We start from the raw sequence: 72089 nt of genomic DNA on the forward strand, positions 1-72089 counted from the left end.
TGTCTTCTGTTTTCTGTTCCTTATCTTAACTGTATTTTTCACTCAGTGGGGCACAATTACCTGACCACTGTGAAGTAATAAAATGACAGTGTTGGTCACCAGTAATTTAACTTCTGCATAATTGTTACTGAATGAAAATGGAATTTTTCTTTTCAACTAATCTTTTATTTTTTTCCTTAAAAGTTCTTATTTAATGAAATCCAAACCATTCTATAAGAATATTTTTTTTCAGCAATATTAAATGAAAGAAAATGTTTCATGTTGACTTCTTATACCATCACCCACACTACAGAATGCTTTCCCATTATTATAAAAATGTTTTTATTTGTGACTGTATATTACAGTATAAAAAATGTTCAAAATAAAATTCTGCAGCTGTGTAGAAATTTAATTACAAGATCAGAACTGAAATTCTGATTTTTTGTCTGTTATTATCAAACCCAATAATAACAATTATGAACTAACAAAAATAACTCAATTATTTCATATCTCATGCCAGTATTATACACTGTACAATCTAATATGTTTGTTGTTCATCTTCTTTTGTTTCAATTTAATCTTCCAAGTGACTGGAAGAAGTCTCACATGTTTAGGCCCTGGTCCTCCTGGGGGGATTTTGACTCCTCTAGTATCTGTGGGTAGACCAAAACAACAGAGCACAACAAACCCAGAAATTTTCTTGGAGAATGAAAACTTCTTGATACACACGGTAGAGGAACTGATGAGGGAAGAAACACTGCCTGACCTCATACTTGCAAACAATGATCATTACATGGTTGAGCTCAGCATCTGGAGAGGAGGAAACTCGAAAAAAAAAATCCCAAAAATCAGGACCATGGTCCTAGATTTTGGAAAGCAGACTTTGGCAGCTGCAGTGTTCTGCTTGGAAGAATCCTATCAAAAACAGCTCTGAAGAGAAGCAGGTCCAGGAGAGTTGGTTGATTTTCAAATATCACCACCAAACTCAAGGTTGGACCATCATGAGAAACAGAAAATCAAGCAAATATGGCAGGAAGCCTGCATGTGTGAACAAGAATCTCCAAGCAAACTCAAAGAAAAAGTGGGAGTGTGCAAGTAACAGAAACAGGGAACTACTCAAGAGCTAAATAGAGAGACTGTCCAAGGATGATGTATGGGTGGGTTTGGAAAAGCCAAAACACACCTGGAGCTGAATCTGATCAGGGGAGTGAAAGGAAGCAAGAAGTAGCATGGATTGCTCAAAGAGGTTGCAGAGTCTTTATATTTTGAGATATTAAAAACCCAAGCAGATGTGGCTCTGAGCAACCTGCACCAGCAGATCCCTCTTTGGGCATGTGAGTTAAACCACATGAATTCCAGAGATGTCTTCCAGCCCCAGCCCTTCAGTGGTTACATGAAATAGGAGAAAAAGACACTTTTTCACAGTGATTCCAATTCCAAAGGTGGTTTATTTCATATTCCTCTTTAATTTTCTTAAACTTTCAGCATAATGCCTAGCTCTCGACACAAAATTCTTCCTACCACCTATCCAGGGAACCTGAATCTAATTCATAACACCCATTCACAGGCACATCAGATTCTGGAGTTAACTTAAAGAATTATTCATTAGCTTCCAAACTGTATTCCAGTTTTCATTCTATTTCAGAATTTTCTATTTAACATTAAGGGAATTATTTTATCCATCCTACTTAGTTTATTTTTCTTCTTGTTTTATCTGTTCCATTTCTTATGAGAAAGAAGAAAAATAATCTGGCAAATCAGTCATCAGATGTTAAAGGAATGTTGAAACATCCCAAGTTTCACCATATGGATCAGTTACAGGTTAAATAGCATGTCTTCAATGGGTTTTCACCAGACTGAGATTATATTTTCCTCTCTTAATTGATGTGTAGTATTCAGATCCTAATAGTAAAAGTCATAAAGTGCAAATTTACAAATATTTATCATAGAATCATAGAACCAAGGACAGATTTGGATTGGAAAATACCTAGGTCATGCAGTTCCAATCCTGGTGCCATGGGCAGGGACACCTTTTATTTTTTGACCAAAGGTTTCTCAAAGCCCCATCCAACCTGGCCCTGAACACTTCTGGGGATGGGACAGTCACAGCTTCTCAGGGAAACCTGTTCCAGTGCCTCACTACCCTCACCATACAGAATTCCTCATATCTAATCCACACCTACTATCTTTCAGTTTTAAGCTATTCTCCCTTGTCTTATCACTCCGTGCCCTTGTAAAAAGTCCCTCACCAGCTTTCTTGCAGTCCTTTTAGGCACTGAAGGTGTTATAAGTGAATGCTTCCCTGGAGCATTCTCTTTTCCAGGCTGAAAAACCCAATCTCTCAGATTGTCACAGGAGAGGTTCTCCAGCCTTGTGATCACCTTTGTGGCCTTCTTTAGACTCACTCCAACAGTTCCATGTCCTTCCTGTGCTGGGACCCCAGAGCTGGATGCAGCATTGCAGATGCAGCACTCTGGTGGTGCTCACCAGAGCAGAAGAACAGAACCCCCTCCCTCACTTGCTGCCCACGGGGCTTTGGATGCAGCCCAGGACATGTTTGACCTTCTGGGTTGCAAGTGCACATTGATGGGTCATGTTGAGCTTCTCATCAACCAACACCTTCACGTGCTTCTCCCTGGGAGTGCTCTCAATCCATTTTCCTCCCAGGCTGCACTTGTATTCCAGATTGACCCACATCATTGCAGAAGCTCAGGGAAACATGCTAAAGAGTTTAATTCATGTTGTATCCTCTGCAAATACCTCAGAAAAATTCTTAAAAAAAAAAAAAAAAAGAAAAGAAAAAAAAAGAGAAAAACATCTTAGGGAAAGTGTTTTAGAACTACCTTATTATCACAGTTTTAAAGTTGTTACAAAACTGTCCTCCTGGAATGCAATGTACCAACTCACTTATCCAACATTTACTGTCATCTAATATATGCAATTTTTGAGTAAATCCTTCCATCCTGGGCTTTCTTCTCCTGAGATCCAGTGACTCATGCATTTCATGCCAGTCAAAGGTTTATCTGATTATCAAATAGCATTCTTTTCATTTCTGTGATTCATTGAAGAAGAGAAAAAGGTACAGAAGAAAGGTAAAGGTAATGGTAATGGTAAGGCAAGGGGAAAGGGAAGGGGAAAGCCAAAAGGAAAGGGAGAAGCAAAGGGAAGAGGAAAAAAGAAGGTCAAGCGAGGAAAGAGAATGACAGGACATGGAAGTGAAGTTGAAAGGGGAGTGGAAGGGACAGGGAAAAAGAAAGGCAAGGCCATGCTTTAGAGAAACAGCTGAAACAAAGGCTTGACACTCTTACTTGCTGTTTCTCATCCCAGAGCTCCCTGTTATCTGAATCCAGAGGAAATTGAGAAATGCCTGTTTACTTTCGTAGGATTTCAATAAATCTTTGCATTGATTTTTTTATTTTTTATCCGTGTCTCCTCTTTTACCATCACCATAAATATGTAGCAACTGATGAACAGTTTCTAATTTCAATAACTGTATTACATCTTGTTTTCTTTCTCCTGACAGCTCTAAGAATGATTTTCAAACACCAAATCTACACAAGTCTCCTTCAGTGTTTTATCAGAAAGATATTCTTTTTGCAGAGTCCAAATAAGCAAATAACTAGTCTGTAAGTACATAGCAATTACAGACTATAGACTAACTAGAGGGTTACATGTTACTGATATAAATTCACCCATGCTGTTATCAAATAGTTCAACAGGTGGCTGAAGATATGGATTTGCATGTTTAGCATTTTATTTTATTTTATTTTATTTTATTTTATTTTATTTTATTTTATTTTATTTTATTTTATTTTTAATTATTTATGCCTGATGATTATGTACTAATTATACATGATGCTATTATGGAATAACTGGCAAGTATTAAGAAGCTACTACTATAAAATTATAAGTAGTTGCCATTTGATTTTATGATCATTTGCACCATATGAAATAGCAAGTTGCCAAAAAATAAGATCAGGCTGGTCTGTTGCATCACATAACTTTGACTTTTTAGTAACATACATTCTCCAAACAAACCCGGAACCATTTTACAATTGCTCTGCAAAGACACAGACATCTGGGCCTCTTCCACTTGTGCACTAAGTGCTACAACCCTTCTATATGAGGTTTGTTTCACTCTAATATTATCCCAAGGAGAAATAAGTTAGTGTAGCCTTTTCCTTTTCCTTTTCCTTTTCCTTTTCCTTTTCCTTTTCCTTTTCCTTTTCCTTTTCCTTTTCCTTTTCCTTTTCCTTTTCCTTTTCCTTTTCCTTTTCCTTTCCCTTTTCCTTTCCCTTTCCCTTTTTTTCCTTTCTTTTTATTTTTCATTCTTCTTCTCCTTCTTCTCTCCTTTGGTTTATTTGCTCATCAGAGACAACAAGTTTTGTTCTTTCAGCTAGGAATGGGAGTAGTGATGTTTGTGACAGGTCAAGCATCCTGCTGGAGTTCATTCCATAGCCTGAGGACAAGCCAAGCAAGGAACTGTTTCATTCACAAGTGACTGACAGTGTCGTGTGCCTGAGGAGAGCCAGAGCCAGCTGTGGATTTCAAGTTCAAGGTTTAAGTGTCTCTCAAAGGAGCCAGTCATCTTTTGAGAACATCTTGAATAATCAAAGGTCAGAAAAAAGGCTTAATATATTAAATTCTCTTGAAGAGTAATTTTTTTTAATTAAGTATATCTTCTTAAATTAAAAAGACTAATCTCAGTGGGATAATTGAAAAATTACTTTATCATTTCAGTGCTAAACCAAAAAAAATAAACCAAAAATTTCATGTCGTCCAAAACTAAAGTGCATGTGTGCATGCATCAGCGTTTTTTTCCCTGCCAAACCTGTGATATTTGAATGAGGAAAAATATTTTGTATAGCTGAAACTGCAGTATTTCATAGATAAACATTTGTAATAAAAATCAGGAGAAGAAAAAGTGAACTCTAATGTGCTAGTAATGGTCCATGGTGTTCTTCTTGAGATACTTTAATAACAAAGTGAGAAATCCAGTCCTCTACTAATTTTTTTCTGGGAGTGAAGTCAACCTCATGATCTCAAGTGACAATGAGGTTACATAAGTTTCTGACTCAATTAGGATTTAAATATTTCATAGCAAATGGGACAGAGTCATTAGGAGAGATTGAGGGACACACAGACAGTTGGGAAGGTTTTATAAGGACACAAGAAAGATTGTTTTGAACACTTCTGTGCTCAGAGAGAGGACCTGCATAGTGCTGTTCCCAATAGACCCAAATCCATAAACTTGAGAAGTTTAAGGAAAGTTCTTCTTGGTCTGTCCTGTCAGAACTGTTCTGCTTTGTATGCCTATTTTACTGTTCATTCTGCAGTGCCTGGTAGTGGTCAAAACACCCTCTTGAGGGACAAACTACCCAGATACCAGTATCTTTTCAGGCAGTATTTGATGCAAAAGAGCAGTTTCAAGACAAAAATGCAGAATTGTTGGATCTCTCTCCTTAGGGTAATGGTAGGAGAGCTCCAGACCATTTAGGGAGAACTAGGACTGGTCCTACACAGGACATTTAGTCACCAGATAAAAGAGAAATAAAGTCTGCTCCAGTACTTTTGTGAATTCAACTGTGAACTGTGTTTTTATTCTCTCACTAAACCCTGGTTGAAATTATTCAGTGAATTAAGGTCAAATTATCAAAGTCATTTTAAGATGTCCATAACACCACTATTAGTAAAAAATTTATCCTCTGAAAAAAAAAATAAAGGTGCTCAGATCTATATTTAGCAGGTCTTATATTATAATTGATTTAAAAGTTTCCTTTTTCCCTAACTCAAAAGAGACAGGGGAAACAGTGCTACCTTACTGTAAAGGGCATCTTTCTCTTGAATACTCTTTTTGTCACATTTAAGACAGTAAAAACATTTTAATATGTTATTCATCCTGTGGTCAAACAGATCACTGTCTTTTGCATTACATAGTATTATCTCTGGAGGTTGTCACTGAATGAAATGGGTTATTTTCAAAAAGCATTCACTAATTTTCATTGTTTCTGCACTTTGCTATTCCATATGAAGCAGTTTAAAAAGTGGTATTTCTTGGAGCAGCAACCAGCTACAGCTCCTGTTAGAGTCAGTGAAGGTGGTGGTGAGTTAACCCACATTATAGGGTGGTCTTAGAAATGTTAACCACATGGGCCAAGTAATTAGACAGGGCAAATAGTTTCAAAGGAGCTGTTTCAATTTAGATCAATTCAAGGTCTAATGTGAGGAATGTTTTCACCTGAGTGAAGTCCTCGAGTGACACTCACTGTTTTGAGTAAGTTCCTTCTGCTGATGCCTTCAAGGCTGTGATGTTTAGAAAAAAAAAGAGCACATTAATATCAACAAATCTATTTTAAGAAATTACAGTTTTTTTCTTGACACTGTTATTACAGTAAAATTGCTCTAACATAAGACCATGTTTATAGAGGCAGAGGTGCTTAATATTATTTCCACAAGCAATTCATAAGATTCAGAGAGAGTCTCAGGAGAACTAGTTATTTTTATTGTGTTTGATGCATGAAGTAACATTTCCTTTTCAAGTATTTTAGACTTCTTACTGAAGAACACCACCAGAAGTGTTGTTCAGCATTATTAAAAAAACAAAACAAAACAAAACCAGAGACTCTATTTACCTCATTTGTGCTCTGCATGCAAGTCCCCCCGCTAGTCAGTGCAGAGGAAATCATGTGGACTGGAGTCATGATATGTTGACAGAGGGGAATTATGAAGCCCATTTTCTCCATCTCTAGTGGTTATTAATGTTTTATGAAGGGAAAAAGAACATTTTGACATTTGGTAAAGACAGTTTCTAATTAACGTTTGGATTGAACAAGGCACTTAAGATCTAATGGGACTTAGACACATGCCTGACTGGAAACCTGTCCTGCTCTGTCCCAAATTTTCTGCCTAAACATGAAACCGCAGTGCAGGTTCTTTCTTACTCACTCATCCTCTGACTCCACAATCTTTTCTCTCAGCAGCTTATCTCAGGCAGGCTCAGGGGCCATTGCTATTCTGTGAGTGTTGCTAGATTTTGTTATCCACAATCTACACTACAGGAACCCAGCACAGCCAGAAACAGCATAGAAAACAAGAGGTACTGGACTGAGCAGTAAGACCAAATTGCTCACTGAAGGCAGGGCTCCTGCTTATTTGGGAAATATATCAACAACCAGGTTGCAGGCTCAGCCTTGCAGACGGTGGAAATGCACAAATGTCTGGCTGTGCAGCTGTCCCTGGTGAGAATATTGCTGAGCAGACTTTTCTAGTGCTCAGTCTGGAAGATAAATAATGTCTTTAGGTAACATAAGTTATTGGTGGATGCTGGGAGATTGCACTGACCTGTTTATTCTTTAGGGTGCATTTTTTCATGTGCTATCTTGCAAGTAAAAAAAAAAAAAAATTTGAAGGGAGTCCTGATACCTTACTTACCTAGGCTCAGGGAAATGGGGAATACAGAGCCAGAAAGAAGTCAAGATAAACTATGAACTATGACATAAAGTTGAACAAAGTGAATGCTGCTGATGATGTGTTTTAGAGGAAAGAATGAAACTTTCTCACTCCTTTGAAAGATTTGTCATTGATATATACCATGAGGAATTGGGCTTCAGATATTGGAGTAGATTTTTATTGCAAAACTGTATGTTCCAGAAATTTTAAGCTTTTAGACCTTTAGAAACTTTAGCTTTTAGCCAATCATTTGGCTGTGTTTCCCACTGGCTGACTTGCTGTATCTTCTCTCTCAGAATAAAGATAGGTCTGAATAGACACTGAGACATACTTCAGTTTTCCCTTAGTTTGTTCTTTACAGAACTCTGAATTTAGAGACATCTGTCTGGGAGCTTGTTGTATAAAACTTAGTCACTGTGCCGTTCAATTTTCCTGCCATGACAGTGAGATTGGTACTAGAGGATCTTTAAAGTCCCTTCCAACCCAAACCATTCTATGATTTTGTGATCACTGTATTTTTTTAATATCTTTTTAATATTTTTTAGTATTTTTTAGTATTTTTAATATCTTTTTAGTATTTTTTAATATCTTTGAACAAATTAAAACATTTTTTCATTCCAAATTCTAATGCCTATTATATTTAATGACTTTTTATTTTTTACTCTTCTGTCATTTCAGAAATGTTAGCCATAAATCAGTTTATGGTTTGTTCATTCACATGGACATACAAGATCTCTTTCTTAGTAGTTTTAAATATAGTAAAATAAAATTCTCTCAGTTGTAAAGGTTTTATTTGTGTTAGTGAAAAAGAGAATATTAAGTGACCATTTCCCAAAAATTTTTTGCAACTCTGGAATATTATCATGATCTCAGATTGTTTTCTGGTCAAGTTAATGACAAAAAAAAATTGACAATTAACTACTCATCATTGAAAATGTCATCTTTTTTATTCCATAGAAAAGAGGCATTCTGAAAAGAGACATTTTACAGTCTGATGTTTACAGAATGAATAGAAACAGGAGGGAGGTTACGGGATCATATTTTGTGTAATGGAAGCTCAAAGAAGAAAGAACAAAAAAAGTCATCTGTAGTTTATTATATCATAATTAAAGTACAGACAATGTAGAAAACCTAATTACTGTAGAACATTGTACTGTCCCAGATTTCTCTGAGCATCTAATGTTTGACATGTATCATGTTTCCCATAATGTGAGGATCCATACTTCACAGGCATCTAACAATTTGGGCAAAAAAAGAGAAGAGATCCAGAAAGGACCCACAGAATGAGCCATATTTTCAGGAATTACTAAGGACAAGGTTTTAAAAGTCCTTCCCTTTAAAGAATCACCTGCAGAATCCTCAAAATAGAGAGATAATGAAGTATCCTTGAAAAGCAAATTTGTCTTCTATTGTTTCAGCTGAATCATGAGCTTTAAGATCCTTTCAATTACTTAACATTAGGATTATAATTAAGGAGTGAGATCTAATATTAGAAATATCTTATAGATGGCTCTGTGTAGGAAAAGACCTTAAAGATCATCTCATTACAGCCCCCCTGTAATGGCCAGGGATCTTCCACTCCAGGCTGTTCAAAGCCCCATCCAACCTAGCTTTGAACACTTATAGGGAGGAACTTATGCCACAATATATTGTTTTATTGTATAACTCTTACTTCTTCATCTCAAACACTGCACAAATTTGTTCTTTGGTAATTTTCAAATTCTAAACAAAAAAGTCAGTTTTAATTTTCCATGTTATAACATAGCTTGCTTCTCTTTTATTACTTTAACTCCTAGGAACATTTTTCATAAATTTGCGATATTTTAAATTTTCAGCTCTTAACAGCACAATTCAAATCTTCTGTTAGAAAGAAATGCCATCAGAATTTTTTTTCACCAATTCTAGCCACTAGCCTTTTTAAATTGTAAATTCTGTCTCTTCAGATAAGTCTGTACCTTATAGCACAAGCCACTCAGTGAACATTGCCAGCAAAATCATAGCTTTTCTGTCAGGTAAACTGATACAATCTTAAAACTTTAGGTTCTGCTCTCTACTGTCTCTGTGGGAATTGTCTTATTGTCTGAGTCACATTCATTCAATATTGCCTCATGCTCTAGGGACTATTATATACTTTGTATGTACATCAAAATAGCAAGATGCATCTCTTTTTTAATCTAAAAGTGAAAATAAAAATGATTTTTTTTTCATGCAACATAAAATGTGAAGTATATGGGTATTTCTGCTAGGGGATAAAAGAAAAAAAAAAAAAGGAAAAGTTCTTATTTCATATATGTGACCTTAATGACATACATTACTCTGTTTGGCTTGCAGTTTATGGCTGCCTGCAGGTCTTCAGCTACAATTAAAAGAGATGCTGGTCGCTCAGTCTGTGTTTTTAATCCTTACAGCTTCAGGGTGCTCATCATATGGAAAGATTTTTTTATGAGGAAGAGGATTCAACCCTTAATGTTGATAGTTTTTTATTTAGCACCTAAACAAAAAAAAAAAAAAAAAAAAAAAAAAAAAAAAAAAAAAAAAAAAAGATATTATGTTTTCTTGTTTGGTCCATTTTGGGGATGTAGAGAGTAAAGAGCAGGTTTGATAATAAAGTGATTTCACAGTAAGAAAATATGTGTGGTATGGAGATAGTTCTGAAATCTTTTAGAAAAAAAAAAACAAAAACAACAAACTAAAACCAGCAGACAATTGTCAAATGTGAGCACAGGAAATTATCCTTGGGTGAAAAAGTTCCTTCCTTCCACACCTAGAGCTAATAAAACTTGAAGGGAATATTCTTCAGTCTGAGGCCTTTTGCACCATAAAAGTCAGCAGCAATCTCAAGTAGGTTGGGAAATCCTGCACTGCTAAATCATCTTGAAGGATTGGGCAAGTGCATTTTTCAAGGTAGTGCAAGATGGTCTTCTGTGTCTTAGTTATTGTCATCAGGTGAACAGGGAAAGATCACAAGGCAGAAAAAATAGAAATGCCAAAAAAAAAAGGACCATATGAAGTGATAAGAATTTTCCCTGGAAAGCCCTTTGCCTTAATTTCTGTGATATCCTTCATATCTTCTCCCTGAACAATATCTGTCAACAATCACACTTTACACAGGTTTGGAAAGCTCTCACCAACCTCAGTCTAGGTGGGAGCCATCTGAATAAATTTTAGAGTTCACAGAGTAGGTCCTTCCATGAGAAAAAAGTCACAGTCATTCCCTTTGGAGTGAGCAGCACTGTAACAACAGTGAAACTGGAGAGCCTTCTGAAATATATTTTTATGGAGGGAATCTCATCAGAAGTTGTGGTTACTGTATTGACCACACTTCTAGACTTCCTTCAAATATAATGGGAGACCAGATGGCAAATTTACATAGAGACACACAAGGGAATGTGATAGGGAGAAACTTATGTCCCCACAGTGGCATCTGGTGCCACTTTTGTATTTTAGAGGTACCTCATGTGACCACAGCTGCTGCTCCAGAACAATGCAGATCTTCCCTGAATCCAATGTCACACTGGCCAGAACCATGCAGAGGTACTGAACTTCCTGTTAATTCAAAAGGCATCACATCCAGAAATGTTAGGTAAATTGTCTTAATTTAGGCAATATGAGTCTGACATGTTATTGCAAGAAAAATGTCCACACTTCGACAAACTCTTTATATAACGTAGGCATACAAAATCATGGTTTTTGGAAAACAAGAAATTCCACATTATATTAACCCTATTTCCCTAAACTACTGTGACCATTTTACTTTGTTTAATGAAAAACAATTAACCCAAACTGTGGTAAAATAAGAGCAAAATACCTTTACTATGAGCACAGATATTCTAACATTGCTTTGAGACATTAAAAATAATCTTGTCTGCACCAAAGAAACAGAATTCAGCAAGAAAAAAAAAAAAAAGACAAAAATAACCTCTTGTTTATAACCATTCAAAAAATAAATGTACCATTTCTTTCTGCTTAAGAGGACACATCAGAAAAGCCAAACATTAAGAGATGAGCCAACTGTGATAGTTGTTGGAGCTTCAAAACTCAGTTTTTTGACTGATGGGAGTCTGTAGTTAAACCCAGCACAGAAAAACTGAGCTTGAAGAAGAATTTGATGAGGTATAGAAGAGGAGGGTGAAGAGATGGAGGCGGACAGGCTGTATGTAAAGAGAGCTCTAAACAGAATAGAAGGAGAAAAAGGAACACAACAAAATCCCAAAACCCAAACAAAAAAACTGAGGATAAAGCAAGATGGAAGAAATGGCCAGGTGGCCACAAAACAGTTTGTCATCTGCAAGTTGAGTCATCATAGTGACTTTGGAGCACTGCAGATAAACGTGTCAATGTAATTCATCAGCTGAGAATGTGGTTTCAAAGACAGTTCTTGAAAGATCCTGAAAAGGGCTTTGCTCCAAATTTAAATGTTCTTTCACAGTGAAAAAAAAAAAAAAAGTGTCAGCAAAGTAAAATATCATTGTTGTATATAGGTATGCCAATTAATTTCAAAGTCCCTAGTTACAATAAGAACTGCAGTATGAGGCTACTGTGTGTCTAGTGATTCTGAAAACACAGAAATATTGCCCAATACTCAAAACACCACTAAGCAAAAGCACCAGTAAGCAATTAGTGTCCCTTCCATGAGAAATGAGGAATAGACAGGAGAAAGACTTTGCATGAAGTTACATGGGGAACTCTGGAGACAAGGGAGGGAAGAGTGAGCACAAAGGTTAGAACAGAACCAAAACTAATGTAGCCCATAGAGGAGTTTAAATGTTTTTTGAGCAATCTGCTGAATGCAGGCTTGTTCTGGAATGACCCACACAGCTCAGATTTCTGACAGATAAAATAATTCTAGTAAATCTTGCTCTGGCTAAGTGGTCTGTGCCAGGAAGTTTGCCAAATCAGACATCTCCTTAGTAAGGCTAGAGATGTCAAGTTGCCTGATTTGAGTAAATAATTGTTTATGTAAGTGAGAAATAAGCATCTTCCCACCACAAAGACCTCTTTTTTTTTTTTTTTTTTTAATTCTGAAATCCTTATTACTGAACAGTCTTGACAAGCTGTCATCATGCCATCTCTTTGCCAACCATGGGCAAGGTGTGCACAAAGAGAATTTGGGCTCCTTGGTATATCACAGAGTTCAGACAGAGGAATTGCCTCTTTCCATGTTCCTGCTTTGAAGCTGGACAATGGTATAAGGTTTTTTTGAAGAGAGGGGCAGGTGGGTTGCAAATTCTATAGACTAAAAATAACAGCTTTTAAATTGATGCTGAGGAGGAGGAAAGATGTGACAATAGAACACAAGTGAATATTCTGTAAGAAACTGGAAACTGAAATAAGAGATATTACCTGACATACAGATTCAACACAACTGGCACATGATTTATTGATTATGGCCTGTCATATGAGAAGGCCTTAGCTAGCTGAAAAGCCCAAAGCAAAGTAGTATTTTTCTCTCTATACGATTTGGCATTTGGAAATTGCATACACTTTGCCTTTACAGTGATTACTCTCTCCACACAAAGGAATATGGGGCTTTGCTCTTCAAGGCAGGTATGGTGCAAGCTGTGTTATTTTTTTTAGCTGTCAGTGCAAAAAACAGTGGATTATGCTATTGATTCCCACAGATAACTTGAGAGACCAAAAAATACTTGATGGGGATCAGATGAGTGCAAATTTTGCATGTATTTGTGAATATGGAAATGATATTGCAAGAATACAGATAATACCTGCACAAAAGAAACCATTCTTTTATCTCTTTTCAATGCACTAGTTCTGGGTGCATGAACTTTTGAGTCCCTTGTTTGTGATCCTACCTTCTTTCATGATTTGGACAGTAAAAATGTACAGTCTGTATGTAGCCTTAACCCTAAAACATGACCCCAGGGTAAAGAGGTAGCAACAGAGCCCAAAAATATTCACACAGTGAGTGGTCCAGCTTCAGCCCTTTTGAAGTCAAGGGAAATTTGACTTCCAGAATCTTTGATCTAACATCAATAAAATGCAGGAAGCTCAGCAGAGGCCACTGAGATGCTGGGACTGGAACACTCGGTCTGTGAGCAGAGTGCTTGTTCAGCCTGAAGAAGAGGTGGCATTGGGGGGCACCTCCCAGCAACCCCCAGCACACTATGGGGAGATCACCAAGAAGATGGATCCACGCTTTTCACTGCAGTGTTTGTTGGAAGGCTGAGAGACAGCAGACCTAAGATGAAAAAAAAAAAATCAGATTGGATATAATGAGAAAAGTTTTCCCTTCAGGACAGTCAGGCTGTAGATCAGGTGGGCCACAGAGGCTCTGCTACCTCCATCCTCAAAGGTTTTCAAGACTTAATGGAGCCCTGAGCAACCTGACCCACTTGGAGAAGGAGCTTGGACTAGAGACCTCCTAAGGTTCCTGCACACCTCATTTATCCTGTGATCTTCATACCTAAGTGCTTCAAGAACTCACGATAGCTGAAGGATATATTAGTGTTATGCATACTTACCACATGATTAAATATAGAAAAACTATTAAAAATATACATAGTTTTTTTGTTTTATCTAATTAAGCTTAAGGTGTCTGTATCAAGGTTCTGTATTAGAATGTTTTATGAAAATATACTTGATTGCTAAGAGGGAAGGTGATCATCCTAATGAATAATCCAGTTTTTCACAGAATAAGTCAAACTGATAGGTTCTGGTGATTGGACATTTGTATGTGGGCTTCAAAGAAGGCTGTTATTTCTTATTTCTGGTAATGAAGCTTTCACATATATAACTGGTATCCTAGAAACTATTGCAAACTGACATTTATGCATCACATATAAGGAAACGAAAACCTTCTTTACATTACCGCGTTTTTTTTTTTTTTTCTTAACTTGAGAAGAAAAACAATGATTTGCAATTTTTGTATAGGATTTTTACAAAAAATCTAAGTATTTCTTGGAGCATACTAGAATGTGTATACTACAAATCCAGAAACACTGCTTACTCAGAATAACTTCTAATATTTTAATCGTTATCTCTGAATGAACTTGCTGGGTATTATGGATTTCCTTGTAATGGGTCAAAGTAGTGATGTTCAACTTGTGTGCACAGAACAAGAAAAGACATCTTATTATCTCACAGTGTAATGCACTGCAAATTTGGCAAAAGCGACTTATCAGGATCCTGAGCATATCTCTACAAGATTCAGGACACTGCTTTGCTTCCACAATGCTGTTAACTAAACAAACAGTAGCATAATTATCAAATAGTCAAAGTAATAATTTTAATTTACTTTCTTAGGGGCTCAAACATAATTTTAATGAAGTCTAATTAAGACTACAAATAAAGTCAACAGGGAAGTATTTCACAGAATGCTTATCCAATAAATTGTGTGTATTACTTTTTATTTATTTCACCATCTTTTCTACTTACATGTTCTCAGAGGATTTTTTTTCCTTTGAATCCATTTGAGTTATGTAGACCTGTTTTCAGTGTCTACTATTAGTCTGGAGGCTCTCTGTTTGTATGAGTGATTTAATAGCCAGATGATCCCGGGCTGAACCCTATCTTATACAGCTGACAAATCTTAAATTCCAGTTTTTGAAATTTAGTGCCTACTTTTCAAGCCAGACCTGCAGACTTGTACTAAAATGATTTCTTAGGAATAGTTCTAATGGATAACCTTTAGCTCCAAAAAGCTATTTCAAGATGATGCAATTTTGCACCACTAAGTCTCGCTATAGAAAAGAAAAGTTAACAAAAAGCCATGAGAAGATGAGAGCATTTCCTGAGCATTTTTTCAGGGACACAGAGTTGTGAATAACAAGTAATAGGCTCAGTAAAGATTGGTCATTTTTGTTTTATAATTAATCAAAGGATCAGAGACACCCATTAATTACTGTGTCCTTAGCATTTTGAGTCTCCATCTGACAGGTCATCTAGACAAGCAGGGAGAAGCTACACATGGGCTGAGACACTACAGAGAGCACAGCAGGATTCACCCTTGGTGTGAAGAAGCAACCAGTGTTATTATCTCCCATCTCTACCTTTTCCTTTATCATTTCCCATTTTTTGACCTCTCTGTATAGTTTAAATGACATTCTCCCCCTTTCCCATCCTCTGTCAGTTTAGGGGTTGAAACAGGGTCAGTCATAAATCACATTGTTTTTATTACTTGAGTTTATAGTTTTTCACTCTGTATTTGTTTTTTTTTTTTTTTTTTTTACTCAATTTCAGGACTGTCCAAGGACTATGCAGTTTCTGGGGTGTGATGCATTTGGCACAGCATGCCTTAGGCTGGCTGGCTTTTGCCTCTGCCTATTTCAGCTGCAATTTCTCTTCAATGACCTACTGAGATCTTACTGGGGTCCTTAAGGCAGCAGAAATGCTCTGCAGTGAGAATAATAAAAGCTTTGGTGCAGATTCTGAGCTAACTGAGAATCACAGGATACAACCTGAAATTAGTACTGAAAATGATAAATTGCTATGATTCTAACATCTAACACATATAGAAAAACTATTAAAAATATACATCTAACATAAGGGCAGCAGTCCCTTCGATCAGTCAAAAAAAGCCCAACAATGTTATAGTTACAAACAGAACAGAGGCAGGAGACAAATTATTTCTCTTTTTTATACTTTGTTTCTTTACAGGGCTTTAATAATAGAAACATCTGTTTTAAGAAATTGCCAAAAAAAAAAAGAAAAGTAATTGGAATTTTTCCATTTGAGGTCCTTGGATGTAGCTACGGACCAAAATAGATGCATGGCTTCAGAACCTCAATTTGAAACTAAAATGCCAAAATATTTCCAGAATCTCCACTCCAATTTAAAAACAATGAACAGTGAGAAAAAAATCACAGTAAAAAATATGTCTTTCTGGTCTTTGCAAGGTTGACTCAGAACTAGTGGGTCAGGGGCTGCATGGTTATCAGAATGGTTCTCTGAGAACAGTATGTATGATCTCACTGTGCACCTTCTCTGTCACTGTCATCTCCCCCCAAACTATTCTTGGACTCCACAATCCAAATGACACCTGATTTGTTAATGGGAAACAGACAGCAATGATACTATCTTCTAGAAATATCATGGAATAGGTTTTTGGAACACGCCATGGGTAAGAGCTTGGGAGTTCAGCCTTTATTTGCCAGCAACATGACAGAGAGTTTGAATGTCCCAAATAATTGATCAGGCATCTTTATAAATACCAGGGGGTGCAACCAACATACAGAAAGCCCCAGGGAAACCCAAGTTCCATTTGTTCCAGTACTCTTGTGAAGGTTTGGGTGCCAAAAGACAGAAATATAGGCTGAAGTATTATATTTATTCCTCCTGTTCAGTCCACTTTGGAAATGAGGTCTGTATGCCATACAGCTGAGAGGACACAATATTAATTACACATTTATTACAGAATCTTCAGAAAAACTCAGAGGCAATTCCATAGGGCACTGTACATATATATGGTACCAGATATCCTCTCTTTGAAAGTGATTAAAAAACAAATAAAAAAGAGATAAAAGGCAGTTTTAAATCGAGAGAAGAGAAGAAGGGCAGATTACATTTAGTGCACTACTAAATAATGTTTGTTTTGTGGTGGAAAAAGAGTAACTCAAAATATAACCATTACAACTAATTAACAGGAAAGGAATTGAATCACATACAGACAGTCAAAAATAGAAGAGAAATCTGTACAGAAGTAGCACTTCACCCCCAAATACACAACTCTGGTTTTAAAAATAGATTTGCTACCAAACGTTTATGTTTCAGTTAAGGAGATATAGATTCTCCTGGTGCTCAGAGTCTGGATGAGTTTACAACTTCTTTAAATCTGTATGTTTATCCAGATTAACTTTTCAGAATTCATTGCATTGCTGCTGCAATCACTAAATTCACTATAAAAAATCATTAAAATGGTTTAGAAAGCTATGCTTACTTAATTGCAGAAGGCTGAGGAGTACTGAAGACAAACTTGCCTACAGGAGCTGACAGCTGCATCATTCCAAACACTCCCAGTGTTATCCTAAATATTACTATTCTGTGCTCTAGCTTTAAAAAGAAAACATCAATCAATGTATGGTTTTTATTTAATGTCCTTCCACTCCAAACAAGGCACAGCCCACTTAAAAAACCAAACCAAAACAAAAAGTGTAGCTTTCCCTTTCAGACAAAATTTCTACAAGGAAAAAAAAATAAAGCAATAACACAGCAAGTTTTATTTTATTAGTCTGAAACCATAAGCAGTAACCTGTATATAGAATAATAGCTAAACCAGAGACTTCAATTGCTTCTGCAGTTCAGTGATTCAAAGGTTTTCTCTCAGCAACACAGCTATGCTTCCCTGAAACATCATCTTTATAATTTTCCTTTATCCTTATTTCTAGTCTTTAATTGTGGTTGGTCTGATGAACTTAAGCAAATAACTATAAATATCAACTTAGAAACATTTTCATATTCTGTTTTGATTTTTATTCTCTAGTTTGTCAGAAGCCTGACCCTGCTTAAACACTGGTAATGTAACTCCTTCTGAAAAAAATGGTATCCCCACAAATGCAGCTGAACTCTCCCCTTACTTGTTACCTGCAAAATATCTGGGTGGGTGGAGCAGAAGAGCTAGAATAGCAAATGTTTCTTTATTCCTTAGGTGTTGACAAAACAGTTTTCTTAAAAAGATTGATTTTTCAGTGGAGTCCAAGCCCTCACCCTCATCTCTTTGGTGTTCTAGGTTGTACAGCCAGACAGAGAAGCATTCCATTATTTCTAGACATGTAAAACCACATTAAGTTTTCCCCTCTGAACAGTTGTCTGCTCCTGTTTCAGTAGATGCTGAAGTTACACTGTAAGGTACAATGGCAGGGTGATTTTTTTTTTTTTTAAGCAGTTTTTACCTGTATAGTTCTGAATCAATTTACTTGACTTTACATTGCACCAAGGCTAATTCACAGACTCATTTCACTTCACAGATCTCTCTTGAGACACTAATCATAACTGCATATGATTTAGGGTCTGTCTTTTGCAGAAGTATGAGTTTCATGAGATTTTAAAAGGCAATGACCAGATCTTAAAAAGCTGTCCAACAAACATTTACTAATTTCTTCCAAATTTGCAGCTGGTGTAAATTGAGATAGTGGCACTGACATGAAGAACTAAATTTACATCCACTGAGAATATGGCTCTTGTAATTTGGTCTTTGTTCCCTTCTGTATGAACGCTTTCCCAGGTGTACAATTCACAGCTTTATCTCTAGTTATGGAATGACCAAATAAAGGTCAGAACACGTTGCCTCCACAACACCACTCTGAGACATTAATCACCTCCTGTTCACACAGTCAACACCTTGTACAGAGATATAAAAATATGTATATGTTTAATGAAAACTTGTAGAAAGATACTTTAAAAATAGACCGTTTAACAGGTGAAAAATGCCTTTATGAATTTAATTTCCTAAAGCTATGATGAAGAGGGATTAAATTATAATAAATGCACCTTGCACATGGAAAAGTATGAATGATTTAAAAGACATAAGAATTGAATCTGTGAGAAAGTGAAACCATCATCACTTAATAGACTTTATTTCACTGAACTGAACTAAGCTGGAGTTAATTTGCAGTCCATTCACCAGAAACTATCTTAGGCTGGCTGTGATGGAAGCAGTTCTATCAGAAGACATAATGAAGTGAAATTCTAGGATTAGGAGAAATAAGGTGAAGGAGGAAATTTGACACGCACACTAGCATACATTCCAGGGAAGAAAAGGATTCATTAGCTGTTTTACTGATACTAATAACTTTTCATAAAACACAGGGGGTCCATTTGGAATTCAGGTTTTAATATAGCAGATACTGTACACAAATATTTCCATACATTTGTCCAGTTGCATTAGGGTTTGGAAGAGACTTGGAATTTACAGACTGTACTTGCACCAAAAAAACACAGACACCAATCAAAAAAACAACTAAACCAACAAAAAAATCCTCCCAACCCCCTCAAAAAATAAGCAAACAACAACAACAAAACAAATGCAAAAACCAAAGAAAAAGAAACAAGTCCACCTGTACTTTCACAGCCTGAAGCTCTATGCCTGATGTCACTGATGCCATACAGATGGCTAAAACACTTTCTCTATGCTCTACGTTATATTTCCATTCCTTTGGTCCTACCATTCACTCATCTTCCTTTCATATTCCTTTCCACGTATTTAGGATTACCACTTGAAAACATATTCCTAAAGAGTAATTGAAGATTATAACTTTTCTAACATATCCTTTTCTCCACTGTTCCCTTAAAAAGTCACAGGTTTCAGAAGTTGAACTTTATTGGAAAAATATGGGAAATCCACACAGAAAATTATCCCAAGCAAGGCCAGATGTACCTCACAAAATTTTTAATTTGGAAATTACAGGAAAAAATCAATTTTATTAAATGAAAAACATCATATTTACAACAAACAAACAAACAACACTGCTACCATTTTTTCAAGGTGCATCATCCTCAAGGTGCAATATTTAGCATGGTATGAAAGAGTCAGACCTTCTGAAAAAGGCAGAAAAAAAGGATAAACTATGGGATGCAAATTACAGCGCTATCTCCAAATCTCACTACCTCAATTTCCTTGTCTTGCTAGTACAGTCTCATGGGAAGCTTTGTTGCTAGAGTCAAAAACTTCATCTCACACCCTTGTGAGTGAATATGCAGAGGGGAATTACAGCTCTTAGAGCTGTCAGCAACTTTAAGCCATGTCTACACACGAGGAAATGAAATTGTGCCAATTTCTATTCCATTCATAGCAGGAAATTTGCCAAATACCAACCCGTTTTGCTCACATGGGCATCAGTCAAGCCTGTGCAGGTCCTTTGTGTGTTCACAGGTATGGGCAACACCTAATTCCCTGAGGGAAAGGAATTCTACAAGCCTCTAATGGAAAAAGGAGAAGGAAGGATTTTTAATGTAAATTGTTTCCTACACCTTCCTCCCACCTCCTACCATTTATCCTCCAACAAATAGTTGTAACATCTGTGTAAGTAAATCTAGGACAAAATAAAATACAAGGAATTCAACATAATAGAGCAGCAGATATAAGACACTGTTTCTCACTCATTGCTTTCAGTGTAGAAAAGACTTTAATATATTCCTTGACATATTTCTCATATGGATATGGTACTCGTTTGTACCTGTGATTTAATCTTAATCAGCCAAAGAGGATAGTCCTGGATGTAGACTTAGTGCAAGGGTTGAAAGGCAATTGTAGTAAAATGTCGCAATAAACATCCCAGCCTGATCCTCTTCTCAGGGTGGAAGGGTTTTTTTGGTCAAGATGGAAGTCAGGAGCAACTCCACCTTAAGGAAGATTATCATACTGGAGTAACAATGGTGTAAACAAGAGTAGATTCCTATTGAATAAGATCAAACAATTTCAAATTTGGCACTAAATTCTGATAAACATGCTACAGTGCAACTGTATATTAAATAACCGATTAGAACAAAAACAAGTCAGTAATGCCTACATTTTTCTTCAGATTAATAGGTGCATGAAACACAGTATTTTTAAAATAAATGACAGGGAGTGTTAGCTTTTGAATCATGTTTCATTTGGTTGCCTATTATAACTGTAGGAAATGAAAGAAAAGTTGTCTTAGACTCACAGAAAAGAATATGATTTTATGCCAAAGAGATGTTTGACCCTGATGTATATATGTATAGGATTTCATCTGTGCTGAGATCCATAAAGATGTTTAGATATATAATTCCAGTTGCAGAACACCTAAAGCCCAAGCTGAGAAGGAGGGGGAAGGAAGCTACAGGAATGTTTAAACAGGATATCCAAATCCTGAGCTGTATCTCTCTTTCACAGGAGGACTAAAAGACAAAGCCAAAGAGCAGAGGAAATACAGTTTAGCCTCTGCCTTTGGGCCAAAATCCCACAGTAAGCAAAACACTCTGTAAAAAGACCTTGATCGTCTCTCTAAGAAGAGCATAACAAAAACATAGACCAAACTTTTGTGAAGTTGTGAAGTTCCGTTTTATCTGAAAACAAAGGAAAATGAGATTCATAAAAAATAAAAAAATTCAAATTTCCACTGTCATATATGAAAAAGTGAAAGAATCACACACACAAAAATATCCTTGCTGACACAGGTTTGTGAGACAGGTTCTTTTTAAAGTGTGATGGTTTCAGTTCGAAACTGGGCAGAAACACCAATTTAGTGTAGAGTTTTTGTTTGCCAATTTGAGATTTCCTGGCCAACACACCAATCAATGTGGTGGGTTCTAGTGCTGGCTAAACACCAGTGCACTTACTAGAATATACTTACTCATTTCCTGCTGTGAGATAGGATTAGGAGGAAGGTAAAGCAGGCTCAAAACTTTAAAAGGGTATAAAGAAAAGTTTATTAACAATAACTGAAATAAAGAATAAAATAAATAAAACCTTTAGATAGCTTCTCCTTCCAACTACAACCTTTTTTTTCCCACTAACAATGTACAGAAACAATTTAGTCAGTTTATCACCTCTAGAATAATTTTTCTTCAGTTCAGCTAGGGAGAGGAATCCATTTACAATGTCAATTTACAGAAACTTTTCCACAAGAAAACAGTTCTCTCATAGCTTTTAATTTTCATGAATAGCAGCTGCCCAGGAATCTGAAATGATGAAGTCCCTCCCATCTTTCACAGCTTTTCCCACAGCTGTGTTTATGGTCCATGTCAACTTATGGGGTGCTATTTTAAGGATGAGCTGTTCAAGAGCAAAGGTTCTCTTTATCTGTCTCTGAGATCATCTCTATGAACAGAGGTCTTCTTCTTTCCCTGGAGCAGAGGGTCTTCATCACTCTTCTCTCTCTGTTCAGCCTTCTCATGGGATCACAGCTACTTCAACATCTGCTTACTTTAGCATGGAGGCCTTTGCTCATATCTACAATTTGAACACTTCATCTCTCCATAGTTTTAACGAGTTACAGGGATAAAATGTCTGATGTCAATAGCTTTACAAGAGCATTTCAGCCCCAAGATCAAGGCATCTCCTCATCCCTCCCATCTGAGACTTGACTCTTTCTTCACTGATCTTGGTGTCTTCATGTTGTTCCTCTACGTGTTCTCACTCTGTCCTTTTCTCTCACCCAAGGGAGGACTGAAGATCTGTAAATCTTATCTGTGAGAGGCTCAGTAGCTTGCAGCTGGAGCTGGGGCTGGGCTGGGTGGGGAGTGGATCTCAGCAGCCAGGCCAGGGCTCAGCTGCAGCGCCAGGGGCCAATGGATTCCCTTCCCCCTGCCCGGCAGCCGATGGGACCCAGCTGAGACAGGGGCTGGGCCAACCTTGTTACCTGCTCAAAGCCAGAAGGAAAAGAGAGCTTCTTGGGATTTTTCATCTTTAACATGTGTATTCACAGAGGCATGTCCAGCTTTCTCAGTGGTTTAACAGATTGTCAATTCTCAAAGCTAATTACTGATTTTTTTTTTTTTTTTTTTTTTTTTTTTTGTCAGACACGGAAGAAACTGCTAGCAGCTTCTCTTAGAAAGTCACTTCTGTGAATGGTTCCAATGCAAAACCAGCACATTAAGTCTGTGTCAAGCTAAGACTCCTAAGGACATATTGAACTACAAAAAACTCTACATGGTCTTCTATGAAAATGTCTGTTGCCTCTGAGTTGCAGCCATGATGACATACAGAGAAGGTACAACATTCTTCCATGTGAAAGCATCTCAATTAACCTCAAATGCAGCAGCCAGATCAAGAAAAGCGGAAACCCTCTTTCTCTGCTGCTCTACCACGAACACATTAATCAGGACAGATATATCCTCCAAATAAGGCATTTTAATCATATTGGTGAGACCAAACTCCTCCAAAGTTCTTCTTTTACTGGTATCTTAGCTCTGATCTCAGAAGCTGAATTTATGCAGAAAATACCTTAAGACAGATCCAACATCTCCCAGCAGCAGATAAAATACTGGTTAGAGTGTCTTCTGATATGAAGATCTTATCTCCATTCCAATTAGACGCCTGGTCTCTGACACCAGGTCTCCCAGTTCCTGAAGAATGCTGTAAATACTGGGCTGTTATGCCAAAGACAGCACAAATCTCAGGTTCTGGATTTTAGAAATTTAAGATTAACTTTCTGGAGAACGTTAGTTCCTTTAGAAGGTGATAATTCCTTTTATTTAAGGCATCTTTTCTTAATTCAACACAAAAGAAAGCTTGGTTGTCCGCTTCCTAACCTCACAGAAACAATTCAGTAATGAACACTAAATAGGGCTCAATGACCAGTCTTTCCTGGATCCATCACCTGCACCATGGGGCCAGAAATACTTTCAAACAACTCTTTAAGCTTGGCCTGGTCAGCCCATGTTTGCATTTTCCTGTATGGTTGCTCTGCAGCTTTGCCACTTTCATGGACATCCAGCCCATAGAGCAGGCAGCTTTCTCCTGGCTAAATTCCTTGTGTGTACCTTGGAACTCACCTCCAGCACTGCCTTTGTCCCTGTATCATGGATAGACCCTTGGCCTTGTCTTCATTCTTTTTACTGGCTCCATCTCGTTTAGCTCCTGTCTGGGCTCACTGGATGGATCCCAGACCTGGTTCACTCCCTGCTGCGTCTTCCACTGCTCCTGGACCCTGTCATCAGCACGTGCAGGGACAGACACCATGTGCTGAGGCCACTCCTGGCTCTCAGCTCCATGTCCCTAAGGGAGGGACCCTTAGGCTGCTCCCTAACAGGCAGATATTTTTCAAAGTTGCAGGTATTGCTGCAGCCTGTGCTGAATGTGGCAGGAATGTTTGAGCCCTGATCTGAGCAAGGCTGGCCAAAGGGGCTTTTATGTGATTTAGACATTTAAATTTCCAGATGGCCTTAGGTAAGTGCCCAGATGCTCACCTCCACCTAAAAGGTGGTGACGTAGTGTCAGAGAGCAGCAGGGTGTTAGACATTTATAGAAAATAGCTCCCAGAAATAGAGGAGCAGGAGCTATCCAGTCTCAGCAAACTTTAGAACACAATCTGACGCACACATTTTGTCTCTCTTTCATTTAGAGCATCTTCATTTTATTTTACACTGTGGTTTTGGCATTTATCTATCTCCTGGACCTTAGCATGACTTTCCATTCATTTTTCTGACTGGCTCTTGTCAATTAGATCATTAACGTTTTTATGGAGAAATCTGTATTATAGGTGTGTCCAGTAATTACCAGAATAACAACTCACCTACTGCTGGAGGTCTCTAAGCACTACTCTAAGAGGATATAATTTTGCCAGCAACAGTGATGATGTCTGTATAAGTGTTGGTTTCAATCTGACTAATGATTTTTTTCTGGGAACTGGAATTCCTTTTCAGTTTTCTGTGCCTCATATTTCAATACCAGCAAGAGGGAAATCATATTTACAAGTGCCACAGGATAACACAAGATAATAAAAATTACTGAGCATCAAGTATCACGTAAGATATTCTTTGAGAATGAATATATTTCTAGAAGTGTGAGCCCTCAACTTTTTTGAGGTTTTAACACTTAGGTGGAGAAGGGGCGAATTGCATTAGCAGCATTTGCACAGATATTCATAGTCACATATGAATCCACAATTATTTATGACTAGAATTTTCAGTTTGAAGGGCAAGAGAAATCTGGTATGAGTGACAGAATCAGATCTTATATCTTTTTCTCCCAGCAGCTAAAGGAATTTGTGATGCAAAAGACCCAGGGTGAAGCAGGTTGGTGTATTTGGGATTAAGCATTTAATTTAAAGCCTGCTCCTAGAACTGCTGTAATGATATGGGTGAATGTTGATTTCTATTAAATATATTGCAAATATGTACAGCATGTTCTGTCCCTGGGAAGATGCCACTATGAAGAGATATTGCAGCTGAATTGCCAGAGAATTCAAGTGTGATGGGGAGGGGGAGGAGGAAGGAAAGAAGGCACAAAAAACAAAATGTCCCTACAGCCACCCACCAGGACACACTTCAAGTGAGATATGAATCAGCAGCAGCCAAGGAAGCCCTGATGCCTGAAGGGGATTGTGTAAGAATCTGAGATAAAGTGGTGCCACTGGCACCTTTGGGTATTTCTCTGGCACTTAACCGTATCATTTAACCTGAGAAGAGATACCCTGCTCTCTACCCTAGCCTATGGAGAAAGCCAAGCAGCTGTTAAACTGATAACTTTAATAAGGAACCCAGAGCAGACAGGCTTGTAAATTAGGCATCTTAGGTGAATGCTCTTTGGTTGTGCTGAATGCAAGCCTTAAGCTTGAATCTGTTTTAATGTTTTGTGTACAACTCTCTATTACCCAGCCTTGGAGATCTTTCTCTCCTTGGGAAGGTACAATACCTTCCCCATTCCAGTATTCTGGCACAAAGAATAAATATCAAACAAGAATGTCAAGGCATAATTCGTGCAATGATAAGACATTTAAAGAATAATCATAGAAGAACAAACTGTAAGGTCCTTACTAAAAAGGTGTATCTCTGTGTCTGTACTGACCTTGACAAAACAGGGATTTATGCTGACAAAAGAATCAGCAATTTTCATTGATGTCATGTACACAGCAAAATCAGTAGGGATGTCAGGAGATCTGACTGATTTCTCTTAAGTCAGATATTCAACCAGGTCTCCTGGGCTTATGAGTATGACCCTTTGAAGATCCTTTTCTCCTGTACTAGGGAGGCCACAGTGGCTGAACTATGCAGATTAAGAGCATGTAAAAGTGGTCACAACCACGATAAATCACAATTGTCAGCATATATTTCTGAGACCCTAATCTTAATTTTGATGTCCAGCTGCTAATTTTGAGGTCTTATTATTATATCTAATAAGACACTAGGCTGTATATGATTTGGGTATCAGTGCCATAGCAACACAGTCAGAACAACTTTCAGCACTACATTTGCAAAGTCACTGAATTTTTGTGATCCTTGGCATTCCCTTTGGGGGACTTCAGACAACAGACCCTAGGCTCCACAGTTGTCCATGCTGTGATTCCAGATTTTTCTAGGAATGGCTATCCTGTGCTCTTCTGAAATTTTCTCCGACTCTGGGCAGAAGGAACATGAATAGGCAAAGGAACAAAAATTAAAAGAAAGAAGCGTCAATATTACTGGAAGATCTAAACACAAAAGTGTCACAACCAGGTCACTTCAATATGTGATTTCAGTCTATGAGGAGCTTACCCACAAGTAAAGCTTCAGTAACTGTGGAAAAAGAAAAGAGAGAGTTAGAGTTCATCACCTCGGTGCTCAGTGGGTATATGGGACCAAGGTCATAAGTGCTGCACACAAAGGTCTGATGCCACTTACCGTTTAAGGCAGCTGATTTCTGTAACATTTTTGACCTATCAGTGGGGTCTTTAAGGAGATTAGCAAGATGAGCCCTACAGAGAAGGTGAAAAAAAAGCAAAATTCCTTATGTACTTGGGAAAATTTGCTTAGTTATCAAATGTATGACAACAGGTGGAAAAATACAGAGACATTTCAGTGGAGACGGGGAAGGGAAGACAATAAACAGGTGGAAATACAGGTGGAGAAAGAAGTTTAAGAAAGTATCACTTCACATGGGAAATTCTATCTCATTTTACAAAAGGTGGAATATGAGGTTTTACACAATGATCATTGATAAGCAATATATGTTGAAACATTATATCAGCTCAATGACCTGAAAATGTCTGATTTTTATACACTTGAAATGATATATCCTAAAGCCAAGGATTTCTCATTTATAATTGACTATAATCAGGCTCTTGTCAGTTTGCAGAAAGGCTCTATACAAATGAAGAGTGAGGTTAAATCTTTAAACACAATAGGGAAGACAGAATTTATATTGCTTGATCTTTGCTCTCAGACATTTTTTATTTGTACTATCATTATTTACTTTTATTTCAACACTTCAAAACTTTACATGCATAATAAACTTTAATGCTTATTTTTGTCCAAAGGCCCAAAAAGGTGAGATTTTGTTTTTAATAGATCTTCACTCTGTCATTGTACTATTACTATTTTACCTGTGTTACTGTGGATTGACCAAATTATTTGGTAATAGCCAGAAAGTTGTTTCCAGTTTGAACAATGTCTGATCTGGAAATACTCTTAACACAATTAAAAGCATCCAAAATGAGAAAAGATCTGTTGAAGCCATTAGGCTGAAATTACTGAGATTTGTACAGATGTGTAGGAGTGCAGGTTCTCTGATGACTGCTTTAATTCTTTGTATATGGCAGGTTAGATTGCAGCCTTTTCCACATTCCTGAAAATCAGAGTGCTGCCTATTTACAGAGAGCATTTTTCCAATTTCCATGTTACCTGTGTGCTCCTGGATCCACACCAAAGTGTGTTTAAAAGTGGAAAGTTTAAAGCTACTTAAATGACTGGACACCCCTTCTATTTCAGATGTTAAATATATCATTAATTGTTCACCATGGTCTCAGAAATCCACAGTTAATTTCCCCCTTACAGCATCCAGCCTCCATTTCTTGCAGTTTGCTGTAATCTGATGTGTAAAGCTTCCAAAAGTTGCAGAACAGCCTATTTTGAGAGAACTTGTAAGCAGGAACACATGAATGGGTATCAGGTGCAGCTATGAATTTAATGAATGGTTTGTTGGAAATGACATTAAATAGCAACATCCGTCTGCAGATGAGCTCTGTAATGTCCTTATTTCCAGCCCAGGCAGATGGAGGATTTGCAATGTGCTCTCTGTTCTCTGTTTTCTGTTTCACACAGCATTTCTTGCCTGTAAATTCATCCACAACCAGGATAAAAAAGATTTGGACACTGACTGTCCAACCTTTTAGTTTTGCAGCTTTCTCTTCAAAATGAACGGAAGAAGAATGTAACAAGGCTCATCATGAGAATTAAACTGGTCTAGAATTTTGTGCTATTCCAAAACAAATCACCTATTTTTTTTTTTCCTCTCAAACACTTTAGCTTGAAGTAGGGGGATGACAGGAAACCTGTCAGATTCTTTTTAAAATTGTCATTAATTTCTGATGTTAAAATACATTTAGAAGTGTTATATTAGGAAACCAAAAAATGGGAAGTGCCACATGAGATATTAAGGCCAGTGACATGGTAGCATATAGCAGGTTGAATCATGCAGACCATGGTGTTAAATTAATTTTTAATGTAGACATTAAAAAATATCCCAATTTCTTTTAATTATTAGTATTTTCTATCCAAATACCTTCTAATTTCTATTCAAATACCATAATATTTATATATGGCTGTGTACTGGGGAAAAAAGAGGTGGAAACATTTTCCCTGAAAATTATTTTTATGGCACAGGAGTCAATCAGGTACTACTTTTGTCCTTAGTCCTTGCCAAGACTAAGAAAAGAGTTAATCCCTCATATACTGTGTGAACTGTAGCCTATTTTTCCTGTGATTCAAATAAAAAGGCTAATGGAGGAAAAGAAAGAGTATATTGAATATTGACTTTTTGTCTCAAATATAAAGAAGCCCATTTTGGGAATGGGTATAAAAAAGAACTGCTTATCAGTGATAAACTGCTTCAAAATGGTTTCTATAAGTTTCTGATCAGTATTTGGACAAAGTTTAATCTCATGCATACTCAACTGTAATCTCTCTTGCTCTAGATAGCAAATAATTTAGACCAAGTTTTTGAAGGACCATGTCACTGAGTTGGTGAGACAAGATTTCTCAGAAACACACAGAAGCAGTGGAAAGATGTGAAAATATTCATTGGTAAGACTATACTGGTTGAAATATCAAATGTAAAATATCTTTCTATAAAACTCAGTTTCAGGTTGAAAAATAGTCTTATTCCCAATCTCACTCCTACCATGTTAACACAGCTTCACTTGATTTCAAAACTAAACCCAGTAGACAAATAACATAAATATACAATGCTGTTGAAGTCAAGGGGTCTCTGTTGACTCACATCAGTTGGAGTTGCAGTTCAGCTTGTTGTTTGCAGAAATTTCCAAACTTAGAAACTCTTTTTCACGTTTCTAGCAAAGTCAAAATAGGTCTTTGTGGAATAACTGCAGCCAACAGTAAATGATGTATGAAATGAAATATCTCATCCATCCCATACATGAAGAATATGCAGAGGAAGTTTTGCTGCTCTCACCACGCAGTTTCAGACAAGTTACTGATGCAGAACCATCATTTGCATGGAGTGATGGAAGGAAGGGGGTGATGCTGTCATTCTCATCTGCTGTCAGGTGTGGCTCTTCCATACAGACAGAGTCAGATTTTATCCCTTTCCCATTTTATCTAATAAATACTGTCCTATATTCTATCTAGTAATTTCCATAGAGTTTGATGGGCTTTGAGCCTGAAGTACTGGGGATTTATTCAAGACTATAAATATATTTTACATTAAATTAAATTTTTACCTATAACAGATCTCATCTCTTAGAACATGTCTACAATACACAGTATGTTAAACACCCCTAATATTTCCATCAATAAACTGGCATATTTATTGTATTGACATACAATAGTATTGTCTCAGGTGACAAAGCCGCCACTGATTTACCAGTTTGGTGACATGTCTGAGCTAATATTGCTTGCAAGCTCTTACTCAAGCAGCAGCAGCTCTGCATTATGTAGCTTTCACATCCTTCAGAACGTCTGCACTTCACCTGAATTTCTTGTATTTTAGAGTTAGACAGCTGGTTTATGTAACTTACCTAGTTTTTTGACTAGGCATTTCCAAAGAGTAGCTCAACTTATTAAGAAAAACCAACTATCTTGTTGTGGTTTGACATGGAAGTGAATTTTTTTTCAGGAAGTTGGGTCAAACCAATCAGTGGTCAGGTTTGGATATTGGCACCTGGAGTGACCACTGAAAGTATGGACACGCCTCTGAGAACACAGGGGGTTAAAAGCAAGAACTCCCAGGAGATCTGTCTCTTTGGTTCCAATCATCAGAGAGTGCAGGCTCTCCCCTGCCCAGCCACGGGCTGGGTGGGGGAGGGGAAGCCACACGGCCTTGTCCAGGTAGGCCGAGGGGCTGAGGGTCTGGAACCGAGCCAGCTCCTGGATGGAAGGGTGGAGAGAAGCAGAGATGCCTTTGTTCCCCCCCCCCCCCGCCACAGAGGGAAAGAGACAGAAAGCCTGACGGCATCTGGAGATTTGCCAGCAGAAGAAAAGCAGAAAGTGGGGGGGGGGGATGATGCCCTGCATGGGAGTCGAGAATGCTGAGCAGAGATTTCAGCCGTCCAGGGAGTCTGAACTTTTAACCCTTTCCAGGAAATGAGGGTTTTGTAAAATATTACTCCTCCTTGATTTGTAGTAGAAGAGAGACAGTCTGGGACCTGAGATGTTAGAAGAAGAAATTTTTAGGTGGGAGAAGATGATGGAGCAGCTTTTGGCTAGACTTTTCTTGTTAGCCATAAACTGAACCAAAATCTCCTGCAATAGAGACTGCATTTTAGGGGGGTGCAGTGGTGACCCAAGGAGACCTGCTTCAGCAACTACCAGCACAGAAATGGCAAGAACAGAGGAAAGCTGAGGAGGGAATGGTGATGCCCTCTGTCTTCAGAAAGAAGATGATCTCTGTTCCTGGACCCTTGGACCCAGGGGAAAATGGGGGGGGACTGTAGTCCCAAGATGAGAAGCTGAACTGTTGTCTCTTTTGGTCCGTGGCAAAGCATCCTTAAAGGAGCCCTATGAGCAGTCTGTCCATGCATGGTGGTGAGAGCACTGTGACATGGAAAGGAGAGTGTCACACTGGCAGATTTTCTCTGGGCGGTTGCCATGTGTGACATGGAAACACAGGAGGTGGCAACTGTGTTTCCTGGGGGGTCTGTGGTGCAAGAGAGACTTCTCTCTCCCCTAATAAACTGAATATTGATTATGTGAAGAGTAGTAATTTGATCAAGAATCCCAGGTGATGTTTCATAGTGGTTATTTTAGAAATTAGGAAGAGGAGGAGTGTTTTAGAAAGTCTTCATCCTGAATTTAGTGCGTGTGTCTTCTGTACTGGTAGTTCAATAAAGTTTTTTTTTTTCCTTTGTTATTAAGCTTAAGCCTGCTCTGCTCTGTTCCTGATAACATCTCACAACATTTATTTAAGAAAGTATATTTTCATGGGGGCGCTGGCATTGCGCCAGTGTCAAACCATGACAATCTGAATACTTTTATGAGCTTAATCAGAACAGGAATTGAGAAAAGTCTTTTAAATCATCCCAGTCCAGTGAAGTTAGGTGTGGTGAATCCTACCTGTATCTAACAAATAATTCAACCGTAATTGTAAGTTTTCTGCTGTATACAACCAAAAATAATAAAATTAAAAATTGTATGATTTGACTCTGTAAGAGGAGAAAATTGAGTGCTAATAAGTACTGAAACTTTAAACAGAGCCACAGAAAGGCTGGAGAAGCTCCTGAGAGGACCATTTGTTTAAAGATTTTTCTCATTTTTAGTGACATGGAGTCTTCATGTCCAAATGTGATGGGCAAGTGACCTTTACAGTATGCTTATGATTTTGGAAATCTGAATCTGCAGATATCTGACATTTTTGTTGATGCCTCTGCTACAACAACCATGCCTGGCCCATGCAGGATAGACCTTTAACCAGGATTGTGCAGCTCTTCTCTGCCTATCTCCATAAGTTCTTCTCATCAAAAATACTGTGGAAGGGCATGCATTAGCCACTCTGTGTTGACTGTGTGGGGATAGGTTTCAAGTAGCACTCAAGTAATCAGCAAAGCAGCTTATGCTCAGAGTTTCAGCATCACTAGAATTCATGCAGTTTTGGTACATGACATCTCTAAATTCTTAGTCTGTTTTATTATTCATTTGACTGTGAAGGTCTGCTTGGCAGGGATGTGGTAGGAAATTTAGCCATCAGGCCTAGGGTGCGTCTGAGTTCCAGCATGCTCTTCCTGAAGCTTTGTCAGTAACAGTTTACTTGTCTCTGAAAGCAGAGTGATTTGATCACTTTTGGCAGACACAGATTCCCCTAAGTACTTTGTTTGTTCCAAGAATGCCAAGAAAATGTTCTTTCTTTCAGAAAATAGTCTTCTCCCTGCTGATCTCATATTAAGATATCCTCAGAGGGCTTTGCTGTCACCTTCTGTAGGTTAAAACAACAGGATGCCCCCCTTCCTCCCTCTAACTTTGAGTAACATCACACTGGGTTGCCTTTTAAAGTTTTTGGGCTGCCGTCTGTTACCTATGTGCAGTCAATCCTCCATCTAAGAACCTGAAAACTGCATTTGTGCTTTAGTAGACAAGAATCACCATGCAGAGTTATTAGGCATCCCCATTTTCTTCCACTCAGTAGGACACAGGACTGTGGCAGCTGCTGCTGTGATTTCTGGGCAGTGTAGGCACATCCAAGTTAAGGAGAAGTTGGTTTGCTAAGGGAGAAGCAACCATTTGGTCTGTCCATTCCCACATGCCACAAGGTGTTCTGTGCTGTTTAGTCCAGTCTGCTGGGGTCCCAAAACAGCTAATTCCAGAGCACATAATCTGCATTTTTTCTGGGTGACAGGTACAGTGATGCAGCTGAGATTCATGACCCTATAAGAATAAATCTGCAAGAAACAGATTTCCATAACTCCTGCTATTTATATATGTCAAGAATAAGTATTTACTTACTTCCAAAAGGGATGGAGGTGTTGATGAGCTGATGATGACATGAGGCAGCTGAATCAGAGCATGAGTTCCACAGAATAAAGAGGATGAGGTTGAAGAGTTAGGATGACTGTGAGGAAAAAGGAAAGTGACAGCATGAGGAAGGAAAGTGTGTTCTCCATCCCTAAAACAGGCCATTGTAAAAGGGAAGCTTATTCCCTCTCCCTGGATTTGGGAGTTTTCAGGGGTTTTGACACAAAAAGTTGAAATGTGTTGATTTATTGGTTGAACATTAGTAGCTTCTCATGGTGAACAGGATGTGCTTTGACTTAAGCTTCTTTTACTCTCTGTAAAAGAAATGAAAGTATTTTTGATGCCTTTATTTTGGAGTGAAGATCCATCTTATGGTATTTGGAGAGAAGTTTCACTTAGGAATATTCTATCCACTTGAGTAGCTAAAAACAGACCATGAGATAGTCACCATGAGCAGACAACCTCTGTCCTCCCAGTCCTTTTTGATAATTATATCCTCACCCAGCAGCCAGCACATCACTTTCCCAAAAATAGTGTACAGTGGAAGACATGCATATGAACAATGCTCCCAGGTCAACAAGGTCCTTTGAGTTCTGGGCTGACATTTATAAACCACCTCAAATACCTAATAAGACAGTGAAATAAGGACAAGATCTTTTAATACTAAACACACTAGAATAACACACAATACTATCCATGTCATCCAGATACAGAAGGAGGAGAAAAGCTTCTCTAAGACCTTACTTATAGTTCATGATAAATATGGGGCTAGGGTGGGGGATTGAAGAAAGACAGAGGGAAAGTTTGTTTTGAAATGCCCTTTTCAGAGAAGTTGCCCCTACAGTCAAAACATTTTATCAGTTTGCCAATACTTAGATGTTACAGAGGAATTCAGAGCAATCCAAACTTTAAAAAAAAAAAAATGAAGAGGAAAAAAGACTAAATATTAAAACCCCACATGCAAACAAGCAAACAAACAAATAAACTGTAAAAACCCTAAAATAGTATCTATACTACTTTTGTTCACTGATGTTCCCAATCCTATCCTGAAACAACAGGTTTCAGAGAGGGGAGATCTGTGCAATTCAGGAGATGTGCCTTGCTTTTGCTAAGCAGCAGAGCAGGTTCAAGTTTCTTTGCAACTTCACTATGAACTTTAATGTTCATGTTCATGTATGTCTGGTTAAATACCTTCAAGGCTTTCACCTTATAATCCTTATGACTACATTCCTATTAAATTTGGCATTTCACTGTTGTTTCAAAGAGATTGAATAGAGATTGTCTTATACATAGCTTGAACCTTTGATATTTGCATCCAAGTGTGCTCAAGGAACATCACTATATACTTACAGAAATATTCTCTGTAACAAACACCCTATAACAAAGAAATAAAAAAATTAGATTAGAATCTTTTATTCTCTGAATAGGTAATACTTTATTTTCCTTGTTAACTTAGATGGTTTGCAATCATATCTCATTTCAGCAGAAATGATTATTCAGAGGATCTGGTCATTCTTGACAGCAAAAGAATATTTTACATAGTCCTTTATAGATTTCTTTTATCTCTACTCTGTCCCAAAGAGAAATAAACAAATTATACAGGTCCAGATGCATGAATTTCAGTTCGTCAGAAATGTTGGAAGGAAAGTACTATCTTATCAACTGGAAATGGCATTAAAAGTCAGAGAAAAATACCATGTATTATCCAGGCAGTTGTATTATCCAATGTATATGAAAGATTAATAGTTCATATGTTTCTCATTGTGGTACATTAACACCTTTGATCAAAGGGAGGGAAAATATCCTTTCAGTAGAATTAAATAGTGATTTATCAGTCACACAGCTGCACTAGATTCTAAAGGGGGTTAGCAATCAAAGAAAGATCAGGACCTACATTTTCCTAAAGTCTGCTATGCAATCACTTTCATAGTGCAAAATAAGTCTAAGGAAGCAATTACATGTCTAAATCCTTTTATGCACATCATCACAACATTTCTGTTTTAAAACAGTAGTCCCATAGAATTATTGGCTTGGTTTTACAAGGAGAAATACTGCTGCATGTGAGATTTTGCACAAAATAATCATAGAATTCATTTTGTGTTGCCTGTTTATAAGTTTTATTTTACTTTAATAGGTCTGGTTATGCATGTGGAATGGAGCAGCACAACTTTTAAATGTCTTAGGGTCAGATTAATTCAGGGCACTTCAGATGTTTTCTTGTTTCAGTTTTATGAGGTGAGGTATTGATATTGTAAAAGTAGAATGTAAACAGGCTGCATTACACTTCTCTGAGCATCAGGGCACGCTTCTGTGCATGTAGGAGTGTAACTGTATCCTCCCCTCTTTGCCAGTGGTGATGTACCAAACCCCTCCTGTGCAGGGCTGCAGCACAGATGAACACCATTCCAAACATGAGGTGCCCTGGGGAGACACCCTTTTGGATCAGAGCTGATGGATTCTTTCCAGCTGAGGCGGTCTAAAGATAGTGTGGGTACAACAGGCTCCTGGTAACCCTGAGGGACTGGGCACAAGCCTGTTGTGGAACACACCTGGAGCCTTGTCCCTGATGCTACACTGCAAAAGGGTCACTGTGTGCTGGCAATTACCAATTCCTCTCTGTTCTTCACCCAGGAAAATGCAGCACCGGGTTCTGCACTGAAGGTGAAATGGAAAAATGAGCCAGAACTGTACAAAGTCACTTTGGGACCAAATATTGAGTTTGGGTACAGAACTAAATAAAGGAAAGTCCTCTGTGACCTTATCCTTTCTGTCTGTATCTCTTGATCTGAGAATTTTCCTCTAAATGATTATTCATTCCTCTGTAATGATAATCCCTTTGTGGAGTATCAGTATGTAATTAGAGGTGTATGCTGTAGAGCACTGTGTTGGTCTTAAAACAAACTATGGAGTTTCAGAGCCACTCCCATAAATCAGTAAAACTCCATTAAAAACAATACAGCTATAGTGATCTGATCTTCTTGTGCATCTTAATTTCATTATTTCCTTCTTTTCATGCAAATTACTATTTTCTGAACTCAGATAAATTGTTTTTCTAAATTTATCCACCACAATGCTAGATTTTGTAGAAATAAATAATTTTAGAGAATAGCTGTAGTTAACAATAGAAAGTTTAAATATGAGATTTTGTGCCATACTGAAAAAAAAAATGATATGACATTCTGCTCTAATTAAAGTATATTAATTATGGGAACAGATTTATTCAAATTATGCTTCCTGTATGTAAGTGCAATATACAACAGATTTTTGAATACTTATGCAAGCATGGAAGAAAGATAATTGAAATCCCTCACCTTATGTTTCAGTTAGTTAGTCAATTCCATTTCCTAATGCCATATATGAAACACTGTGTTCCAAATAAAGAGCTAAGTGAAATATCTGAGTTACTGATTTTAATCCAAAAGGATGATTTCAACACTGTGAATCCAACAGGAAAAATGGATTTTGGTATCACTGTTTTCTGATTTGGGAGATTTACAGAGAAGCTGAACTGAAAGGAAGTTTTAAAAGAAAGCTTTAGTCATTTGTGCTGCCTTGGGCACTGTCTCTGTTTAAGGGTACTCTGCTCTGTGTGTGTGGATGATGTGATCAGGAAGCTGGATAGTGATAGAATCAAGACAGATAATTTTAGAGCCATAACCCATTGACACAGAGTTTGCCTGAAGTAATCCTTCCATGGATGTCAATGGACTTACAGGAAATCAGGTCTCAGTTGCTTAAACACAGGCAGCTGGTGTCATTTGGAATGTGAGTGTCTGGAGACATCCAATAGTGCTGCTCAGTACCATGACTTTCAGGTGTGACAGCTGAATCTGGACTTGTGGATCCCCTCAGGCACAGCAAACAGCACTAAGTGCCTCTGTGTGGGCACATGAATTGAGCCTCCAGGGCTGAATTCATTTTCCCTAAGTAAACTTTCACAATGTACATTTCTACATCCAAGTTAGTTTTCTTATTGAACATTTACAGGCAGGAATGGATACAGTGCATTTGATTTATTTCAGGTGTTTACATTGGGATGAGTTAAACATTAAAGGACATCTCATTATCTAGTAGATCATGTTAGTGACCATTTCACAGCCCTTCATCTGTTCACCCTGCAGATCTACCTGCTTCAATGCTTAGTGCCCGATAAGTCTTACAGATCTAAATAAACAAAAAACAAACTATGGCAAATTCAGACTTTTGACACCATCCTTTTGACCACTAGCCTGCCTAAGCCTTTCTTCTCTGATAATTAGTTACAGTCCACCACAGGAAGAAGGTTCTTGTGATTTTCGTATTTCACATCTTCCTGCCTCTGGCTGAGAAGAAGAAAGTGGTACTGGTACTATAAGACATTAATTTAAGGCAGCAAGATGGTAATTGGAAGCTTTCCACTACCTTTAATGAACTTTGGACTGGAATCATAGAGAAAAAGTCTCAGTAAACACCTTTCACTGAGAACGTGGCTTGCTGAAATAAATCATACAAGACTGATCAATGGTTTCACACTGCTCACAACACCTTGTGCGCCTTCATGTTTCTCAGTATGATGCAATCTCTTCACACTCTCCCATGGCTATGGGGGATTTGGCTGTGTTTTGATTCTATTTGAATTTTGAATCTTCACTTCTCTGAAGTAAAGGTCTGCTGTGGGTTGGCCTTGGCCAGCAGCCACACACCCACATAACTGCTTGATCACTCTCCTCTTCCCCCGCCTCCCCACAGGTTGGGGGAGAGATTAAGAACAAAAGTGAGAAAACCTGTGGGTCGAGTTAATGGCAGTTTAATAAGTGAAGGATGGATTTACATCCAAAATAAAAAAAAAAAAAATAGTGATGCAGGAACAATCACTCACCACCTCTCACCAACAGGTCCATGCCCAGCCTCTCCCTGAGCAGAAGCCACCTTGGAAAGCAAGTGCCCACCTGTCATCCCCTTCTTCCTCTGCCCCAGCTTTTATTGTTGAGCATGATGTCATGTGGTATGGAAAACACCTTTGGACAGTTCAGGGCAGCTGTCCAAGTCTTTTGCTCATCCCCAGCCTATTCCCTGCATGGGCAGAGTGAGGAAAAAAGAAAGGCTTGCCATTGAGTAAGCTCTGTTCAGTAATATCCAAAACACTGTTGTGTCATTGTAGTGAACCATTCAGACCTTGTGGCTAAATTTTGCCCTAAACCAGCTGTTTTCAAACCAAAGAAGAAAGCAGCATTAAGCCATGGATCCTGAAGTGGCAGCATAGCAGATTTTTCATGCTGGTTTCTCTCCTGCACTGTGAGCCACCACTGTGCAGCCGCAAGCCTTAGAAAGGTTTATTGACAAACTTTATTCAGAAAACTTATCCAGGCACAGACAGACACACAGACACACAGACACTCACCCCTCCACCAACACTACCCGAATTCCAGAATCTTCCAGGAAGAAGAATGCCCATGCACTGAACATCTCCTGGAAGAGATATTGGAAAAGCTGAAGTTATAAAAATGTGTGCATGGGTCCCCAGCTCTGACAGACCAGGACTGCACATTACAGCCATGGACCATGATCACCCACACATTGCTGGAGCCATGAGTGGTGATGTCTTTCTATCTCTTCTTCTATCTCTCTCTGTTTTTCTCTTTCCAATTTTCCTCTCTTAGGGTGATCATACACTCCAGAACATCTATACACCCCTTTTCCAGTCTGTTACTTTTTTCTCAGTTCAGTTGTTCTAATAAAATTCATTTTATGTAAGTTATTTAGTGCTGTTTTGCTGTAATCTAACTCAAAGGGTCAGTTAGCAATGAACCTGGTTTACTTTGCCTCAGAGGCAGATTGCAAACAGCCATCAGCAGTGTTTTAGCTACAAATCCAAACTGCAGCTCCACAGGGGTCTACAGTCTTTGCTTTCTTGGGGGCAAGACAAAATCAGGAGTAGTGGAGAACAGCAGGATTTATCTATTCTACCAGCTATTGAAGGCTGGGCACAGGAATGGGCTGGAGCTGAGGAGCAGTTGCAGAATGAGAATGAAAACCTCATCTGTCTGTGGCTCCCAAAGAAACTCCACTGTTGTTATTAAGAGCTAATTGTTGATTTACTGCATGAATGGTCTAAAGCGAAAAAGAAGTTGGATATTATTCTTTGTCACTTCATATTCCCAAGGGCAGAATGAATGTTGCGTTGGACTATTTTCAGATTTTCCAGTTTTGTGGCCTTACCAAACGACAGCATGAGTTTCATTTTAAAGAGAACACAAAAATAAATATATATCACATGTTTAAATGCACAGACCTTTCATTGTGCCTTTAAATATATAAAGCCTTTTACCAGGCAACAAGAATTTTTCTGCTTGTGTTGTATTTGTTAGATCCTGCCTCTCTTTGATTGCACATCCTTTCCCTCCTGCTCTAAATAGACCAAGATCATCACTACATTTTACTGAACATTTGCCAAGAGAAAATGCTGCTTTTTTAGGGGAAGTGTTGGAAACATCTCAAAATACAGGGTTTAGAGCAGAGCACTCAGCTTTTGCATTGGTTTAGCATTTTTTTTCCCCTGAAAACTGTCATATTGGCACACAAAATATCTCTATGTATCTCAGACATCCAATTAGTAACAAGCTGGTGTTTAATCCATCAACAGTTGGAACGTTTTGTTTGGAAGTTCTGGCCTGGGTTTTGGTTGGGGGATTTGTTCCTTTTTTTCAGTTGAAGAAGCTATTGTTATCACACCATGTAAACAACAGTAGCGCCAATTGTCTTAAATATCATTTGCTTGCATCTTCACTGGCACTTATTTAATTATTGTCTCATTTAATTTAAGCTACATTCTGTAGGAACATTTTGTACTTAAGACCAAAATGAACACTTAGAAACATTTTTTATCATTTTTAAAGAGTCTCAGAAAAGGAACAAGGAACCTGAATTAATCTCTCATTTAATAGTTAATTATATTAATAATAAAGATTGTGCATGAAAACATTGGATACAGCCAGGAGGTTTGTACATAATAACCAGTCTTTCATGATACAGGGCTTTCATAGTGATACTCCAGCTTTTTCTTTTGGGCTGAGTAATTAACTGAAACAATACATTGCTTTTTACTAGATTTTACTTTGCCATTACTTGCCTGATGACAGCAAGTTAGAGTATGTACTTGGAATCTGATGTGAATGAGTTTTTGGCCAGTGTTTCTCATTATACACACTGAGCCAAAATGCTCTATTCAAACATTTCTATATTTTGTTGCATTTCAAATGCCCATTGCTGTGCATATTTTAACACATCCTCATCTTTAGGGACTTTTGTGAGCTCACTGGAGATAAAAATTAATAATTGTGTTTGTGGACAAGTAAATATCTAAAATGGTTAAAAGCTGTTCTCTGTAACATCAGATGTCAGATGTCAATTTGAGGACAGCCACAGGTCCTCCTGCCTGCCCCAGCCTGTGTGACTTGTGATGGAAGATGTCCCTGCCGACACTGGGTCACCATGGCTGTGCAGCACTGTGGGGTGCTGGCAGGACGGCTTAACTTGTTCCCTTGAAGTGCTACAGGTACACAAACAGGAGAAGGAGATGGAACCAATAAGTCTTTCTTCTCAGGGCACTGTCATTGTGAACAATGATTAACATGACACAGTTTCACTGCATTTTGCTGAAGAAAATCCCCATCAGGCTTCGCTGAGTCCTTGGAACTTGACTCTTTTTCAAGAACCTCTCTATGCTTGGGAAAATATTTCTATTTTGTCCTTTTTTTCCTCCAAGTTGACCATGTGTTTGTCACAAGACACCTAGGCTGAAGCACAATTACAGAGCAGAATTCCAACACATACACCTGAAATACGAAAAGTGCTCTCTATCTCTCACAAATGAAGAAACAGCAGATGAAGAATAAAACTGTAAATGAAAGAAAAAACTATGCAATTTATTAATAAGAAAATAAAGGACTTATAGATGGCAATTTAGTCCATAGAAAATATTGAAGATTCAGCAGCTTGACCCTGAAGGAGTAGCAAGTTGTAATCCTTAATATGAGAGAATTATTACTACATTCATCAAAGGTATTGATGAAGTACAGCTGAGAAAATAAGAAGCAAAACAAAATATAAATAACTATTTTCATCTTAATAAATAAGACAACACATGGTGACACCATTTACTTCAATCTATTCCTTCTCTCCTTTAGTTTTTGTATATATTTGTCTGCTTCTCTTCTAGATTTCTTATTGTCTGCATTAAGAACACAAATGAAGGAATGTTTACTTATGAATGTTTTCTTTTGTGCTTCCCAAGGTGAATTCAATCAAGTGGTTTTCTGTATCAGTGTCCCTGGTTTCCCCTTCTTATCTATTTTATGTGTGGGAAATATGTCAGTAAATAGGGCTCAGTGGTCACTTGAATTTAATACTTCAATTTATTAGAATGTGATAAAAAGATTTCATATCATTTGAAAAAGACAGGTGATTCCCATGCCTTGTACATGTTAATGAAGTACTACAGAGCTCAAGAGAGATATAATTATGCTTTTCTGTGAAAGGCTTCTGAAATTTCGTTAGTGAAGTCTTTTACCAATTCTCAAGGCACTAAAAAAAGTAATCTGATAACTTGTTTACGATTAAAAAAAAAAAAGATATAAAGACTTTTTTGAAGGAATGACAACTACAAGCTATAAAGCAGATCAGCAGCTCTAGAGAATTTATCAGGAGCCATGAAAAACGGAGATTTTAATGATATGGGTTAGTGTTTTTAGAGGGCAGAGGATGTGCCACATGAAAGAGTGTTAAACTGACTGCACAGTTTAAGCAATTTGAACATGTGGACAGTGAAGGTTTTGTCTTTGTTCTGCCTTCAGTACAACTAATGTGTGTCTCCACATCACTCTGTGCTGCCTCTCCCCACAGGACTGTGCTTCTGAGTGGTGTTTGAAACAAAGCTGATGGCACACTATGTTGATCTTGGGAGGATCAACACCCCCTGTATTCAGGGGTGGCATTACCTTTTCTTGACTGACAGAGATAAAATTCATACAAGAAAGGATTCCTGAGATGTTTCTGTGTCAGTGAGGGTCAAAAAGAGCTGTGTCCTGCTTTCTTCCCAGAAGAATTGTCTCCTCCTATAACATGACATTTAGTCTTTATGTGAACTTTTGCAAATGTATTGAATTGCAGAAGATTGAATAAATATTTTGTCCCCAAGGCAGAAAATACACCCAATGCTTCCCTAATGCAATGTAATTAATTAGTGTATTGCTCTTTATCAGAAGAATCTCTCTGACTCTTTTGCATAATTATGGTTGGTTTCAAAATTATAAAAACCTCTCTTGAACAGCCACAAACAAGATTTGCTTTCCTAAGCCAACTGTGTCTTGTTATGACAGTGGAGAGATAATGCCTTGGTGGAATTCATGATCTCAAGGGATATAGACTGGGCAAAAAGTGTAGACATAACAATAACTTAAAGCTTAAGAACGTGAACTTCTAGTTTTTTAAAGAACTAGTGGATTGGACCCCCTGGGAAACTGTCTTCAGGGACAGAGGAGAAGAAGAAAGCTGACAACTATTTAATGTTATTTTCCTTAAAGAACAAGAAGAGCTCTCAATTCCCACATTCAAGGAATTGGTCAGGGAAGGCAGGAGCCCAGCATGGCCAAGTGAGGACCACCTGGTCAGGCTGAAACACAGGAGGGAAATGCTTAGACACCAAAAGTAGAGACTTGCATTCTGGAAAGAACATAGAAATATCTGCCTGGGACTGTAAGGATGGGATGAGGATTGAAAAAGAACAACTGAAGCTAAATTTGGTAAAGAATGTGAGGAATAATCAGAAGTGTTTCTACAGGTAGATTAGCCAGAAAAAGCAAGACAGAAGAAACTTCACTGTAGCAATAAGTGAAACAGGAGAACAGGTGGCAGGTGACATGGAGAAGGTCATTTTTCACTGAGAAATGCTCTTCCCACAGCTTTCAAGACTTGTGGAATGAATTCCCACCCAATACAGGACAAAAGACAACAGTTTTGAACTGAGAGATGTTGGATTTAGACTAAATATAAGGAAGGAATTATTTGCTATAAGAGTGGCAAAGCACAGGAACAGGTTGTACAGAGAAGCTGTGGGTGCCCCATCCCTGGAAGAGCTCAAGGCCAGGTTGGATGGGACTCTAAGCAGTCTGATCTAGTGAAAGATGTCTCTGGCCATAGCAGGGGATTTGGAATGAGACAATCTTTAAAGGTTCTTTCCAACCTAAATCCTTCTGTGAGTGTGTGACCATATAACTTCTCTTCCTGTCTGCCTGCCTTTGAGTGCTCACTCAGATTTAACATTTTATATGAAACCTCCCTTAGGGCACAATCTGTGTTTTAAAGCTAAAACTGAACACTGTATCAGGAGGGCTGTTCCAGAAGGGGGTTGACAAGTGACCCATTAACCAGTCTGGGAGATGCTGCATATGGCCAACTTTGAATCCCTGGGCTTACAAAGAAGAGCAGGCTATCACAACACTGATTTAAGTAATCTTAGGGACATCTCTTCAGTACAAACAGATCCTCTGCTGACACAACTGTTCCCACCCTCTGACTGCTCTTATTGGGAACACTGGTTTTATATAAAAAGCAGTGCCTTGGCATTTATGAGTCCTAGATTAAATTTCTTGTACTTCTGCAGACTTCCTTTTAAACTTTGAATAAACCTTTTAGCAAAAGGTGCTTTAAGTTATGGGAATGTAAATTTGTGCCTTATGTTTTAAATGGCACATGGACCTCTTGGTAAATATCACAGAATACTGAATATATAATTTTCATTTTAGTTTAGTCTTTGTTCCTCAGTTCCTCATCAGCAGACAGATTAGAGCACTCTTCTGTTTTGTGAGATAAAAACATATCAGGATCTTAATTTTTTTTAAATCCTTCCATGTAAGAAATAGAGGATTAGATACTTTTGGTGCAGATGTTAGATGGAAAGAGGTATTCATCATTTTTTGTATCATCTGAAAACTCATGGATTACAGTAGTATTTATTTTATAATAATAGGACAACTTTGAAATATCCAAGTTGTGCATTTTTCAAATAATACAATGGCAAAAGGAGAACTCTCCATTACACTAGAAGTGCATTAGAGAGAAATCTCAAGAGCACATGTAGTCATACAAGAGTAAATATATATTAAATGGCACAATATAAAATCACAGGTATATAACAAACAATAAATGCTAAAATAACATCAGGAAATGCTAGTGGCATGCAGCAGCACATCTAAGAACAAAACAACCACATCAGATATAATAATCCATTTCTACAATAAAATTATTTGCCTGATCATTTGTTTCTGTCTGTAGCTCTTCCCCTTGACGTACAGCATGCTGAAGTGATGGATCAATGTTTTCCTCTATTAAAGACTATAAATTCTTGTGACAGTGAAATTCTTACTCAAGAAGAGATCATCACCACTGTTTTTGCCTAATATCTTCTAATGCTGTTTGTGCTACTCAGTGTGCCATTACAGTCATTATCTTTTCAGGAGTAGAACTGAGCAATATGTGGAAAGTTTAGTGAAAAAGGCTATTTTGTAGGATAATAACACACCAGAGTATCTCAACCTGAAAGTAAGGCCTTTTAATGCAGATTCATCTGTCTAAGTCTGTCATAATCATACCTATCTTCATCCTTTTCATTTGTACTAAGTGCCCAGCAGAAAGCATCTCTGTGCACTGCAATTGCTGGTTTTGCTCTGTGATCAGATGTTTTGCTACTTAAGTGGCAGCTTAATATATATTTCTTGACTACCCTTTGTGATTTTGCCCATGTGTCGTGTCACAGATTGAGAGCAAAGTGAAATTCTCCTACAGGCTGATCGGTCTCTAAGGACAGGGGGGAATTTACAACAGCCTTTTTTCGTACCTCCATATCATTCCTGCCCCCTCCAAAGGCATTATGTTGGTAATTGCTGGAGAATACAAGAATAAGCAGGCAGGAAATTAATGGTACATCTTAATTATTAGGGCCTGCCTGTCTCAGAGTACTGAATGAATTAGCCAAATTTGCTGACCTGCCTGAAAGCTAACGCAGAAAACGAACCATGAAAAAAAAAAAAAAAAAGTTTTCTTTTGGATCAGTTAGTGAATTACTGATCTTATAGAACTATTATCACTGGAGCTACATAAAAGAATTAGTTCCTATTATCAATTGATTTAGTTGGCAGTAAACTCAAAAAATTAGAGCAGACTTTATTTAATAAGCACAATTCTGTATTCCTTCTATAGCAAGTATTGAAAGGACTGTGATTTTTTTTATTAAAATATACTTAAATATATATTTCTTATATAGAAGTATTTTAATTCATTTTATCTTTATAACTTGTTTTTATTCCAGTTATTATCATGCTTTATAAGCTATTCCCCAAAATTGCATTATTCAGTGGGGGCCGCTGAAGATAAAAGGAAAAGCTCCCAAAAGTGAAAACATCCTATGTGATGGACAGACTGGCCATATTAGAATGCATAGTTTGACCTGGACAGACACAGCTGCACTGTGATTTGAAAAATTGCTTTGTCTTTCTTACAGCTTAGCTTTGACAGCTGTAAAGCAGAAATAATTATATAGGCCTCATCTGAAAGAGCATTCAGATTTGTGAGGATGGTGTGCTCTTGGAGAAGTATGCAGTACCAACAGTTACTAAGCCTTCCTGGGTTAATGGAAGCAAGTAGACTTAGGGATAAGGTGGAAATTAATCTCTTTTTTTTCCTGTACAACATTTCATTGTCCTTATCATTGATGAAAAGTGGGAGAAAAGCATCATTTAGGTAAGTAAAGTGCTTAATCCCAACTTTAGAGACATAAGAGGTTCTACTGCCATCACTGGCTTTGCCTGCATGGTAAAGCTTACCACATATGTCAACAATAACTGATGACAAGTTGATAATAAAAACCTGTCTTTTAAATGTACAGGAAAATAATTTTGGATTATTAGAAAGTGATCAACAACAGCTTGCCCTGTACTGTGTTCCTTAAAGGAAATGTCAGCCTTAAAATTCCTTATTGAAACTTCCCAGCTCCTATCACTGTCCACCACAGGACAAGTTGCAGATTCAACAGAACTCATGGGAGAGTTGAATTCCAAACAATAAAGCTGACAGAACATAAAGCAAATTGAGGCAGTAATAAAGCTGCTGCGATTTGCTGTAAATGGCTCCAAGTTTGCAGCAAACCTTATGAAAGTCTGCTGACATCAGACATGTTGGGTACCCACTAAATGCACAAGATCCCTCTCAGACAGCTATGTCAATTCCTGTCAGAACAACAGAACAATAAGGCAGCAGATTCTGCAAAAGTTTAATATCATGAAATAAAATTCCAGCAGATTTGATGTGCTGAGTGTTATTGTATATTTTTAAAGATAAATGCTCACTTTCTGATGAATCTTGACATGTTTATTTCTTTGTTCCCCAGCACAACTAAAATATCCAATAAACACAAAAAATTCTCCTGCAGAGATTGTGGTATTATTTTTCTTCCAGGTTTTCAAAGTCTAGTTTTTTGATGTTCAATTCATTACTTATTTTATGGGTGATAGTAAAAATAAGTAGCCAACTAACTAGATATGCATCCCCTCACCCCAAACATCAACAGAACTATAACCACTGGTTTATTTGAAAAAAAAAAATGTTTATAGAACACATTTGAACAAACTTTACAATGGTTGCTGAAAGGGTCCTGTAGAAAATACTTATTTGCTAGAAAATTATTTTGTTCCTCCTACATTGCAATGACTGGTATTTCAGGTGAATACTTATTTAGCTTTGTCAGCAAAACTTTTTATCTAGAATAACATCATTTTGGGGAGTTCAAAACATGTGTATGTAGTGACTTATTCCCTTTGCCCCCCAGTGGCTGCGTTTATGGGCTAACAACATGTGCAAGCTCTGAGGACAATAGTCCTATAAGAAAAAAAGTCAAACATTTTGCCTCTATTTTGCACACAGAATGCAAAGTGTGCTTCATAAACTGCACAAAGCAAAGCAGCAAAAGCTAATGATAAACTGCCTACATGGCTGTGGAGAGCAGAACAAGACTATCCAAAACTGTTTTATATAATGAGATAAGAGAGATGATGACACACAAAGAGAGGAAAGGGTGGACTGGGTTGGCAAGCAAATTGTGCATTGTGGTGTGGAATAGAGAGACCTTGGAAAAAATAACAGAGCTGAAGGGGCTCCACCCCAAGAATATGCACACTAAGAAGTGCCTAGAGGGCCTAAGTGTGAGGGATGCTCTCATATCTTTTCAGAGAAAAAGCCACAACTAGGGGCCCCTCTAAAATGTTTGTATAATAACTCACACAAGAAGGGAGATGGCTCATGCAATGGGAAAACCAATCTTGATTGTCTTTAAGGTTTATTACAATCAAGGAAAGTTCCTGAGGATTAGAATTAAAAAAACCATACAACTCTTATTTTGAAGAATATCAAGAAGGAGGATCTGTAGAAATACTGAGTTGTAACTTTATTTCAGTCTTTTGCAAGATGATGAAGCAAATCCTGCTATAAACCATTTCCAAATATATGAAGGAGAAGAAAGTGATTTGGAATATTAAACAGTTTTAGAAAGGTAAAATCATGACTGACCAGCCTGATAGATTTCTACAACAAGATCTGTCTTGGTGGCAAGAGGGCAGCAGTAGTTGTTTTTTATCTTGAATTCAGCAAGGCTTTTCAGTCACTCAGCTTCCTTAGAGAATCTATGGAATAAGGACAAGGTGGATGAATGGTGAGATGCTCTGAAAGGTGGATGAAGAGCTGGGCACAAAGGGTTGTGATTAACTGCACAAAATCCATCTGGAGGCCAGTTATAAGAGGTACCCTGGGGATCTATGCTGTTTGAGCTCTTCATTATTAGTGCACTCTCAGCAAGTCTGCAGAGGAAATAACACCAAAAGGAGTGGCTGATACACCAGAGGGCTGTGCTGCCATCAGGAGGAACCTGAACAAGCTAGAGAAATGGGCTGGCAGAAACCTCAAGAAGCTCAGCATAGGTAGAGTGCAAAATCCTACCCCTGGGAAGAAAAGCTCCGTGCACCAGACAGCAAGAAAGCAACTTTGCAGAAATTATCCCAGGAATCCTTGTGGACAGCAGGCTGTGTGTAATTCAGCAGTGTGCCCTGGCGGCATGAAGGTCAGACACCTCGGGGGCTCCATTAGGGAAAGTGTTGCCAGTAAATCATGGAGTTACAAGATGGTTTGGGGTGGAAGGGATATTTAAAGATCATCTGCCTCAACTTACCTGATACAGGCAGGAATTTCCTTCACTAGATGAAATTGTTTTAAATCCGGTCCAATCTGACCTTGAACATTTCCAGGGATAGGGCGTCCACAATTTCACTAAGCAGGCAACCTGCTCTACAGCCTCATCATAAGAATTTCTGCCTAACATCAAATTTAACCAAACATCTTTCCGTTTGAAACTGAGCTCAGTCCCACTGTCTATATTGTGGATGCAGACACTAAGCAGATTTGGTCCCAATACAACACTTTGGATATGGCCACCCAGCCAATTCATTATCCATCTAAAGGTGCATCCATCAAATCCTTATCTCTCCACTTAAGTGGCAAGAATGTTGTTGGGGAACGTTCCAAAGGCCGTACAAGAAGCCAGGTGACATCAGTGCCTCTTCACCTGTCCACTGATGCAGTCACTCCATCATGGGAGGTCGTGGGAGGCCAGTAGATTGGTGAGGTACAATTTGCCATGGGTGAAGGTCATGGGAGATGGCATTGTCCTTCTGCTGTAGTGACACAGACCTAGTGTGCTATGTCCAGTACTGTCCATCTCTAAAGGTCCCTTCCAGCTTCAACTATTCTGAAAATCCACAGTTCTTTGATGGGACATATTACTGTAAATCAGCTTATAGAAACATAATTTTGTGTGGAAAACTATCCAAAGGAATATGAGAACTGCATAACGATCAGTTCCAACATAAGAACATGATTAGGAGACTGGTGATATGCTTATCTTTTCTTATGCTTTTTTCTTTTCTTAGAGTTCTTTTGCTGAAACTCTGAGAGAACTTCTGATAAATGCAACTCAAACTGATCTTTGAAACATCAGTAGGGCAAAAAAAAAAAAAAAAAAAGAATATAGAAAGTCATCAAGAGGAACCAAGAGGGTAAAGAAAATTTTTATCCTAGGAAAATTCAAGGCAATTAACTTAAGGAAAATAGTATTTAAGAAAAGAGAGAAAACACAATCAAATAATAATACTTAAAATCTGGAGGTGATAATTGATAAAAAATAAATAAATTAATTAATGTGGGAAACATTGCAACTAAAGATCACAGAATGATGGGATTTTCTGCTGCCTGCTCTGAGACCTTGCATCACGAAAGAAAGACTACCTGGTGAGATAGCATCTAGTATGTTCATAGATAAACAGGTTTTAAGGTCATTTTTATAATTTAGTCTGATCTCACTCAGCAAGAAACTTTTGAGTTCAGACATCCAATATCTTGTGGTTCAGATTTCCTCTTGGAAACTTCTTGGAAGTTCAAATTTCAATATTATCCTGAACTTGTTAGGACATGAGAAAGTACTACCAGTTAGAAGACTGATCACATGTTGTTATTTTGCTCTTAGGGGCTGGAAAGACACGGTGACAAAATGATGTTTCTCTAAAAGGAAGCAGAAGGGGAAAGAAACAGGCTCCAGAAATAAGAAGGTGAAGGTCCTGGTTGGAATAAATATCTTGAAAGTGGGAAGAGGTCTGGGAGGTGGATGAGATGCAGGGAGATGAGTCTCTGAGGACACCCAGGAACCTCAGCCAGTAGCATCTGTGCTGGTGACTGAGGCAGCAGCACAGCCTGGACCAAGGTGATCTTCTCCCTGAGCATGATGGTCCAGCAGTGACCTCCCTGCAGGGAAGGAGAGTCAGGGTCTGGTGAGCACAGAGCCACAGGAGAGGGAGAATGAGCTAAAAAAATCAGGTAGGGAGAAACTCTTACCTCCATCTTAAGTAAACCCCAGTATTTACATACATCATAGGCTGTTATTTACTCTTTCTTATACAGACAGAGAAAATAAGAATCTGGGCCCCTATATAGTCTGAAGGGCTTGCAAGACAGATATAAACCAAAATGTAGTTCTTTGTCTAAAACAGGAAAATCTCAGAGTGCCTCTTAGTTAAACATGTGGAAAACACAGCCCTAGATTCAAATTATTATTGTTGCTATTATTATTAATACCACCATCACCATAATATAATGATAGACAAGCAAGTCAAACATTTGAAGGAAATTTTCTGACTTATAGGAAGCATGGCCTCTTTGATATTAAGGAAAACCAAAACCAACAAAACAAAACAAAACAAAACAAAACAAAACAAAAAAAAACCACAAACAAACAAAAAAAAATCACAACTCACTATCATATATTTTCTTTTCTATAAAATGTATTTTTCCTTGACTTTCATCAGTAACCAATGGAAACCCAAAAAATGCCTGCAGTTATTGCTTTAAACCAAAACTGTAATAATTATGAGCCTCCCAACGAAACGTAAAACCTCTGCAAGATCAATAAGTGAAAAAGGAGATGTAAAGACTCCAGGTATTAACCAGTGCCACTGTTAAGTCAGAGATGACACATAGTCAGACTAGAAGACTAATTCCACTTGATTAGGAAACCCATTTCTTTTTATATTCTAGTTCGCTAGAGGTGGACCTGATTGGTCCTTTAATCAAAACACCATCACCATTGGCTAATTAAGAAACCACCTTTTGGGTAAACATATTTCCATAACACATTCTACATGTTCACAAACACCAGGTGCAGCAAGTTAAGATAAGAAGTGTTTATAATTCTTTTCTCTGAGCTTCTCACAGCCTTTCCCAGAACTATGTCTTGGAAAGTTGTCTGTTTCTCTCTGTGAGCAGAGACCTGCCACCACAAACCAGGACCACTGACTCTGACTCCTGAGTACAAAAATAATAAATATTTTTTTTGTTCCAGAAATAAGAGTACACCATCAAATATAAAGAAAAACACCTAACCTTCATCAAAAGGATATAAAGTTCAAATATTAAGAAATACTTTAAAATTTTTACCCTGTGATCATGAATATTGCAAAATATACTGTTTTACCTCACATATTCATAATATAGAATTCTTGGTATTTTTATTTTCATGCCTTGAATCTATGAAGTGTTCCAATTTCAATCCCTCAAATGTTGTGGTTTTGTCCTCTGTTTGTGGATGCAGACCTGGAAATGAATGAATGATCTGTACCAGGATACATCTTCATCATGTTTGTACAGTGCAGATACCTACATTTGAGTTGTCTGGATTCCAGAGAAGATCTCCAGAAACTATAGTATTGCAGCTAGTTTATTTATGCTAGTGGTCTCCTTTAGAAATTAATCAAGAACTATTTACTTATAGATATTAAAATAAAAGAGAACTAGAAAAAGCATGTTCATATTTTCCACATTGGTTTTATATTGTAGTGAGAGAAGATTCATAAGGAAATTATACAATATAGATAATTTTGGTGCAGGGCACAAGGAGTGACTTCAGTGTGCACCAGGGGCTCACAGAGCTCCAATTAACTGAGGAGAACCTGGAGGTAAAACCCTGTATCAATGTACATGGCTGTATAGCACACATCAGTCATCAGTGTACTCAAACCTCTCCGGGCACCAGTCCTTCTGACCTCTCTGTCCTTCTTTCTGAACTGTTACAGTGCCTGATTACTCTAATTGCTTGAAAACCACACATTATAATTTCTGGGTTTTTTTTGTTGGGTTTTTGGTTTTTGTTTTTTTTTTTTTCAACTCAGGGATGCACAAACTTAAACTGGTCTCACTGTTCACTGAGAATTGTTACGAATTTTTCTCAGCACTTGGCTCATTAGCAATACAGTGCCAAACCCGATTTCTTTAATAAGCTAGACTGAGCTCCTACATTTTTTCAACATAAAATATGATCTATAGAGCATTTTTACTGCCCTTCTGCTATATTCCTTCTTGCATGGGTATTTTTCTGCGTCATTTAAAAGTCTGCACCACAGAACTGTTGGGGATCTTGACAGATCTTGTACAGAGACAAGGCAATTTCTTTATTTTTGTTTGACACTCCTGCTTTTTATACTTCTGACGACAATATTAGTCCTTTCTGTTACAGTGCTTCACTGCCCGCATGTTGAGATGATATTTTTTTTTGTTGAACAAAAGGGGTTTTTTTTTACAACTTACCACTTTCCATTCTAAGATCCCTTACCAAGTAAATTCAGCATAAATTTCCTGCTCTTGCACGTTATTGAGCAGCTGATCACTGGGAAACAATTGTAAGGTACTTTACAATATCCTGTTGAAGAAGCCATTATTTATCTCACCTTTTTTTCATACCTCCAAGATTTATCTGTAAATATGTGATAAAATTATTAAAAACTTTACTACAAGTATTATAAATTGGTCAGTTCACGCATGACTTCCCTTTAACAGCTTCTAAAACTGACAATAATTCATTTGATGTTCCATAAAAAAGTAAAACAATGTGTAGTAATTTCTCAAATGCCCTGCAGATATTCCAGTGTGCTACATCAATATGTTTATCTTGATCAGATGGATGAATTACAACAGCATAGAATAGGAAGAGACATTCCATGTCATTGAATTACAGTTTTGTTTTATCACAAACAATGGTGTTATGTAATACATTCTATAGACTGCTTTATAAACAAAGAAGGATATCTGCATGCTTGCTGTATTTATTCTGGTGTATCAAAACCACATTACTGTTAACATTAAAAACTTTCTTCTCAATTCTAGCTCAATTATACTCATACTTCCTTGTCACATATTTGCCCTTTTCCTGAAAGAGTTTTCCTGTCATCTTGATATCTAGCCCCACATATTTCTAAATGGAATACTCCTTTTTTTTATTCTCTCTCTTTATTTCCCCCCCCCCCAGGTAAATGAATCCCAATTGTTTTATTCTTGGGATAGTAAAAAGACTCATTTTTCTTGGATTTTCATAGAAATTCTTTTCAGCAGTTATACTATGATGACAAAAATTACATGTTTATTTGATGAGCCACATGGATAGACATTAATCATGGGGTTTGATGCTTTGTGTATTGGATAACCATTTTATCATTACAGTTCTCTCTGGGACTGAAACCAAGCGAAGCACTCTTTAATTTTTGCAAAATTTGTCTGCCCTGCCCTATGCATGAAGCTGGTGGTCTTTTCACACAAGAAGTCTCACAACTCCAGTTTGTTTGTTTGTTTATTTATTTATTTATTTATTTCATCATTTTTCTTGCTCAGGAGGCCTCTCAAAATAGATCTTATAAGAGAGGAGCTTCAGGCCATAACAATTTTGCATTTCAGCAAAGGCTACTTTTACCCACCTTTATTATCAATGCTATGCTTTCTATTTTATTCACAAAATTACACAACGTAAAATATATATTGAATATTTTTCCTTGTTGTGCATCCTTACCTCTTATATTTCCATTCAAATGTAGCAGGAGATGCACACATTACTTAGGAGCTCACCTCCATTGCCCTATGCCTACTTACTGGGCCATGACCCATGATTTTACTGGGCCATTTACACTTCAGCAACAGTTTTGCTTTCTTTGTCAGCTGCCTGCATTGAATATTCTATTTTAATTCATTATATTGCAGCAGTTCTTTTTCCACATCATATTGCATATTAAACTACAGCAGTCATTTTCACCTCTTCTTTTAATCAAGCCTTTTTTTTGTGTGTGCAATAAAAGATTCTCTGTGTTTGTGAAATTGTAGTTTCTTGTACATTCAATAAAATGTCCTCAGAATATTCATAATGTAAATTAACATTTCTTTCTTTAAATTTATCATGTTATAAAACATCATTAAGAATTGGGATTAAATTTATTCCTTATTATAAAACATCATTAGTGTTAGGATGTTGATATAATCTCTGTAATTCAGAGAAAGATTCAGTGGTGCCAGTTGTGATTACAATTGATGAGAAAATTCTAAGAGGCCTGTAAGCTTTGTGATTTCCGTAAGTCCAAGTGTTTTTTCTAGATGTGGACATTTTTTTTTTTCTTCTCGCCAATGTAGCCATAGCTGCTAAAGTGACTAATCCCACTCGTCCTCAGCAACTGGACCCTGTATGGTTCCTCTTGTTATTTCAGAATCAGCTCTAATTTGGCAATGTTCCCAGTGCTTATCATTGCTCCTTAAGTCCTGTAACTATTTATTTTAAACCTGCTGCTTTCTTGAGTGTGCAATTTTATCCGTATTGTAAAACTGCCTATGACAAGATCCACCTTTTTGAAAAGGGCCATACCTCTGCAAGGAAGGGTTTTTTAATGGTAAGGCAGGATGTCACTGAGAATGCAATAAGTGCACAATCAGAGAAAACTAGGAGACTTTCAACAAAGTAAGAGGGAGCATAAAAGAAACAACCTTTTCTGCAGGAACAGCTAGGTTTGTACTTTTGAGAATAAAACCCAAAATGCTAAAACATTCTATATTATTCAAAAATACAAGTTGACTGTACAAAATGGTGCCCAGAAGGTATATGGTTCCCTTATCAAGATGTTAGAAGGAACAGCCTTTCTTGTTAGCTGAAAATGATTAAGAAAATGAATGGTAAAAAAACAAAAATTCCTATTCTTTATAGTGATGAAATTGTATAATACCATTAATGTTGGACAGGACCTCCGAAGGTCTGCTGATCCAACTTCCCTTTTCAAGCAGGAACACTTACAGAGAGTTGCTCAGGACTGTGTTCAGACAACTTTCTAGTATTTCCGAGGATGGAGATTCCACAACCTTCCTGGACAATCTGTGCCATGGCAATCACCCTCACAGGAGAAAATGTATCCCCATGTTGAGAGGGAACCTCCTGTGTTTGTGCCCATTGTCTCTGGTCCTGTCGCTGGCTATAATTACAGAGAGCCTGGCTCTGATCTCTCTGCATGCTCCCTTCAGGTATGTATACCCATGAATAAGAATCCCCTGATCCTTCTCTTCTCCAGGCTGAATAACCCCAATTCTCTCAGTTTTTCCTCCTAGGAGAGATCTCCTGTCTATTCACCTTTTTTGCACATCCACTGGATTCCCTTCTATGTCACTGTTGAGGCAGGATGGGAATAAGACTCCAAGTCAGAAGGTGAGAAGAGAACTGATTTATTTTAAATACACTGCTCTTTTTATAGAGGACATTGTGCTGATTAATTTTATTGGTCTTAAAGTAAAAATATTTTACACCATTGGTGTGCTGTGAATGATGCATGGTGGCAGAACATATCTATAAACAATGTGAATAACAAGAGAGATAATAAATTATTTACATTCCTTTCAAACTCTTTCCCAGGCCCAGCCTGGTAGAAATCTCTCCTTTTCTCTCTGACTGAACTGAGAATATCCACACTTCTATATGCCCCTGTCTCTCTTGTCCACATCTGGACTCAGTTCTCCTGGTGGCTCTTACCAGTGCTTTGACTTGCAAGCAGTGCTCTTCCTAATGCAGCCCAGGACACTGCTGGGCACTTTTACTGCAAGGGCACATTTCTGGATCACTTGCTGTCCACCATGACTTCAGGACCTTTTCTGCAAGGCTGCTTTGCAGTTTCTCATCTCTCAGCAGGTATTGGTGCAGGGGATTGTTCCCCTCCAGGAGCAGGACTTTGCTTTTATTTTGTTGAAATTTACAGTGATCTCATCAGCCCTTTTCTCCACCTTGTTGAGGTACCTCTAAATGGCAGCACAATGTATGAATGTGGGAATTAATTAGTCTGGATCAGGAGGGGAGGAATTTCAGTCTGTAGACCCTAAGACCATGTTATTCCCATACATGTTTCACGTCTAGCAGTTTCCTTTACCCAATGATTTAATATTCAGACACCAAAATAAAATTGTTCTCATAAAAGACTTCTCTTTGACAGGATCTGTTTTCTGATATTGAACTCATATTTAGCTCATTTTATGCCTTCCAGACATTCTGCATTCTTTTATTTTCGGGTAATGTGTACATCCCTACTTACTGCCTAGGTACACAATGAAAGACATCTGTGATCTGAGTTATAGTAAGCCAACAAAGGCAAAGAATATACATTACTGCTGCAGTCTGTAGAGAAATTTCTAGATTCAAGGTCGTATGTCAAGAAAAACATTAATTCCTCAAAGGGGCACTGAGACACTGTGGGGAGAGCTTGAAGGAATATCATCATAATTCCTCCATCTGGCCACAAACACTGTCATTTGCTGTCCTAATAAGGAACATGGTGATTAAATATGACTAAGCACTCAGGATAGCTGTGATTTTTTTTAATTAAAAGAAAAGCAAATTGTTTTGATTTTTAATCATAAGGAAAAAAATGTATTGTCAACCCTTGAGCACAGACACAATTGAATTCAAATTCCTACTAAGCCTCCAAAGCAAAGAACAAAACACAGCATGGCCTCATTTAGGTTTTGTTCAAAAATACGGAAACACCTATAATCTATGCCTTTACTAATGGATGGTATTTTATGTAGCAATGCTTTGGGCTTATCTCTGCTGTTTTTCAAAGTACCCACACACTTATATGGGTAGTTTTTTTAAATATGGTACAGGCTGTATGGTAAAGACCTGACTGAGCCTGACCCTGGGGAGGGAGGAAAAGTATCAGATGTTGAAGAATGCCTGAGGGCTTTGTTAATCTTCATATTCACGAAATTTCCCTTTCACTGCAACAATTAACTCTTTATTTTCTATTTTTCTTATCTTCTATTCTGATACAGGCCATTTTCAGAGAGAAGGATACTGTGCTAGAATGGACTTTTGGGGTAAAACCCACATTCTTTACAGAAATGTTTTGAAGCAAAAGCAGTCACAGCAATACAGAAAGTCAGTCAGTCATGCACATAACTGAAAAGCAGTATTTGTTGACAGCTATGTCAGAGCATCATGCTTGCTGAAAATGGTCTGGTTTGGTGCCAAAACCCATTAAAATCACAGAACATCCTCTGTTGATTTCAACCAGATACTTTAAGTAAAATTGCATGCTTTGAAACAGAATCCCTCTTTGTTACCTTACATAATACTTGGTTATTAATCAACAAGAATGCAATTAACTGATTTCAGCTCCAGCAATTCTTTTTACCCCTGTGATTTTATGCCAAACCTACCACAGGTGAGAGCTACTGAGAAGTTCTTACCATCTCAAAAATGCCTGATGATCCACATGAAATAATATTGTAGATCAGCTCCACTACCTTGTGCTTCATTTATAGAAATTATTTTTTTCTCTTTTTTCCCAAGTATAAAGTCTGAGTATGGTATAGGTAGGAATATATCTTCCCTTATGTATACCAGAATCTTTCACCATACTGTCATGGAAACTTGCAAGTAAGAAAATACTCCGTGCCTAATTTGAGACAGTACTAAAGAAACACTATATTACTTAATTAAACAGCTAAAATTATATGAGGAGAGAGTGAGACGAGGAGAGAGAAGGTTGTCAATACAAAGATATGTCCTGTTATCCTGTGGCAGTACTCTGAGATGTTTTTCGCATTGGTTGCTGTACCCAGTTAATATTATTAACTGTAAATGATGAGTCAAGTTGACAGCTTGGTCCCTATTTATGCTTGTATTTTCTCTATTCTCAAAGTTTAAATAAATGTAATTTGATGGGGATGAATAAACCCTTCAGGCTTTTTACTGAAACAGCTCAAGAAGAGGCTATTTTAAATGGAAATACAAGAATGCAAACCAGAATTTCCTGAGAGCAAAATAGTAGAGCAATTCCAAAATCCTGCATAACCTGCTTGTGAAGTAAGGAGTGAAAATGGAAAAGGACCTTAATAGTGAATGAATCTACTGTCTAATAGCTTCAACTTGGTTAGCATCACAAACTACATAAGCAGAAAAATAGCTTATATATAATAGAACCTTATATATAATAAAACCTTAATAAGGTATACTATTTGCTTTAGAAGATGAGGCAAAAATGGAAAATATCTTTAACAGACAGCCTGAACATGAGATATCAGTGAATTTACCTTCCACTAGTGCAAGATCTAAAGAGCTCTGTTCATTAGTGAAATATGTCTTAACTCATCCATTTATGGTCAGATAAAATACTAATGAAAGCTTCCCTCCTCTCGTCTCTCCTTTCCTCCTCTCCCCTCCAGAATTTTTTTTCTTATTCTATGATGCCACTTGAGGGTGATGAGGCCCTGGCACAGGTTACCCAGAGAAGCTGTGGATGTTCCATCTCTGTAAGTGTTCAAGGCCAGGGGCTCTGATCTACCTGCAATAGTGGAAGTTGTCCCTGACCATGGCAGAGGGTTCCAAGTGAAATGATCTTTACGTTCCTTCCAATCTGAACCATTCTGTGATTCTCTGATTTGATTTATTGCTCAGGACTGTAGAGACATCTGTGCAGACCACAGAGGTTTCTGTTAACACAGAGTGATGTAATTCTTGTCAGACTGACATTCATTCTCACTTGTTTCCTTCCTTCAGCTGAAAACCAGATTTCAGCAGCAAGCAGAAAACTAAGAGGAAAAGAAATAAAGAAAGAAATATAAAGCTTTCACAGAATCATTTTGTGCAGATGTTAGCATCTTAGGGGTATCCATAGAGGTTCACACATTCACAAAACTTCCAGATGAAAGATGGATGACACCTAGTCTAATAAGCACTGGTCTCTGAACAGGCATTCATTGATTTTAATCTTGTTAAGTCATGTTCTAGTTTCTCAGAGACATAAACAAGGACAGAAATACAAAACACAACTCAGTAATAACCAAATTACCCAGGAGACGAAGTCAACAGCTTTACTGACTTCTCAGGCTAGAGAACAGGAGTTTAAAAGAATTTGAAGGATAAGTAATGAAAGCTGGTGTGTTTTACAACATGGCAACAAAACAAAATAAGTAGCTGTAGAGAAAGCAGATTTTTAAAGTCAAAATGTGAAGAACACCCTGAAACAAGAGTAAGAAAAGGTATTCCAGTGTGATTCAAACTCCATGATATTCACATGTTCTTAAAAAAAGATAATGTTGTATTTATTTTTGAAAAAGGCTCATGAGCTTCTTTATAAGGCTGATTCATAGAATGATGGAATAGTTTGGGTTTGAAGGGACTTTTAAAGGCCATCTAGTACAACTTCCCTGCTTGATCAGATAATTCAGAGCCCTGACCAACCTGACTTTGCATGTTTCCCGGGATGAAGCGTCTATAATCTCTCTGTTCCCATATATTGTCACCCTTATCATAAAAATCTTCTTCCTTATATCTAATCTAAATTGACCCTTTCTCAGTTTAAAACTATTACCTAGCACAACAAGGCCTGCTAAGAATCCTCTCCCTATCTTTTCTTTAAGCTCCCTTCACGTACTGAAAGGCAGAATAAGGTCAACCTTTGCTAAGTCTCCAGTCAAAAAGTGGGTTTGACAGTTTTCAGAGAGGATGTGATAGACCAGGAACAATGTGTAATCCAAAAGCAGAAGTCATTGTTAGGTCTGAGTCCCAGATCTTAAGACATAACAAAAGTAAATCTTAACCAGGTGCTCAAATGGTCATGGATTGGGTTGATTTCTTTTTTCTCCTTTATTTTACTAAATGGTAAAAGTGTTCTCAGACTGCACAGAAATTACTCAGTACTTTCTCAGTGACAAACACTGACAGAAAAAGGAAGGGCTTGGGCTAGAGTTCACAGCTTGGGCGTGTGTGCCAGTTTGCACGCTGTTCCCAGTGTCACCCTGTTCCCAGTCTCACCAGAGCCTTTAGAAGCAGTTCAGGGAAAACGTCTCTTTCTGTTTTCCCCAGCTGTAGAATCACAGCATCATAAATGTGCTCAGGGCTTTAAACTATCTAAAGTGACACTATTCCAATCATGGCGAGATAGCCACCAAATAACACTGCAATAATTACCACTTACTATCCTCTCCTCAGATGGAGGGAAACTTAATCCACTAATGCTTGTAAAATGCTTTAAGATTCTGCAGTGAAAGCCAGCATGAGAATGTAGAGCAATAGCCTTGTAAGTGACAGCAGAGTACACTCTGAAAGGAAGAATAACAATAAGATCATTGGGTTAAATTCTCCAAACTTCAAGAAACTTTCCTAAGAGCATGTCTCAATAGCAGCTCTAATCCTGATGTTAAGAAGAACTGACTTAGATGAGCTCTAGTGCATCACAAGGTCTCCTCCTTTTGCCCCTGAGCTGGAGGGATGGTATTGTACTGAATTTGCTAAGAAATCAGCTTGATGTCTCTCTATTTCTGTGACAGTGACCACTGACATTTCAGAGCAGGTGGTGGTTAATGCTGCTATCTCCTTCTGGAGCTGCTTATCCAGCTCTTGAATGTTTGGTGCTCTCACAGGAGAGTCAATTGCTCATGTACCTTCAGAGATCTTCTGTGTCTTGTTTGAGAAAGGTAATAACAATACAGATTACAACTCCCATATTATTCCTAATCCTTGTTGCCTGCACTTCTTTTTGTTTGTCTTTACCCAGAAAACAGGGATTATCTGAGAGTACAAACCTCAATGACCTAATAGAAATCATCTGTCAGAGTAGGATGATAATTATCCACCAAAAAATAAACAGCCAATCCATTTCTTTCCCCTCCTTCCATCCATTTTTTCCTCTCAAATGAGCAGCTCAGTAACTCCTGGAGCACAATATTAGATGGAACAAAAGATACAGGAATTACATCTGCATTTACAAGGGTTAGACTTTCACCTGGCTAAGCTGTGACATGAGAACTTACAACTTATGTCATGAACATTCAATTTGATTTGTAAATGTACAAATAGCTGCCATTTTACTGTAGAATTGTCAGAGGCAAGTTCTGTCCCAAACATTTCTGTTTCTATAGTCACTGCCAAAAGTGAAATTACTCCTTTCCTTTGCCTTGGGAATTGTCAGGAGGCAGGTAGAACTGTCTAACATCTTCAGACAGGAAAAGTAATGCTACCTTTTGCTCACATCACACTGCTACTATAGATGTAGAATAGATGTTAAAATTGCTCTGTCAGATGTTGTCACTTGGTCAAATGATCATCACTGTAGTGCAGATTTTTATTAAATGAAGACAGATTAGATTTGAATAGAATAGAATTAGACTAGATTACTTCTATTGGAATGGATTTAAATTTTCAGTGGCCAAGATTTGCCAATCTCCTTTCTAAGCTCTACCATGCGTCTTTTCATGGCCATTGTCAGACTCTAGCAGTGGCCCACGTCTTTCTTCAAGATTAGGTTTTGACTTTGTGATATTCCCTTCCTCTCCTCTGAGTTTGTGTGGAGGAAAGGAAAAGCACAAGGTGTCACCACAAGTCACAAGTTTGGCTTCAGAAAAACTGTCACAAGATCACTGCTTGATATTTTAACACTGTTTAATCTATATCCTGCTACATATTTGTGCTTGCTACATAGCAACAGGGTAATGAGGAAGAGTGCACAGACGTGGCAGGATCCTAAATACTTTTGTTTTCTTACTAGATATAATCACTTTCATGAGTTTGTTCTGCAAATACATTGCTGTAATCTGCAGTAGGAGTCTGTGACACACACCAGATGATTTCCAGAGCCTTACATGGACAAGTCCTTTGCATTTTATGTCAGAGAGCTGTGAAAGTGGGCTGCTCTGGAACGGGATGGGAGCCAAGGGGATGGCAGCCAGGAAAGCAGGGCAGTGCTCTAGGAGACAAGGGGTAGTGTCCCAGAGCCCACAGTCCCACAGTACCCAAACCAGGACAGCAGAGCAGCTCTGCTGACAGTAACCAGCACAAAGCAGCAGTCACCACATGAGACCAAATGATGAGCCCACTCTGAGCTCAAGACAGCAAATCATGATCTGCAAGGTGCCAGGCCAGGCATGGGCATGCCTGCAGTGTAGTTCAGACAAAGCCCAGGGGCAAGGGCTGGACTAAAACACAGCTCCTGGACATGGCAGAGGGGACAGAAAGGGTCAATAGCCCAGATAATGTTCTCCACAGGGCTTTCTCACAACTTATTTGTTTCCACCTAAGCTTTCTCTAGAGTTAGGCAGCTGCATTATATTAAGGCTGACTCTGAACACAACCAGTTAAATACCCAGGCTGAGAAGAAGGAGAGAGTTTGCAGAGGAAGCTTACAAAAGGTATTTTCGGGCTGGCCAGAACAATCAGAATCTGTGTGTTCCCTCAAGTCCCTGGCACTCTGTGTTTCACCTCTAACCTCTGAAAATCAGCATTAACACCAATCTCAATTTATTAGACTGTGAATCTTGCCAACATCATTAAAATCAGCCTATAAGGTAGCATTAAGCTCTAGCATAACACAGCTATCAAGGTTTGAGACAGCTGATCCACTGAATACCTGAGACACCTGCAGGAGCTGGCAGATGTGACAGAAGGCTCACAGGAAACCTGCAGCAGGAGGCCAAGCATGGTGCTGTAAGATGTTTAAAATTATGCAGAAGACCTAAGTTTGGCAGAGGAATCAAACAGTTCCCAGGATCATCAGGACTGTTTTACCTTTGTTTAATTAGGTGATAACTTTAGCTGTGGATTGGCAGCCATAAGGCTTCCTGTGAAGAGGAAAGGCACATCTTTGGGAAATGTGCTGTGTTAAGCAAGCTGCTAGTGATAATTGTAGATGGCAATACCTCTGACACTTATATGACCCATTAGCTTGTCTGGCAGAATAAAAGCCTAATCTCAAATTGTGCATGTGCTATTAAGAAGGCATTTTTTCCATGGTCCCAAGGCCTCAATGTCCCATAGTGAAGGGGAGTAATATATTGCTATGTTACAACTGGGGCTGTGCAAAGGGGTTGTGAGTTTTGAGATAAAGAGCTGTCAGTGCATCAGTGGTGTTGCTCTCCTTAATTACTACAGCCCTGCTGATTTTGGTACCTAGACCCCAGTGATAAAATCTGTTATCTTTGTTGATAACTGAGACTGGCAGGTGATCAGAAGAAACAAATAGTAATGAAGAGCTATAAAGAAATTAATCTGGCTGAGCATGAAACTAGTTTCCAGTGAATGCTAAAATGATGAATGTATAGTTGTTTTGTCTGAAGGAGAGATGAGATGCCAATTTGAAGAGGAAAAAACATATCCTATTCTTCAACACTGGAACAGATTTTTATAAACATCCCCTTCCACCTTTTTTTTTTTTACCTGCACATATTTATATGTGAGCAATGAGCAAGGAAGTCTGAATATTTTCATGGAGGAAATTTAAATACAGTTCCCATGTCTTTTAACTTGCACATTAGTGTTTGGCAGGTGTATGTCTCATTAAGTCTCTTTGAAATCAGCATCAATGCATCAGGGAGCAACTCTTCCTCCTCATTATTTACTTATAGTAAGTTGTAGTCAATGTCTCTACTGGTAGGGATTTGTGTGTTTATCACATCTTGTAAACATTAATGTAAATAATGTTATTGCTTACACTTGAACAACTGTACAAACTGACATTAAAAGGAGATCTGACTCAGTAAGGGAAAACATATTTAATCTTAGTGGACCAGCTAATGTATCTGACTACAGGGATAAGAAAAAGACATATTTAAACATGTTTAAAATTTTTTCAACTAAAAATTTGTTGCTTCTTCATCCCTCTCATGTCCTGTCTTTGTTTTCCCTATCACACATGCATTCAATATCACAGTCCCTTAAACAAGATGGATTTTTAGGGAAAAGACAGCATATAAAAGAGACAAGGGCTGAATTAATATCTCAGAAATCAAAATGTTTTCAAATGGCAGAAATCTAAAGTGCTTAAATATGTCAAGCAAATAATACAAGGTAGAAGAAATTCTACACAGCCATCAATTATCCTCTGACATTTGCTAAAGTTGGAGGTTGTCATATCCAATATTGCATATAGAGTTATATATATATATATATATTTTTTTTTTTAATGGCATGTACTGTTTTGAAACTAAAGATGTAGTAAGGGGATCATTTGTTTCAGCAGCTCAAATCACTTATGTTTAACTCTCCCCTCTCCATGTGATCTATTTCCTGGCATCTCAGGCTCCTTTCAGTACGTGCATGGGGATATCTAAGCGTATCTGTTCTGGTAATGAGCAACATAGGGACCCCAAGCAGGTGCAAAGGAGAGGTATTTATTGCCAAAATCCCAGCCTTTTTAAGCACTTAGCTGGCTGTCAGTTTACATGGTTTAATGCACAACAAGCCCAAGCCAAGCAGCCACCATACACCAGGATGTAGACGTGCGGCAGTCACGCAGCACGTCTCATGTCTGCCATGTTTCTCACATCTCTCCTGTGTCTCATGTCTCTCATGTCTCTCTACCCCTATTCCAGCTGAGCCACTCTCCCACAATTCCCTTCTCCTTAGCCTAAGTGACAGGCTAGAGCCATGCTACAAAACCTTCCCTTTATAAACTTTCACCTATTGGTAACACACATCCATCTACACCCCAATGCAGGCAGTGTGAACCTACTTGGAAGATCAATTCAAGTTAAAAATCATCTTATTTGTCTGAAAAATTATTTGGCTAGAAGTGTTTTATATCCTAATTGCCAGGATCAGTGTAAGACTGTAGATTGTAGATCAGCGTAAAGAAGGGAGAGAGAAAAATGCTTGATAAAGAGTAGATTAGCAATTTAGCACCATGGTTGCCAAAAATAATACTTCTTGAATGACTCCTTAGAAAAAAGTGGTTAGAAACATCACTCTGGTTGCTTAAATTATTCTTCATTTATTTAGGGACACTGGCTTTTACACAAATGACATTGGTTATAAGTTCAGTGCATTTCTATTCTGAACCTGATGAATGCAGAAAGAAATAAAATTTCTGCTTCAATGTTTTTAAACACAAGAGGGCCAGCAAGTAAGATGCTATTTAAATACATATGATCTCATATTCTCTGATCAGGCAGTGGAGGTGTCTTAGGAAGTTACTACTTCTTAGCTGTTTTTTATTGCCTTCCTGCTATGCATATTGGTACAGGAGTAGCAAAGCTGATACATTATGACATGGACTTACACTTTAGCTATTTCATTTCATGCAATAGTTCCTATATTCTAAGTAAAAATATTTTGACCATCTCTGAAAAACTTGGTACTAAATTCCATCCCTCAATTTGATCACCTAATTCCTGCTTCACAACTGGAGAAAGAAATTACTGTCTATCTATTGGACAACCAAAGCTTTTAAATTATTTAATGTTATATAGTGTTCTTTCTGGCTAAGTTCGAAGTAGCTGCTCTTGTTCAAAAAAACCTCTCTGCTTCCCTCCCTCTTACATGAAAGTTCCTGCAGTGCTATGTGCTCTTGAGACACAAAAAACAACATTTATCTGGAAGAGAAGAACCCCTCTGGTCCCTGCAATCTTGGAGGCGTTATGTGCTGTTTATTAGACATGGGGAAGTCAATACAAAAGATACTGTCCCACAAATTTGGTTGGGAAAGGGAGAGACAGAGGAACAGAGGAGGCAGGAAAGTGTCCCTTGCACAAACTCTCAGAGGAAGCTTGTGCTGCTGCAGCCCAAGCACCTTCAGCCTCATCACCTGAGAACACAAGCCAGTGATGCTTCAAACTGCCTGCAGCCCACAAGTCTGTCAACTTTTCCACATTAGGATGAGGACAACAATGGGATAATGGAGGTGCCAGCTCTGGGGAAGAAATTGCTGAGAAGGGATCTGGCTGCTGCTTTTTTAGCTTATCCAGATCTCTTAATCCTCCCTGGCATTCTCACTCACCAGAGATGTGATGGTGGCCAGCAGGATATAATTCTTGATGATTTTCTCTGAATAACCTTTCCACAGGTCAGCCTAGCAGAGATAAGAGTGTCTCTCCTGAGAGAGACAACGACTGATATATTTGGATACTTAGCAAACGTGCTGTCTGAAGCACCTGTCACTGACAGCAGTGGAACAATACTGGTGTAGAGCTGCTCAAATTATCTCAGGTTCTGAATGATTTTTCAGTGCCATCCACTTTGCTGCTTTTCTCTCAAGAGGTTTTTCAAATGTCATATCATCCCTGCTCTTTATCACAATAGTCTCTGTGTTAAAACAAGCTATAAAAATCAGCAAGCTCTACCGGGGAATGCAGGCTGTGCATATTTCATTGCAGGGCAATGCAGAATATTTTCAAAGGGAAAAAAAAAAAGAAAGAAAAAGCTTTACATCTTTGTTGACTCTAAATGAAGAAAATCTGTGGTATAAAATTGTATTTGCAATGCTTACTTGTACAGGGGTTTGTACTATATCAGACGTCTCAGATTGACTAGATCAGAGCATCCTAATAAACTAAATCTGAAGGCTAGATGTAATAAAGATATAAAAATCACAAAAGATAGGGCCTGAATATCTTAGGTGGCTCTTGGAACCTGGAAAACACTGTGACAGTCAGCCTGGGTCTTTGTGTCAGAAGATTTGTGGGCCTCAAAACCACCCAAAGAAGCAATCCCTGAGGATAGAACCATTTGGAGCAAAACAAACAGTAACACTGATGACAGAGGTGATTTTAAATTTATATTCCTCTCCCAGGAAGGAGTACAACTCCAAAAAACCTTCTGAAACTAAAATCTCAAACTGAAGTAAAGCTGGCACAGGATTGTCTTCCTGAGGCCAATGTCTCCTGCTTTTCCAGAATTAAAACAGACTTAATCTTTCTGCAAAATAGCTTCGCGGTTTGAAGAGTCATTTTGGATGTGTGGGAGGATCCAATTCAATTTCATTTTTAGGTGGGAAGAGTCTCAAATCCTGAACTCACAGACTCTCAGAGAATCCCTTCACCATTTATCAATTTTTACCTGTCACTGATGTAGAACTCACAACACTTAGGAGTGCCACAATATTTGAAGCAACAAGAATTAGCATGGAAAATAAGATTGTCAACCCTTGTACTGGAGCTGTCTGGTTCTGAGGTACTAATTAATAAGTAAAGCTAATAGAAAAAAGAAATCATGTCCAAGTGAAGCCTGTGCACATCAGCATTTACTGTCCTGTGGAGGTGCCCTTTAATTTCTGCCTTCTGGTGACCATCCTGAGCTGCCCCACTTGTACATTCATGAAGAAATGTACATACAGGAAGAGCCTCCTCAGGAAGATTGGACCAATCTTTTCCAGCAGAGCAAAAACAATTCAGTGATCTGATCTCTCTGCTACTGGGGATAACCAGGTCAGCTTCTGTAAGACCACTGCTCCTGTGGAAAGTTAGAAGCCAAATTCCTGTATTGTTCTCTGCTGAACACCTTTTAAAACCATAGGAGATTGACATATTTATTTTTGCCTGTGGACTGCAGCATAGTTTTGTACACCAGAGCAGTGAGCAATTCACAATGTGAGTGTTGTCTGGAAAAAAACAGAAAACAAAGAATTACCCTTCAAGTCCTTGGTTTGCATCACCGATGTTTGAATGTGAAACTGTGGCATTTTTTATTTAATGCCCAAGTTCCAATCACTGTTGGTAAGGACAGGGTTTCATCCACGGGGAATTATGACATTGATTTACATAAAAATTTCTTATTTATGCTGAGTTGTACAGTTTTTTTACTCCACTAATACCTTTAAATCTTTCTCTTCAAAGCTAGAATATAGTCTAAAGGGAAAACAAAACCTTTTGCCATGATAATTTCTTTTAAGAAAAGTTGTGTTCTTCAACCTATTCAAATGATCAGAGAATAAGAGGTGGTCTGGCAGAATAGAAAATCACATAAATTGTTATGCCGTGGCAGGGACTTTTCTATTTACTACAGGATGAAAAAGCAAAAACCAAGGCCTCAGCAGGATCTAAGGAAAAGAAACTTTTCTTTCTTTGAATATAAACATCCTCAGTTGCTTTTTTGTTCTTTTTATTGTCTCAAAACTAACATGGGAAGGCTTGATAGGATATGCTTGCATACATCTGGGGTATACAATATATCCATGAAAAAGTAGATCTGTCAGTATTAGTAAGCATGATCCCACCTTGCTGAATCCTTTTTATGATGTGTAAATCTACTGTAAATAGGTACAGCATTGACATTTCTAGAGGGGTTCCAGTTCTCCCAAGTAAGGCAAATGCACTTTCCTTTCTACATTTGTTTACAGTCATGAAGACACCCCAGTGAAGCATTTTAATACCGAATATTGAAATTCTGCAATTCCTCACAGCTAACAAGGTAGACTGCAAGGATAAATGTGAATCATTGTAAAACAATCCCTCTCCTGTTCATTTAAAAAATATATTTTCCCCTAATGTAGTTCCATCAGCTTCTAGCATGAATAAATAATCATGTGCCAAAGTACAGTCTTCTTCTTGTTCCTGTTCTTTTTGTTCCTAATTGGTCATTAATACAGAAACAATTTTTGTATGGAACAGTTTTTGGTATTTTAATTGTAAGAGCAGAAGGGATGTTAAAAGTTATCAGTTGCTGCTGATTTACCACCAAGGGCTCTGAAAGTCTTGGAAGTCCAAATCAAAGCCCTGGTCTTTGGGGATGCTAAAGTGATGTGTGACATCATCTCTTTCTAAGGTCAAAGAAATTGAAGGGACTCAATATTTCACAAGATTAGCTCTTACACTAAAAAGACTTTAGCAAAAAAGCAAAAGAAAAAATCCCTTTGTGTGTAACTTGTCTTCTGTTCGTACCTGAGTTATGAGCAACAAAAGACTCCTGAGCACGTTTCAGAAAGAGAGATGCATTGTTATTTTCTTTCAGAGGAACATAAACGTGGAATGGCTGAATGCAGTATATACTAATGACACCAACATTTTATCTCAAACACTACTAACAGCAAGCATTTTAACGAATGTTTCCATATATTCCATTTACTTTTCATCTCTGGAATAATCAGCTCTATGACTGTGGGACTGTATTTCAGCTCTTTTTCCCTTGGAGAATCACCATAGTAGTGTGGATTCTGAAATTATTCTGGGCAGCAGGAAAAACTGGGACCAAATTTTCCTTTGATACTGGACCACAACACCATCATTGCAACATATCCATAGAAAACTCAAAATGGCTGTTTAATATTGGAGCCAATATTGGTCCACAAAGATAGAGTTTAAAAAATTTTAAAAACACAATATTTAATGCTGCATTAAAATAGTGCTATACTGACACTTGCCCCACCAAAATTCAAGCAAAGAAATCAGTATCAGCTTACAATTTTTCCATAACAAATTACAGTTTTACATTGAAGTATAAAACTCTGTCAGCAAGACTTTTTTCTTAAAATTTTCTTCATAGAGTAACAAATAATAACAAAAAAAACCTCTTTAACTAAGAGTGACTAAGTATGGGTGAGGCATTTCTTCCCCCTTTTTTATCACAGGAGATGTGACTCAGGGTGTTCTGTTCCAGGAGATGCATCCTCTGGGTTTTGTTTTGGCAGTTTCTGTCAGAAACCTGTGATTTCTTTACACGCATTTACTACTTTAAACTACAGGGGGTTTTATTCTGGTTTTGTTTTCATTGAATACTGAGCAAAACTTTGCTTCAGAAGAGGATTCCACAATAATGGGAGTTACAAAAGGTCAAATAGTGCAACTTCCTGCTCACAGCATCATGTCTTGTGATGCCTTGTTGCGTCCTGCCCCATCACTGCACTTCTGAGAAGAGTTCCATGCAAGCGCATTACGTTGAATCCAAACCTAGACATGGAGTAAAATAAATCTGTGGGGTTTTTTTTTGGTTTGGGTTTTTTTGTTTTGTTTTTTTTTTTTTTTCCCCTCAGTTATAGCTCTACAAATGAGATATAAATTTCATTAGACCTCTTGGAATAGGCATTTTCTATTGTAAGCATCAACTTTTTTTTTTTCCCCCCAAAAAACAGCGAATTGGCTGTTTCAACACTTTAAAAAAATGTTATTTTGACTTGACTAAGTTAATTTAAATAGTAAAATATTTGCATGAACTATTGTGTGGTATATTATTATCATTGAAAACTCTCTTGGTGAAAAACAAAGCATTAATATTGAAAGCATGGTATAATATATTTGTAACCTAGTTATTAGCTGTGCTTTCAAACAAATTCAAAAAAATACAGTAATATAATTAGGGTAGTGATATTTTGGGGTTTTTTTGGGCTATTGTCTGTCATATTTATCAGCAAACCATCTACAAGAAAATATTATTTTGACAAAGTTTCCAAAGAAAATATTCAGTAGTCTACAATGCATTTCTGAGAGAAAAGTTGGGGAGGAGACTGAAATATCCATGGTTTAGAGTTGGTTTCTAATTATTAAATCTACAAAATAGTTCCTAAAGTCACGTTTGGAGATGTGACTGTGAATAAGTGTTGAAAAGCTAAATCCCTTCTTATTTTTTAAAATATTTCTATATTCACCTAAAATAATGCTTTCTGATGTCTGCAAACAGTTTAAACTCTGCTTAACTGGTATTTCTTATCATGAGTCTCAAGCAATCCATTACCTAATTTAATCTTAGTAATAAAATTCACAGCTGCTACAAACCAAGTCCTGTCCTCCCCTTTAATAGCTTTGGTTGCTGCAACTGTATGTTGGGAACTAGGAAAATTATTTAATTTCCTTATGACCTCCATTTCCCAGTGGTACACTGGGGATGAGAATACCTTGTAACCCTTTTCTGCCCCAAACCTGCTCTGTTTTCTTCACAGTTTCAGGAACAGCTGATCTATAAATTGCTGAAAGTCAAAAAGTTTTACCACAAACTGAGTAATTTCATTCTTTCTGCAATATCACCTTTGTTCTCTAAGCTCTTGTTTCAGGCCATTGTCAGCAATGGGCTATGGTATTAAATGGGTGATAAATACAGCTACTCTCATTTTCTTATAATACCAAACCACTGGCAGCAGCAACACAGCTTGGATTAGACTACTATTTTAAAAGCTTTTGAGGAAAGAAATGTAAAGAAAAATAAGAGGACTATTCTATTTGTGCTTTCAATGACACACATTATGTAACTACATACAATTATCATTCATTATCAGATTATTGGCAGAGATACACAAAGAACAGAATTATACCAGACTTACTTTGGATTTACTGAGAACAAAATTACATCTCTATTTAACTAATTTGGCTTGTAGGCATCTTTAACTTTTCATACTGCTTAAAAAGATTTAAAAAATGTTAACTGTATATTTATTCATTAGTTGTTTATTTAAATTAGAGCCAGTTTTCATCTTTCCCTTCCTTCTACATGGAGAATTCTGCTATCAAAAGCTACTTTAGGTCATATTTAGTACTTGGAACAATTAATCAACTGAAAGAATATTATCTTAAGAGAGAAGTGACAGTTCTGGATGTTTTTGCCATTCAGGATGCACTAGAGAGGATGCACAGGACCTCAGTGATAATTGCAGGCCTACAAAAGGCATAAGTTATCAAGATGAGAATGTCCCCAAAGATAAGGAGTGAAAAAATAGTATTTTGTTGGCCCTTCTTCAATTGTGTCTTTTGAAAGTTCTGTTTAGAAAGCAATATTCCAAATGCTGGATTTAGGGAACCAAGTGTTAATCAGGTATTTAAGTACATTATGAACAGATATCTGTAAATCAAAAAGCTTTAGTTCTCCAGAAACAATTCAGATATTGGTAGTCTTTTACAATAGAAATTAATTCCTCTAATAAGATAAGTACCCAAAAAAAGGATGCTGTTATGATGCATGTGCTGGGATTAGCTAGAAACTCCCTAGCTAAAAGCCATTATTATTTACCAATATGGACTTTAAGGACAAGCTTTTCAAAGCTTTTCACTTAGGGCTGAGTATGCCCAATTCTCATTAATTTTATGCATGATTGTGTATCCAAATCCCTTTGAAAAGAGGAATAGCTAATTTTCTGAACGTCCAACAGGCATCTATGTCTGGATATTTACTCTTGGGATCACAATTTGTATGTGCCCTAGACACTTGAAAAATTATTTTTCCCATTAACTTTTGAAGCAAAAAAAGTCAGGATATGACACTCATGTAATATATACATGAAGATAAAATGGAAATTTTGCTCTAACAAGTCATGTGATATGAACAAAGAAAGTGAGCAAGGAAAAGACAGGAGAGAATTTTCCTTTCTAAAATATATTTTACTTCAGGGCAAAGAATCTTCTATTATGAGGGGAAATGGCCCCTGGCCATAAATGCAAAAGTCACAGAGCTTCTAGCAAAGCCTAACTTTGCTAGTTTGTCAGTTTTTGTCTTGCAACTCTACACTAAATTCACAAATTCTTACAGATTTCTTACAAAGGTTTTC

Source organism: Vidua chalybeata, chromosome 1 (assembly GCF_026979565.1).
Source record: "Vidua chalybeata isolate OUT-0048 chromosome 1, bVidCha1 merged haplotype, whole genome shotgun sequence".
Lineage (NCBI taxonomy): Eukaryota > Metazoa > Chordata > Aves > Passeriformes > Viduidae > Vidua > Vidua chalybeata.